Source organism: Ictidomys tridecemlineatus, chromosome 5 (genome assembly GCF_052094955.1).
Source record: "Ictidomys tridecemlineatus isolate mIctTri1 chromosome 5, mIctTri1.hap1, whole genome shotgun sequence".
NCBI lineage: Eukaryota > Metazoa > Chordata > Mammalia > Rodentia > Sciuridae > Ictidomys > Ictidomys tridecemlineatus.
In genome coordinates, this window is record NC_135481.1 from 88,997,582 (window position 1) to 89,069,670 (window position 72,089).

The window sequence follows — 72,089 nt, forward strand, 5'->3', positions numbered from 1 at the left end:
CTCTTTTTAAGTCTTTAGGGAATAGACCGAGAAGGGGAATAGCTGGGTCAAATGGTGGTTCCATTCCCAGCTTTCCAAGAAATCTCCATACTGCTTTCCAAATTGGCTGCACCAATTTGCAGTCCCACCAGCAATGAACAAGAGTGCCCTTTTCCCCGCATCCTCTCCAGCACTGATTGTTGTTTGACTTCCTAATGGCTGCCAATCTTACTGGAGTGAGATGGTATCTTAGGGTAGTTTTGATTTGCATTTCTCTGACTGCTAGCGATGGTGAGCATTTTTTCATGTACTTATTGATTGATTGTATGTCCTCCTCTGAGAAGTGTCTATTCAGGTCCTTGGCCCATTTATTGATTGGGTTATTTGTTATCTTATTGTCTAATTTTTGAGTTCTTTGTATATTCTGGTTCTTTGTATATTAGGGCTCTATCTGAAGTGTGTGGATTAAAGATTTGTTCCCAGGATGTAGGCTCCCTGTTTAACTCTCTTATTGTTTCTTTTGCTGAGAAAAACTTTTTAGTTTGAATAAGTCCCATTTGTTGATTCTAGTTGTTAACTCTTGCGCTATGGGTGTCCTGTTGAGGAATTTGGGGCCCGATCCCACAGTATGTAGATCATAACCAACTTTTTCTTCTATCAGATGCCGTGTCTCTGATTTAATATCAAGCTCCTTGATCCATTTTGAGTTAACTTTTGTGCATGGCGAGAGATAGGGATTCAGATTCATTTTGATGCAAATGGATTTCCAGTTTTCCCAGCACCATTTGTTGAAGATGCTATCCTTCCTCCATTGCATGCTTTTAGCCCCTTTATCAAATACAAGATAGTTGTAGTTTTGTGGATTGGTTACTGTGTCCTCTATTCTGTACCATTGGTCCACCCGCCTGTTTTGGTACCAGTACCATGCTGTTTTTGTTACTATTGCTCTGTAGTATAGTTTGAAGTCTGGTATCGCTATACCGCCTGATTCACACTTCCTGCTTAGCATTGTTTTTGCTATTCTGGGTCTTTTATTATTCCATATGAATTTCATGATTCTTTTATCTATTTCTACAAGAAATGATGTTGGGATTTTGATTGGTATTGCATTGAACTTATAGAGAACTTTTGGTAATATCGCCATTTTGATGATGTTAGTTCTGCCTATCCATGAGCGGGGTATATTTTTCCATCTTCTAAGGTCTTCTTCTATATCTTTCTTTAGGGTTCTGTAATTTTCATTATATAAATCTTTCACCTCTTTTGTTAGGTTGATTCCCAAGTATTTTATTTTTGGGGGGGATATTGTGAATGGAGTAGTTGTCCTCATTTCCGTTTCAGAGGATTTGTCGCTGATATACAGGAATGCCTTTGATTTATGCGTGTTGATCTTATATCCTGCCACTTTGCTGAATTCATTTATTAGCTCTAATAGCTTCTTTGTAGACCCTTTTGGGTCTGCTAGGTATAGGATCATATCATCTGCAAATAGTGATAATTTAAGTTCTTCTTTTCCTATTTTTATGCCTTTAATTTCTTTCGTCTGTCTAATTGCTCTGGCCAGTGTTTCAAGGACTATGTTGAACAGAAGTGGTGAGAGAGGGCATCCCTGTCTTGTACCAGATCTTAGAGGGAATAACTTCAATTTTTCTCCATTCAGAATGATGTTGGCCTGTGGCTTATCATAGATTGCTTTTACAATGTTGAGGTATGTTCTGGTTATCCCTAATTTTTCTAGAGTTCTGAACATAAAGGGATGCTGAACTTTGTCGAATGCTTTTTCTGCATCTATAGAGATGATCATATGGTTCTTATTTTTAAGTCTATTGATGTGGTGAATAACATTTATTGATTTCCATATATTGAACCAGCCTTGCATCCCAGGGATGAATCCTACTTGATCATGATGTATAATTTTTTTGATATGTATTTGAATCCGATTCGCCAGAATTTTATTGAGGATTTTTGCGTCAAGGTCCATTAGAGATATTGGTCTCTACTTTTCTTTGAAGTGTCTTTGTCTGGTTTTGGAATCAGGGTGATGTTGGCCTCGTAAAATGAATTTGGAAGTTCTCCCTCTTTTTCTATTTCCTGAAATAGCTTGAAAAGTATTGGTGTTAGTTCCTCTTTAAAGGTTTTGTAAAACTCTGTTGTATACCCATCCGGTCCTGGGCTTTTCTTAGTTGGTAATCTTTTGATGGTTTCTTCTATTTCCTCTATTGTTATTGGTCTGTTTAGGTTGTCTATATCCTCCTGACTCAATCTGGGCAGATCATAAGACTTAAGGAATTTATCTATGCCTTCACTATCTTCTATTTTATTGGATTATAAGGATTCAAAATAATTTCTGATTATCTTCTGTATTTCTGAAGTGTCTGTTGTGATATTACCTTTTTCATCCCGTATGTTAGTAATTTGAGTTCTCTCTCTTCTTCTCTTCGTTAGCCTGGCTAAGGGCCTGTCGATTTTATTTATTTTTTCAAAGAACCAACTTTTGGTTTTGTCAATTTTTTCAATTGTTTCTTTTGTTTCAATTTCATTAATTTCAGCTCTGATTTTAATTATCTCTTGCCTTCTACTTCTTTTGCTGTTGTTTTGCTCTTCTTTTTCTAGGATTTTGAGATGAAGTAAGAGATCATTTATTTGTTGGTTTTTTCTTTTTTTGAGGAATGAACTCCAAGCGATGAATTTTTCTCTTAGAACTGCTTTCAATGTGTCCCATAGATTCCGATATGTTGTGTCTGTGTTTTCATTTAACTCTAGGAAGTTTTTAATTTCCTCCTTGATGTCTTCTAAAACCCATTGATCATTCAGCAACCTATTGTTCATTCTCCACGTGATGCTTGATTTTTCCTTCCTTCTTTTATCATTGATTTTCAGTTTTATTCCATTATGATCAGATAAGATGCATGGTATTATCTCTACCCCTTTTTATTGTCTAAGAGTTGCCCTGTGACATAATATATGGTCTATTTTTGAGAAGGTTTCATGTGCTGCTGAGAAAAAGGTGTAACTACTTGATGTTGGGTGGTATAGTCTATATATGTCAATTAAGTCTAGCTTGTTAATTGTGTTATTGAGTTCTATAGTTTCCTTATTTAACTTTTGTTTGGAAGATCTGTCCAGTGGTGAGAGGTGTGTTGAAGTCTCCCATGATTATTGTATGGTGATCTATTAGACTTTTGAACTTGAGAAGAGTTTGCTTGATGAACACAGCTGCACCATTATTTGGGGCATATATATTTATGATTGTTATGTCTTGTTGGTGTATGGTTCCCTTGAGCAGTATGAAGTGTCCTTCTTTATCCCTTTTGATTAACTTTGGCTTGAAATCTATTTTATTAGATATGAGTATGGACACTCCTGCTTGTTTCCGCAGTCCATATGAGTGGTATGATTTTTCCCAACCTTTCACCTTCATTCTATGAATATCTTTTCCTATCAGATGCGTTTCCTGTAGGCAGCATATTGTTGGGTCTTGTTTTGTGATCCATTCTACTAGCCTGTGCTCTTAATTGGTGAGTTTAAGCCATTAACATTTAGGGTTATTATTGAGATATGGTTTGTTCTCCTAGCCATATTTGTTTATTGACGTTACTAAACCTTATTTGTTATCCTCTTTGACTACTTTACCCCCTTTACTGTCCTACCTCCCGTTGTTGGTTTTCAATGTTATTGTCCATTTCCTCTTCCTGTAATGTTTTGCCAAGGATTTTTTGAAGAGATGGTTTTCTAGCTGAGAATTCTTTTAACTTTTGTTTATCATGGAAGGTTTTAATTTCATCTTCTACCTGAAGCTTAACTTCACTGGATACACGATTCTTGGTTGGAACCCATTTTCTTTCAGTGTTTGAAATATGTTATAGCTTTCAGAGTCTGTGTTGAGAGATCAGCTGTTATCCTGATTGGTTTGCCCCTAAATGTAATCTGCTTTCTTTCTCTTGCAGCTTTTAAAATTCTCTCCTTATTCTGTATGTTGGACATCTTCATTATAATGTGTCTAGGTGTGGATCTCTTATGATTTTGCACATTCGGCGTCCTGTAGGCTTCTAGGATTTGGGATTCTGTCTCATTCTTCAAGTCTGGGAAGTTTTCTCGTATTATTTCACTGAATAGGCTGTTTATTCCTTTGGTATGGAGCTCTGTGCCTTCCTGTATCACAATGACTCTTAAATTTGGTCTTTTGATATTGTCCCATAATTCTTGGATGTTCTGCTCATGGTTTCTTAGCAGACTTGTTGAGCTGTCTATGTTCTTTTCCAGTTGAAATACTTTGTCTTCATTGTCTGATGTTCTCTCTTCTAAGTGATCCACTCTGCTGGTAGTATTCTCAATTGAGTTTTTAAGTTGGTTTATTGTTTCCTGCATTTCTAGGATTTCAATTTGTTTGTTTTTTATTACCTCTATCTCCCTGTGAAATTGATCTTTTACTTCCTGGATTTGTTTGTCAATGTGATCTTTCATTGTCTGATTTTGCTGTCTCATGTCTTCCTTGAGACTCCAGATCATCTGAAGCATATATATCCTGAACTCTTTATCTGACATTCCATCTGTTGCAGCTATTACCTCCTCTAAAGTTGAGTTGACCTGCATTGCTTGTGGTCCTTTCTTTCCTTGTCTTTTCATGCTGCTCACGTTTCTTTCTGCTTGGTGAAACTGTTGTGTTTATGAGATTTTCCCCCTAATTATTTATATTGCTCTTTTATAGTTGAAATATCTCCCTTGCAGGGCGGGTAGTGGCAGTGCTCCTCCTCTAGTTGGGGTGATCTCACTACTGCGCTGGCGGGCCGCTAGGCCTGCTCTGCCGGTTGTTCGCAGGTCTGCCCACCCTGCGGGTGCGGGTGGCGGCTCTGCTCTGCCCCCCCTCCAATTGTAGCGATATGACTATCACCCCCTCAGGTCATTGGGCCTGATCCGGATGCGGGCGGCTGCTCTGCTCTGCCCCTACTTCAATTGGAGTGGCGTGTCTACCATGCTAGCAGGCCTCTAGGCCTGTTCCGCTGGTGGGTCTCAGGTCTGCCTGACTCTGGCAGTAGGGAGAGTTGGGGGTCGAGAGTCCTTTGGTCCTTGCGGTCATGCCCACGGAGAGATTTTGAAGTTTCCCGGTTGTTCGCCAGGTGGGCGGGGCTATTAGCAGAGCCCGGAGGGCATGGCCATGTGCTGGGCCATGCGGGGACCCTTCTAGCTGAGTCGGGCCACCGGGAGCCACCTGAAGAGCGGGGCAGCTGTGTCTGCGTGGTTAAGATCCGGGCGGGTGGTTTGCCTGCTCGCCGAGGGAGAGCAGGGCCTCCCGGGAGAGCCGGTATGGCGGGGACGTCTGCCGGTTTGGGCTGCCACTCCGCTCCGGGCCGCCGCCTCTTTCAGAAGCTGCTGGTGTCTGCAGGATTGGACCTCTGCACCCGCCGGGGGGGGGGGGGGCCACCTGTAGAGCCGGGTAGCTATGACCGCGTGGTTAGGAACCGGGCAGGTGAGGCGGCTGCTCACAGAGCGAGCACTAAGCCTCCCAGGGGATCCCAGATGGCGGAGGCGGACTGCCGGTTTGGGCGGGGCGGGCCAAGTCGCTCCGGGTGTCCGCCGCAATAGAAATTTGTAAACAAATGTTTATCTCTGAATTAACCATAACAGTCAGAATGTAGAAACAATATGAATGCTCATCAAGAGATGAATGAATAAATTGTGGTGTAACACAATAGTCATAGGACAGAATAAATACCAATACATGCTGTGGGTTAGATGGATCTCAGCACACTATTCTAAGTGAAAGAAGCCCGGCCCAACAGATACATACATGATTCCAATTCAATGAAATATTCAGAATATGCAAATCCATAGAGACTGAAAGAATAGTGGTGGTCAGGGGCAGTATGGAGGATGGTATTATAAAGGGGAAAGTGGAGTGACTGACAGGCTACAAAGTGTCCTAAGATGATGAAAAACTTGGAATTACAGAGAGGTTGTGTTTGCACATTTTGAAACCATGAAATGTCACTGAAATTGTAAACATTTTTTCTTTTTTGTTCTAATTAGTTATACATGACAACAGAATGCACATAATACATAAATGGAGTATAACTTCTCAGTCTTCTGATTTACATGATGTAAATCTCACTGGTAATGTAGAACTATATGCACATAGGGTAACAATGTCTGGTTCATTCTACTATCCTTCCTAGTGCCATACCTGCCCCCTCCCTGCACTCCACTCTTCCTTACACAAAATAACTCTGTTTTTCCCTAGCTCCCCCTGATACACACTTATTGTGAAATACCATCTACATATCAGAGAAAACATTCTGGGTTTGATTTTTTAGGATTGGCTTATTTCACTTAGCTTGATATTCTCCAGCTCCACCCATTTACCAGCAAATGCCATCATTTCATTCTTCTTGAAGGCTGAGTAATATTCTACTGGATATGTATACCACATTTTCTTTATCCATTCATCTGTTGAAGGACATTTAGGCTGCTTACATACTTTAGCTATTGTTAGTTGAGCTGCTATAGACACTGATGTGGCTGCATCACTGTAGTATTCTGATTTTAAGCCCTTTGGGTAAAAGGGCTTAAAAAACCAAGGAGGGGGATAGCCAGGTCAAATGGTGATTCCATTTTAAGTTTTCAGAGGAATCTCCATACCACTTTCTATAATGGTTGCACCTGTTTGCAGTCCTACCAGTAATGTATGAGTGTACCTTTTTCCCCACAACCTCGCCAACATTCATTGTTGCTTGTAATGTGCAGATTGAAATTGTACATGTTGAAGCAATTAATTGTATATTATATGAATTTTACCTCAATATTTATTTATTTTTCTGCAGTGCTGGGAATCAAAGTCAGGGCTTCACACATGCTAGGCAAGCACTTTACCACTCAGCTATACCGCCAGGACCAATCCCAAATAGTTTTTCAATAGGCCATACACAGTGCTTAGCATAATTTCTTTTTAATTTAAAAAATGAAGATATTACATGAGTAAAAATATGATAGATCACAGAAGACATTAAAGGTAATTATCAATGCATGGTAAGAAATCAGCTAATTTTAATTCATTTGCTTAAGTTATTGCATAAATCTTACAACATTAAGAATTAAATGCATATTAATTTTTAACAACTAAGAAAAAGAAACTATGGAAATATTAACTGGTTTGTTTTTTTTTCAGTACTAGGGATTGCACTCAGGGCCTTGCATTTGCACAGACTCTACCATTGAGCTACATCTCTAGCCCTGTTTATTTTGAGACAGAGTCTCACTAAGTTGTCCAGGCTGTCCTCAATACTTGTAATCCTCCTGCCTCAGCCTCCCATGTGCCTGAGAATAATAGATTTTTTTAAAGCATTAAGAGAATGTTTAAGCTGTAGGGTTGAGGATAACAGGAAATTGCATTGCATGTACAGTATTGTCCCAAGTACAATACACTGCTTAACTTTAAACATCTGTGTGGGAGACAGGCAAACGTGTTACTTTTGCTTTCGATTTTCTACATTTTCTTAATGATACATAATAATCACAATTAGACAAGTAATTTATTTTTTAAATGCTTGCTGTTGGGTACATTAAGTTTCTTTAAAAGCAAAACTTTAATAAATGTAGATGATTTGCTGTTAATTAGGAGGATGCCTACACTGGAATTACTCATTTGGAGACTTAATGTTGGCCTAGAAAGACTGTAAAACACAGAGAACACAAAGATGGAAACTTAAATCACCAGAATCTAACAATTTCGAGACATAGTTGAATTTTGAACAACATAGGTTTGAACTGGATAGGTCAGCTTGTATGTGGATTTTGGCGGTCAGGTGGATTTGTGAAAATTTTGAAAAAGAAAAAGAAAAAGGAACCTCATAGGCTAGAATATTGAGAAAAATTTTTAAAAGGGTATGTCATAAATGAATAAAATATATGTATGTAAGACTCTATTTTACCATTTGCTACCATTCAGTATGCATGCATCTATTATAAAAGTTAAAACTTATCAAAACTCACACAAACTCAGATCATACACAATGCCACTCAGTGGAGAGAAATGCAAAAAAACAAAAGTGAAGAGGCTGCATTAAATCTTGACTGCATGAATGAACTGCAGCACATCCTCATCCACTGCAGTAATGTCATAGCCATCTGCAGTTACTGCTGCTGTGAGCTCCCATGTTGTGACTCTTTAAAAGCCCCTGTGATGCTGATCATCATCAGGTGAGCTCCACACTTTCAAAGGTGGACAGTAATTAGTTGTTCTTATAAAAGACCTGAGAATGGGCTCAGCTAGAAGCAATCCTTCACTTCCAGTGGAGTATGAACATTGGCATTACCAGTGTCTACTGTGAGACTTCTGTCAAGAGCTTCCCTCTCTGGCCAAATATATGGAGGACTAAAAGGACAATTATTGTCATTTGGCTGCCCAGCTTGCTTTCTGATGTCCCATTGTATTAGTGACCTGACTATCTTTTAGGATACCAGCCCTCTTTCATCCTTAGTTCAATTGGTTTGGGTGGAACCTACCCTAGTCTACACTGAGAAGTAGGAGTAACCTGGCTGAGGTCAATCAGAGGATTCAACTCTTTGAGCCTCAGCAACTTGTTAATTTAGGCCAGTGAATGTTCAGTGTGAGAATTTTACTTGAAACATTGAGATGAGAGGTGGACTCTATCACACTGAGGTTTGATACTTAAGTGAGAGATGTATAAAATCTTCCTGGGAAGAAGCCATGATGACGAATGGTTTGCCAGGTAGGATTAGAGGGTGGTAGATGTGCCTTGTTACTGCCTGTCCATCACTCTGGTCATGACCTTCCCCTCCCCAAACTGTGCCCTGCTCATTTTCTACCAGAGGGTCAGCTCTCCAAGGGAAGGAGACAAATCTCCAACATGCTGGTCCTAACACAAGAGATGGAGGCACATCTGCTAAACGCATGTCTGCTACAGAAATTACCTTAATGAGCATAGCAGCGGGGCATGGAGGCCATGGATAGTATTATCACTGGGAACCCAGAATTCTTCACTGGCTAACACCACATCCTACAGTCTCCACGTTATTCTCTTGGGTTCTCATTCTGAGCTGGAACAGGTGGTGCACTGTGAATCATCAGCACTGGGTACTGATGTGGTCACTGCCTGTTCTCCCACAACCACTCAGAAGATGTCATCAGACCAGGCAGTGGGGGTAGGGAGCTCTCATATAAAGCCCTCTATGATGAAATGCCTTAAAAACAGACAGAAACACAAGATCTCACAGCCCACTCCACCTTCTTCTGCCCCTGGGGACTAAAAGAAAACAAGGACGAAGCTCCACAAGTCCTTCTAAGAAGATGCATTTGCTCCTGCTCCTGTTGGCCTTCTTTCTGCCTCCCAAGGCACAGGCAGGTGAGTGACCATTCCCTCCCTCAGAGGTCCAACCCTAACCCACAGGGGGGCACAGAACTCCTATATCCCTTCTGCACAACCCCTGATACAGTCTTCTACCCAGAGCCTTCTGAATCCCAGTTCCAACCCCACTGCAGAACCCCAAGAGAGACACTGGGTAAGCTAGCAACAGGAACATAAGGGGCAGAAGTCTTTTTGAAAGAAGAGCCAGTGGATTCAGTCCCCTGCCTAGATACCATTCTGGTCATCTGGAAAGTGGGGCTTGGCTACAAGTGCACCCCAGAGGGTGGAAGGGAGGAAATGTTCAATTCTCCTGGAAAGGGGCAAAGTGGGTCTGGCACCTGTGTCTGGGGTGAGACAGGTGCACCCCTTCCAATTGCTTAGCAGAGAACTCTAGAGCCCAGGAGACCCCAGAAATGCTGGAATCAAAGTCCCCAGAAAATTTCCTTTTCTCAGTCCCAAGCCACTCCATCCCTTTCTCCAACTCTGTTTCTCTTCCCAGACCTCTGGTGACTCCTTGTTTTCTAGTAGGAGCCACTGTGGCAGACACTAACTTCTCTGCTTTCCAGAACCCCAGCAGCACTGCCCTACCAACCCTCACCCAGAGACAAACTGGATCCATTCCTTTGTGTATCCCATCAAATACATGTCAGGCCTAGGAAATAGGACAGAACAACATCTAGAGTGAACTGAAATCCTGGCCATTAGCAAGCAGCCAGTGCCTAGGCAGCACAGCACTCAGGAGGGCCTCAGAAATTTCCAGAAACAGAAGGCTCCTCTGGGATTTCATTGTCCCTAAAAATGTATGCTCAACTCCACCTATGTCAGGAGGAAGAATTTGTAGACCAACACCTGCTTTCTTTACCTTTTCCAGAAAAGTAAGGTGAGGCCCCATCCCTCAGCCCCTGCCCAGACTCAGGTCATCCAAGGTTCCCAAATGCCCCACAGTTCTGGAGGCATGAAACAGATGCCCATCTGCTGGATTCAGGGGGTGCACACAAGTGAGGTGACTTTTTCTTCAGGGGAGATCATCGGGGGACATGAATCCAAGCCCCACTCCCGCCCCTACATGGCCTATCTTGAGTTTGTTGCTCAGGGTGAATCGAAGATGTGTGGTGGCTTCCTGATAAGAGAAGACTTTGTGCTGACGGCCGCTCACTGCTTAGGGAGGTGAGTAGCAGGAAACAACCCAGACCCTCCTGGAGACATTCCAGAGATATCCCTGACTCCTTCTCAATGTTAGCACAAAAGGACTGGGCTAGACACAAACTTCACAGATCAGCAAAAGCCTATATTCAGGAACAGAGTCACACCTCTGATGGACTCACTTTCCTGGTAGAAAATGAGCTACTGGCCAAAGTGAGAGCTTATGCTTACATAGGTTACCCTGAGAGGTGATTTTAATTAATAAGCGAATCAGTTTGGGCACTCAGGAATTTGAGATCTGTTATCACGTGGGCCAAGGGGAGGGTTCTGGGTCAGTGGTCAGTATTTAGGATTTATATTTATTGGGCCAGATGGAGGGACTGGGCTAGGATTTGTTTTGAGAAGGATCAATGTTTTACCCTCTTTCCAGAACCTGCCATTCCATGCTTGATAAATATCTCCTCCCTGAGAAAGAATGTACTGGGAAGGGATCAATATATTGCCTTCATCCTCATTCTCATTTCTCAGGCCATACAATTTTGCAGTTTGTTGTTTTCCATATTCAGTACTCAGTACACACACAGATCCCTGGGAGAATATGTACACGAGATAACTTCAGGGATGGAAAAGAGGATGGGAAAAGTCTTACAAGGGGTAGGCAGGCCGACTCCAGAGGCACTACTGAATAAGAAAGACCTGTGTGGCCAACCCTGCCAAAGAAAGAGCTAGGAGCATGCTTTGCCATGAAGTGGAAACTAAAAAAATTGCATGTGTTTTCCTGGGCATGATTGAATCCTGAGAACTTATGATTCAGATATCAATGGCCTCAGAATTCTAACTACCTCAATGCTAAGAAGCAGAGGGCACTGTCACTCAGCCCAAGGCCTCCTGTCCTCTCTGCTCCTCCTCAGCTACAGCTCTACCCTGGCCCTGCTGTAGCCTGCTCTTCACAGCTCCTAGATGTATTCTTTATGACTCCACATCACCCATGACCCCTGCACTCTCTATGCAGGCCAATGTGCGTCACCCTGGGGGCACACAACATTGAAAACAAGGAGGAGAACCATCAGGTCATCCCAGTGAAACGAACCATCCCCCATCCATATTATGACAATCAATCCTTCCACAATGACATCATGTTATTGCAGGTATGTCCCCCTCCCAGCTGCCTCTGCCCTCCCTAGTACAGATGGTACCTTCCCACCATGACCCTGCCCCTTTACTCACTTCCATCCTGGCCATCATGGTGTCTAGGCCCAGAGGCCCTTGTCTGAACTGGACTCTTTTTCTTCTCCCCCCATAGCTAGAGAAAAAAGCCAAGTTGAATGCAACTGTGCAGCCTATCAAGCTGCCCAGGGACAAGGACAAGGTGAAGCCTGGGAAGGTGTGCCTTGTGGCTGGCTGGGGGAGAATGGCCACAAATGGCAACTACCCCAACACACTGCAGGAGGTGGAACTGACATTGCAGGAGGACCAGGTGTGCAAGAAACTCTTCAGAAATTACAATAGTAACATAGAGATATGTGCGGGGGATCCAAAGAAGAAAAATGCTTTTTTTCAGGTGAGACTGAGTGTCTGTCTCTCTTGGCTCTGAGGAGAGAGATATTTAGGGGAAGATCTGGGGCCTGGAGACCAGGCAGGATGAGCCTCCCTCACCCAGTTGGCTGTCATTTCTCCCTGGAAAGAGAAGAAGGGTGCAGCTGGGAGTACCTAGGGCCTGCATTGAATGAAGCCTGCCTGGAAAGCTGAGCTTTCAATGCTCCACACTGCCTCAGCTCACAGGCATTTGAGACCTGTGCACCTATGTGTGCAGTTGCTCTCACTAAGTGGCTTATCAGTGCTGGCACCCACCCTGGTCCCTGGGCTCATCCTCCATGCTGGTGTCTGTGCCACTCACCTGCTTCCACAACATTGAACACCACTGTTGCAGTGGTCCCTCACACTTTCAAAGTGAGACGATCTCAGAACCTGGGGAGCAGGATAGAGGCTGAACCCAGGAGGGAGGTGAAGTAATAACAATGTCCACAGTTAGAACATATCAGCTGAGGGCCCTTAGAGTCCTGAATAGTCCTCTGAACACAGACTCTACAGGTCGTCCTTGTCTGAGAGGGAGCCTGAGATGGCAAGGAGGATCCAACCAGGAGGATACAGGCTCAGTCCTCCCTCTTCTCTCTTCACAGGGGGACTCCGGAGGCCCTCTTGTGTGTAACCATGTGGCCCAAGGAATTGTCTCTTATACAAATAATAATGGGACACCTCCAGGCGTCTACACCAAAGTCTCCAGATTCCTACAGTGGATAAAGGAAACCATGGAAAGCCACCTACTGCAGGAGACAGACTAACTCTGTAACTAACCTCCTTTCCCAGAACTGAGTCTAGAATCACCCTGGAGGAGGTGCCCACAACTGAATAAATGTCCCTTAGCAATGTGGGAAGGCTGGTCTCTTCTTTATTCACTGGCCTTCATTCACAGGGTCTGTGTGCCAGGCAGCCAATGACACAGTTCTCCTATTTGCTGCTTTTCCCTCCACTCTCTCCCTCAACACCTGCCTAAACCCCACACAAAGTTGTGACCCAGCTCCTTCCCACCCCTCCAGTATCTCCGAGGCTTGCCTTTCTGCCAGTGTTGGAGCTGAGCACCACAAGAAGAAATTTTAAATGGCTCTTGTGCTGGGTCTCATGGTGAGTTTTCTACCTGCTCCCTTGTATGAGGGGACAGAGAGGAAGGGGAGAGCACCATGGGTCCTGGAGGCCAGGTAGGCACAGCTGAGGTCACTGCTCAAGGACATGGTCCTACCTCCTGGGTACAGGAAGGGCCCTCCTAAACAGGATATTTCTCTTCCCCAGGTTTAGCCTTAAGAGGGACAGTCCTTGAATAGCCCCTCATTCTCACATGGAATTACATTCCTTCTCTGCCCTTCTCTGAGTTTAGGGTCCACCTTGACCTCCAACCTCATGGCTGCCCATTCTTCCCCATCCCTGCTCATATTCTATCAACTCCACTCCAGGCCACACTGATCTGGGCTGCTTCCTTACTCCAATCCCTCCACTTAGGACTCCTAGATCCACATGGGGTTCCATCAGGCCTTTCCATTGGGGTGCCCACCCAGCTCATGCCCTGGCAGAGAGAGGACATCATAAGAACCAAGGCAGTGCTGGCATCGTGCAGGGCCCATGGTGGACCTGGCTGGCAGGATCTCTCTCCAGAACACTTGGTCCTTCTTTCACTTGGGCACAGCTAAAGCAAGCCCTCACTTTCAGCTTGATGTCCTCCCTTGTGCTCAGGGTCCACTGGCCACCTGATCACTCAGCAGCCTAAGCCTCTTTCAGCTTGTTCCTCTTGGTCACAGCTGGCCTGCAGCCTGAGACTCCCTGCTAGTCAGCTAGGCTTTATCAGTTGTGAAAGTTCCAGAAAAGAGTGTCTTTCTGAAGAAGGACTGGGAAACACAGCTTTTTCCATCAATCACACTCATTGAGCACTTCATAATGGCCAGAACTTGGGGATATATGTTAACACAGTAACAGACCCAAGTGGAATGGACAGTGTTGGGGACTTTCAAAATTTTCCTGCTCCACCCTCCCTATCAGTCCATAAGGCATAGACCTATGTGAGAAATCCATTAGAAATCAGAATTCATATCTTAGTTTTATTTCCAGTTAAAGGCAGTATGAATATGATATTGCATGATGCTCTAGGACAAAGAGTATGAAATTTGGAAGCGACTTTCATCATTTGGTTTGTGGATGTGAAGCTGCTGAACTATTCACCAGAGCATCCTTTTTATGAGAGAGGGCAACAAATAGGAAAGAAGATTACCAGGGCAGCCTACTTTCATTTGTTTTCAAAGTAGCAGATATAAATGCAAGTGTACAGATTCACAATGAAGGACACACACACACACACATCCAGTTGGACTGCTCAGAAACAAAATCCCCGTCATTACTGCACCCCTGCCATACAGAACAACATGAATCAGGGAGGCTCCTGGGGCATGGGAAAATGGAAATATGGCTCTAATATTCAGGCCATCATGGTTACTGCTCCCATCCATGTCCCCAGTGCCACCTGGGAATGTCTTTGGTGCGAAGTTCCTTCTTGGATATGGTGTGTAACTTTTTGTTAAATAAAGGTATGCCTATGTGTGGCTAACCCCGCAGCCCTGGATCAGGGTCTGCTCATTAATATGGGGCACTGGAAGTTTAGCACAAGTTCTAGCTCTAAATTAATGCCCCCTTGTCCCAGACACACACCACACTACATTCTTTTTAGACATGGAGAAAAATCTCTCTCTTCAGTTATGTAACTCGCAAAAGTATGCCCTTTTCCATCCCATTGTGTACAAATCATGCTGCCACACAATCTCATAATGATGTTCTATAAGCAAAGAGCAATGGATGTCACACAGCTTTGCATTTGGGGCTGAAAGAAATCCTGCATCTAAGACATGCTAGGACCAGGCTCCTGCACTGGAAAAATAAAAAAAGGAAAACACAGAAGAAAAAGCAAACAAAAAATAGTATTTAGAAAAGTGACTTGGTCATATGCCTACATATCCAATTTAGGAGTTGCATCTCCTTTGAGGAAAAGGTTCTGTGGTTTCAATAACTTTCAAAACTATTGTTGTAGGCCTTTAACCTCCTCAGGAAGAGGAAGAAGAAAGGAATGTCCAAGGGTAATGACTGACCAAAGGTATCACACAATGTGGGACAGACCTGGAAGATCCCCGCACTACATGCCAGAAAGGGATCTTATGTTTCTTCTAACACCCAGCCTAGGATGGCTTCCCAGCATCTCCAGACATGAGATGAGTTGCTTTCTGCTCAGAACCTGCCCTAGAGAGAAAGTCTCTGTGCTGAAACCACTCAAAAGCACAAATGAATGGACTACGAGGCAGGTGAGCACCTTAAACAGGCTGACTCCTTCCCCTCTTCCTGGTCTGAGAAAGAACCCCCAGTCTTCCCATTTGAAGGGAACCCCTTTCTTTATCTCACCCATTTTTCCCCATAGTCCCAGAAACTGAACACAATTAAGCAACAAATGTATCACTTATAGTAACTTTGAAATCTTTTTCATGTTTTTAGAAGTCTATCCATTCATGGTAAGCCACAGGTAAATTCTAGGGCATTTGAATACACACATATACATACACATACATACATTGGGAGCATATATATAAGCTCCAGATTATTATTTACAACCTATTTTAATACACCCATGATGCTTTTGTTGAAATAGTCACAGAACTGAACTTGGGACTCAATGGGTTAATCTCTAAGACAGGAAATGCTTGGACTCACCAAGATCCACTTCCCAATCCCTCCTTTCCTCCAGGCCCACTGGAAGTCAAATCCCAGAACAGCCAGGGAGAGAGCTGCAACATGGTCCCAGTAGGACACAGAACCAATGGAATGCAAGGTCTGCTCATGTGTTTGGGGATTGTGTGTTGGTATAATTCTGTTTCCCAGCCCGACACCATACTGCTCCCAGCACCATTCTTGGATCAGCTACAGAACTTACAGGACTTCTTTGGTGTACTGTCTCTCACCCAACACTGCTTTTTACCAACAAACATATTTCACCATAAGAGAAGTGCAGAAGTAGGTTCATGTGCCCTATCACCCAGAAGCAGCTAAACTGATAAAATTGTGAAAGAGTCCATGGAAGATAACAAGGACAGATGACAGACCACCACCTGTGAGATTGAGATGCTGCACTAGCTTTAAGCCAGCAGTAAAGGCATGCTTGTGTTTCTGCACAGGAAGAATACCTGGTTCCAGAAACAAAGAGGTGCTGGTAACAGTTTTTCCTTTGACTATCACATGTAGTGGCTCACACTCAAGCAATGTTTCATCTATCTCCATAATCTTGACTTTGTTGGCCTAAAGGTCTTAATCCTTGAGAAATTAATCAACTGTAAAATAAGTGGATTCCTATGGTACCTGGGTGATTGGGACAGACTTCCAGGAGAAAGGGCATTCAAAATAATTGAACATCAGTGAAAGACAATTGCAGCACAGAAATGGATACCGTTGAGAATCTTCAAGAATAGGGTTGAAGTCGCTATAGGTGAAGAATCCTACCAGGGAGGATATCTGAGGTAAGAGTCTTCTGAACAGCTTCTCAGAAATCACATAAGACCCCTTCTCATAATGGCTTTCTAGCCTTCTTGGCCATGGACCCTAAAAATTCTCCTTATAGAACTCCCAAGAAAGGAAAAAATCATGGGATTACCAGGCTCCCTGCTGACACAATCCAGCTGAGACCAACCTATTGCTGGCTTTCACCCTGTCATTGTGGTTTTGAACCACTGAGCTGTTGGGCAACTGAGGCACACCATCTTTAGCATTGCTCCCACCCCACTCTGCCCATCCCTCTAACCACAGCCCCTCCATCTTCTCTATTTACTAACATTTTTGTATCCTCTGCCATAGCCAAAGAGGCTCATCTCCATTTATCCAACTCTTACACAGGAAAGGGTTTCATCAAATGATCATCCTGAAAGTCAATGAAAGCCAAGGAAATAAATACTTTCCTGGATCTATCACAAGGATATGCAGATTACTGAGTCCCAGTACCCACTACTGGCCAATGTAACACTTCCAGCAACCCTAACTTCTGACCACAGGTTCCAGTTTTCTGTTTCTGTGATCAGCACTGAATCAAGAGTGATGGGTGCTTAGGCTTGGCCAAATTATTACCCAACCATCAGATTTTGATCAGGCAGTGATGGAAGGCTGAGATCATCTCAGAGGAAAAAGCCCCCACACACCAGAAGAGAACACTGGGAGTTTAAAGACCAGGAGGACGCACCAACCTCTTTGACCAGAGAGGCCTTCCTGGGAAGATGAAGCCACTCCTGCTCCTGTTGGTCTTTCCTCTGTGCCCAAGGACAGAGGCAGGTGAGTGACTATCCCCAACAACTGAAGCCCAACCCCAAGCTCAGCCCTGCTCAGATGCTGCACCCCACCATCCTGACTCAGGTGCACCTCCAGCAACTTTCTAAACAGTAAGGTAAACCTCACCCAAAGACTGGCAGGTCTCATGGGGATGGAAGCACAAGGAAGGAGCAGGTTAGAAGGCTGGTCTCCATAAGAGCCAATTGGCAATTATCCCTTCCCTAGCTCTACCCTTTCCATCTGGAAAGCAGGTCCTATCACAAAGACATTTGAAAGTACATTTACAAACAGGAAAGAATGAATAAGGGCAGCTTAGAGAAAAGGGCTGGCCTCTGTGATCAAGGTAAAGCCCAGTATTGTTCTAAAAATGTCCATCTGCTTCTACAAAGTTTGTCATTCTCAGGGTGCACAGGAAAAAACCTGGAAACCATTTGATCTCAGAATCCTTGGCATCTTTGTCTCCTTAACAGTTATATGTGCCTTGGTTTAGCCTCAGTTTCTTTTAGGTCTTTCTTTCGCTTACAAGTGAGTGCAATGGCTTTGCCAGACCCCATCATCCCTGATGCTTACAATCTCACTAGCATTCCCCTGTAGCCCTCAGCCACAGGCTAATCAGGAGCCATTCCTTCACACATCCAAGACCTTTACTGGGCACCTACTTGGTGTCTGCCTCCAGCAGACAAACATCAAACACGACTCAGCATCCTGACTTTATGTGCAAAACCAGTAGGAGCTCAGTGAGAACTAACAGGGAAACAAGAGGGGAAAGAAGACTGGGACACTTCAGACAAAGGACTGACCAGGATCTTTAGGGACTTTGCTGCTTGTTCCAAACTCAAATCCTGTCAGTCAACTCAAATCCTGTCAGTCAAATCCTGAAGCAGGAATTACAGAGCAAGGACTGCCCTGCTCTTCATCAGAAGGAGTATCTGAGGATTGTGGGTCACTCTTCAAGGCAGGAATTCTGCCTGGCAAACACTCAGGGCCCATGTTTGCTGCTGCTGGCTACTGAGACCCTGCCCCTAGGGACATATATAAGGACTTGAGCAACCAGGACTGCACGGCAAGTGAGGAGACCACGGGCAGGGCCAGAACAAAGGAGCATGGAGAGGGTCTTTGGTGAGGTCAACTTCCTGCTTGATGAAAGTGGTTGAGGACACAAGCCAGGCACCCAATCAGATAGAGACTTCTCTGTTTGTGCTCCTAACTGGGGGACCCAATAGAATAAGTAAAACAGAAGTATGCACAGACAGACACCAATCAATAATAGTGAGCAGAGGGTGAACAGGGATAAGATAAAGAAAGGAGGAAATTCCAGAGACCATAAAAAGGAACAAACCAAAACTTCCCCCACTCGATATCAGTTCTGGGGACCCTTCTATTCAGAACCATTTTTCTGTCCCTTTGGCAATAAACCTGCTGCTTGCTTGCTTTCTCTACATCCTATTCGTCAATTCTTTGCTAAACAAGGACAATGAACCCCACAACCCTAAATGATAAAACCACCACACTCAATCCTTCCCTCCCTGGAGTTGATCCCAGTCTCCTCTCTTCAGCCTTTGGCTCCATGAGCACCAAGTGCAGGACAGAACCTTTCTTTCAGGGAAAGTCATCGGGGGCCGGGAAGCTGTGCATCATTCCCATTCCTACATGGCATTTCTTCAGATCAAGACTCTAACTAAAACAAAACGATGTGGGGGTTTCCTTGTACGTGAGGATTTTGTCCTCACAGCAGCCCACTGCTGGAAAAGGTGAGTTCACACATCTAAAGAAAACCCCACAGGGAATCCTCTCCTTTGGGGCTGAAGACAAGAGCTCTGTGGAGGGCAGGTAAGCTATGGGAAGTGAGGAGCAGGTCAGTGCAGGTGACTTCTTATACAAAGGGAGAACGTGGATCAAGGCTGGATGGGAAGGAGGCAGATTTTCCCCAAGAGCCCAGAGTGCACATGTGAGAAATCCAGAGTCTCACCTGGAGACACCTGAGCTCTGTGCATGACTGAGCACACTCCATCTGCTCCAGGAACTTCACCAGCCCTGGCTGCCAGAGACACTCAGCCCAGAATCCTGTTCCCCTACACGTCCTCCCAACTTCACCCTGCCCAGCCCTGAGTAAACATTTTCCTTCAGGGATCCTGAGCTGTATCCCCTGTGACTCTATCTCCCTGTATGCTCTAGGAGCAGATCCATCACTGTCATCCTGGGGGCCCACAACATCAAAGACAATGAGAGGACCCAGCAGATCATCCCGGATTACAACAGCAACTATTTCAATGACATCATGTTACTGCAGGTGAGGAATGCCATTCCAATGGGTCTTGCACACATCGATCCTGGAGGATTAAATCTGCTGTCCTTCTGTTCAACCATCCTTCCTAAAATGAAGCCTTCTCTTGTCCCAGTGCCATGAAGAAGGCAATCCCATGACTGGAGTTTTGTGGGCTGTTGTTTCATCTGAATGCCTTTTATCTGCCTTTAGTCGAAAAAGAAGGCCAAGTTGACTGCTGAAGTGAGCCTCCTCAAGTTACCCTCAGGACATTCCCAGGTTATACCAGGGATGGTGTGCACTGTGGCTGGTTGGGGAAGCATTGGCCAAAACATACCCACAACAAAATTGCATGAGGTACAGCTTGAAATTTAAAAAGACATGGAATGTCTCTCTCGTTACACAAAATCATACAACTCCACCATCCAGATTTGTGTGGGGAACCCAAAAGAGAAGAAGAATTCTTTTCAGGTGAGTTCACCTGCTTTGGCTATTCCCTGCCTTGAGCACAGCAAGGTTTGAGGAGAAACAGGGCAAAGGGAAATACTCATGCCCCTGTTTCTCCTCAAATTGCCTTTCATCACTGAGGGTCTGTGGAGACTAGATGCCCATTGTCACTTCATAGACAGAGACTTACTGGAGAAAGAGAGACATCAGTCAACTGGAGGGAATAGTCAGGGTCAGGCTGGAGCCCCCCGGACTGAATGAGGGAACAAGGACTGCCCTGTTTGTGAATTCACAAACACAACCCTCTAACAGTTCCAACCATATGGGGAGGAGATGGTGTGAGAATTGGAGCAAGCCAGCTCAGGGTTGATCTCTCTACCCACAGGGAGACTCTGGGGGTCCTCTAGTGTGTAAAAATGTGGCCCAGGGCATTGTGTCCTTTGGGAAAGAGAAAGGGACACCTCCAAGTATCTACACCAGGATCTCAAGCTTTCAGCGCTGGATTGAAAAAAAACAATGAAATCCTTCAAACTCCAGGGACAAGACTGAGAAGCCTCCTGAATTGATATTCATCTTCTCTTGAACCAAGGCCCAAAGTGCACTGGGTAGAGGAGTAGAGGGGACACTGCCAGGTGCTTAATAAACTTTCATCTCTAGAACAGAAGTGCTAAATTCCTCCTTTCTTCACCAGCATAACATTTTGTAAGGTTCTGATTGCATGTCCAGCAGGATCTGTTTACATTTATGATTCCTTACATGCTTCCCCTCAGGGACACTCCACCTTCCACCTCTAGAATATGAAACCATGCTTTGTTGATAGTAGCTCCAAATGACCTGTCCCAATGCCAGCTCCCTGCAACAGGTTGAGTTTAAGCTACCCAGGAATAAGGACCCTCTCTAGACAAAACTCATTCCTACAATGCCATCTTACCACATTCTGTACCTACACCCTGACTCCACCTTGATTCTGTGCTACTGTGAAAACATAAAAGACCCCAGATTTGTAAAGGGAATTATATTTCCCACCTAGTGGAAATGGATATGTGGCTTTTGGAAAGGTATGGTTCATGCAGGGCTCCCTCTCCAAATCAGCACAACTGGCAGCTTGGAAGCATGAAGATTTTCAGGAAGAATTTTCAGTGCCCTCAAATGCTTTTTAAGTGGCTGTCATGGCCCTGTCTTAGGGCCACAGCCAGTACAGTCTCTGGTCTCCCATCAGCCCATCCTCCCACAACCCCAAATGATCTTCCATCTTAGTCTGAGCCAGCTTCTCTCCACCTCCCATGTCCAGGTTCCCTGGAAACCTGTGAGGATGGGAGTGAACTTTCTATCCTGTGTTCATCAAGATTCTCATCCTTGATGGATCTTGAGCCCTAGCTTATCTTATGCCCCATTCATGAAGGACCAGGAAGCAGGGAATGACCTCAAAACCCTAGTCCAGAGCTTTCACTCGGGTCAAGCCCACATCAGTCCTCCTCATGCAGAGTTTTGCTCCTGAGCTCAGAGCCCAACAAAGACAGGTCACACTCAACAGCCTGAACTCTTGCAGGCTCTTCCATTTGGGCACCACTGACAGCCTGGGACAGAATTCACTGATTGGTACCCTGAACCAAAATGCCCATCTATGTGAGACTGCCTGCCTCTGTAGCAGGAAGGAAGCAACATTCTGCCATCAACCAATACAGCAATGCTCATTGGGCAAATACTGTGTGCCAGGCAGTAGGGTCCCTGCAAAACAGCAGTCATCATGTAATCCATGTGGTTTTATCTGATTTGGATGTCACTTTGCTTGAGTGGCTTTTCTCATCTGGATCTGGGTTTTAAATACACAAGAATCAGAGTCATCTTCTTGTCAAGATAATAAAACTCTTTTGAATTGTCTTGGTGTTACATGGTACACTTTTGAGAGCATTATCACAGCAGACCTAAGAACTACTGATCATGGGGTTTAGAGGAAATAGAGACTTTCTAGTCCTGTCAGTGTACCGGTCTACCTGTCAGTGTTTAAGAGCCTCCCATGAGGCTCAAGGAAGATGGTGAGGAGGACTAGACTGTGATCAGGCCTGTCCTGATTTAACTTTATGGCATGAGAAAGGCCCTTGTACAGAAACTCAGACTTTAAACATATTTCACATTTCCCTGAAGTCTGGGGTCTGACTTTAAGCCTGGGCCATTGTGAAAAGTTACCCTAGTTTTTAGTAAGGCCTGGCCACACCCACAATTGAACCAAGATAGGCAGGCTTATGTGTGCTTAAAAAAATGTAACCTTCCTCTAATCTGTTTTGAATATATTTTATTGCAGCTTTATGCATAGTATGTGGGTTCATATGAAAAACTCACACATACCTGAAAATCAATTTCAGTTCATAATGCCAACTTTTTCACTCCCGGCTTTTCCCTCCCATCTAACTTCTCCATTCTACTTGACTTCCTTTAGTATATCTACTCATTAATTATAATCAGCATAATTAACCAGATTATTAATTGGTATAATTAATTATATTTGCTTCATTATTTGTAATATTTATTCTTCCCTCCACTTCCCTTAATGTTACTCTAGTTTTTGGCATAAGACAGAAAACATTCAACATATGGATTTCAGAGTTTGGCTTATAAGCATGATATTCTCCATTTCCATCCATTTGCTGGCCATAATGTCATTCTTTTTATGGATGAGTCAAATTTCACTGAATAAATATATACCACAATTTCTTAATCCATTCATCTACTGACAGGCATCTGGGTTGATCCCATAATTTGGCTATTGTGCATTGTGCTGCTATAACCATTGAGGTGGTCGTATTGCTTTGTATGTAAATCTTTCCTTTGGGAAAATAGCAAGAAGTGAGATAGCTGGATCATATGGTAGTTCTATCCCTAGTTCCTTGAGGTCACCATACTGCTTTCCAGAGTGCTTGTAGTGCTCTGCCATGCCACCAACAATATACAAGTGTTCCTTTACTGCCCACAATATTGCCAACATTTATTATTGTTCGTATTCTTGATCGTTGCCAATCTGAGTTAGATGAAATCATAGGACAGTTTTGTTTTAATTTCCCTGAGTCTACAAATGGTGCACCCTTTTTTAACATTCATATTTTAGGTGTATATGGACACAACACAATGCTTTTATTCGTATGTGGTGCTGAGGATTGAACCCAGGTACCCCGGTGCTCAGCGAGCGCTGTACCACTCAGCCACAATCCCAGCCCAAAACATTTTTTCATATATATCTTGTCCATTTGTGTTAATTTCTTTCTTTTCTTTTCTTTCTTTCTTTCTTTCTTTTTTTTGAGAAAGTTCCATTTTGTTCTTTTGTTCATTTATTAATTGGCTATGTTGTGGGGGTGGGGTGTTTTGTGTTAAGGCTTTGAGTTCTTTGTATATTCTAAATATTAATCCCCTATTGGAGGATTAGCAGGCCAAAATTTTCTCCTGTTCTGTGAGCAAACTATTCACACTCTTAATCATTTCCTATGCTGTACAGAAGCTTTTCAGTTTGATGGCATCCCGCTAATTGAAACTTGGTGTTTGTTTTTTGTTTGTTTGTTTGTTTTCTTATTCATTGGGGTCTCATTAAGGAAGCTGGTGCCAGCAACTACCTGCTGGAGTATTGAATCTATGTTTTCTTCCAGCAGTTGTACAGTTTCTGGTCTAATTCCTAGTCTTTGATCTATTTCAATCTGACCTTTGTGCATGGTGGGAGAGAAAATCTAATTTCACTTTTCTACAGATAGCTATCCAGTTTCCCCAGCACCATTTATTTTAACAGGCTATCTTCTCTCCAAGAGGTGCCTTTGTCAAAATCAGACAGCTATGGATATGTGAATATCTCTCTGGGTCTTCTATTCTGTTCCATTTGTCTTCATGTCTATTCTGATGCTTATACCATGCTGGTTTTGTTACTACCATTTTATATGCAATTACAGATCAGGTATTGTGAGGTCTCATGCTTCACTTTTCTTGCTTAGTATTGCTTTGGCTATTCTGGGTCTCTGATTCTTCCAGTTAAATTTAAGATTTGTTTTTCTAATTCTGTGAAGAATGTCATTAATATTTTGATGAAGATTGAAATGCATCTGTTTATTGCTTTTGGTATTTTGGCCATTTTGATAATATCGACTCTGTCTATTGAAGATGGCATGTTTTTTCATCTTTTAAGGTCACCTTCAATTCCTTTCTTTGGTGTTCTATAATTTGTGTGCCAAGCACTTTACCTACTTAGGTAGATTAATTTTTTGAAGTTATTATGAATGGGATTATTTTCATGATTTCTTCCTCAACGGAATCACTGTTGGAGTATAGGAAAGCTAATGATTTATGGGTGTTGAACTTATATCCTGCTACATTGCTAAATTCATTTCTATGCTCTAGAAATCTTCTTGTCAGTATTTTGAGTCTTCTAGATATAGGATCATATTGTAGGCAAACAGAGATACTTCAACTTCTTTCCTAATTCTATTCTTTAATTTATTTTTCATGTCTGATCATCTTGGCTAATGTTTCAAGTGTTATATTGAATAGGAGTGGTAGAGTAGATAAATTTGCCTTGTTCCTAATTTCAGAGAAAATGCTTTTAGTTTTTCTTCATTCAACATGAGGATGATGTTGGCTTTGGGCTTCTTTCCAAATCCAAAATGCACTAAAACTGTAGCAAAGTTTTCATTTGATTTCCCTGATTGTTACAGATGTTGCACAGTTTTCATATATTTTTATATGGCCTTTATGATTTGAGGTAAGTTCCTTACTCCTAGTTTCTCCACTTTTAACATGAATGGGTGTTGGATTTTATCAAAGGCCTTTTTGGCATCTATTCAGATGATCATGTCACTCTTGTCTTAATTCTGTTTAAGTGGTGAATTACATTGATTGAATTTCATATGTTGAACCAACCTTGCACCCTGCAATGAAACCCACTTCATCATAGTGTATTACCTTTTTTATGTACTTTGGAATGTGGATTAAAGTCAAGGGCACTGGACCACTGAGCCACATCCCCAGCCCTATTTTGTATTTTATTTAGAGATAGGGTCTCTTTGAGTTGTTTAGGGCCTTGCTAAGTGGCTGAGGCTGGCTTTGAACTTGCAATCCTCCTGCCTCAGCCTCCTGAGCCGCTGGGATTACAGGCGTGCACCACGGCTCCTGGCTGTATTTGACATTTTTGTAATGTTAAAGACCCTCCTTACAGCTCTCCTGATCTCATGATCACCTCTGCTCATGTCACACACATGGGATGGAACCGACGTCTTGACTGTCCACATCACTGTTCCCCTCCATGGGTCTTCTAATTGACTTGGTTTTTAATGGGGGTAGCAGTGATGCTGCCGAGATGTGGGGTGCTTTGGCTGTGAGCTCTAACCAGTGATTCTTCACTGCTCTTTGGGCCATGAAGATAACACAGGTGACAGACAGGGCACAAGACAAGGCTGGTCTTTACTAGCCTGTACCCTTTGGGTGGGTGGGCATTAGAAGTGAATAATAAAAGTAATAAAATAATTATCTTTTTACATGCTGAAGTAATAACTAATATCTTTGGTATATGACTTACAATGCTTGTCAGGACAACCGGATAAGATTTCACCTTGTTAAATTTACTTGAAAACAGAGGAAGTTACAGATCACATAATTTATAATAGATATTAAATAACTACAGTGAGAATTAGAAAGATTTACAGATATTGAATCAAGTGGATGATTTTAATTCATTAACACCCTTCTAGGTCCCTGAACTATATCCCGCTAACTTCAAGACATGCTACGGTAAACACATGTATTTGGTTTCTTCAGTCTTGGCTATATCTTATACAAAGGTGAAACCGAGAACAATAAATTAGCATCATGATTGTCTACAGCTGAAACTACGGTATACAATATAAACTATTCAAAAGCCAGAAACATTTATGAAAAAAAATTAAAAGACTAGGAGATACTTTTTTTTACAATTTCTACAAGTGATTGTGCTGCCGATAATCTCAAAAAAGTTGAAGTCTAAATGAGATTCCTGTTTTTTATTTTAGTGTCTCACAACATATAATAATTAAGTACTGTTAAAAATATTTAGAAATCAGAAAAATAACATTAAAGAAACTACTATTTCTGTTATCCTGCAATATCATGATCCCCCCAACCTAAAGGACCTAAGGAATGTAAACACTATATTTTATCTGACTTTAAAGTATTAATACTGTATTTTAAAGTTGATCCACATCTGCACATTACTTTCAGAATTGTGCAATAAGGCAAGACTTTGAGGCATCGCATGTTAATATTACTGACGGCATTGTTTGGAGAGTTTGTTTGCAATTCTTTGTCCTCCAATATTTGTTCTACAGCAGACTTTGGTCTATGACTTAGAAAGGTCAGTATCACTCTCTTCCTTTCCCCTTTGGGGAAGGTTTAAATGACTGTAGTATTTTTCCAGGCTGGATTCAAAAATTACCATTCCCATCTCAAGATAGGGAATGCTCAGTGGCAACTAGAATGAACCTTGTGTCAATCAATCTATCAGCTTCTCCTTCCTTTTCATTTTCCATAGCTTGACATACTTCAGTTTTTATTTTCAACTACTTCGCACTGTGACTATTTGACATTCCAGCAAAAGATTAATGCTGTATTTTTTTAACGAACTACAAACCTTTATGATTAAAAGGATGGATATGGCCTAACAAGCCTTTCAGCCAGAAATTCTTATGAAGTCCAACAATGCCAAAGCCACATTTCAGCAAATGTGAAATTTCAGCAAATTTCAGTAGCAGAAATAAGATCTAACTTGCTTTAGCTATGGAGCATTTGCTAAAAAAAATTGTAGTCATTTCCTTAATATTCATGAATGATTATATAAGATAGAAGAGGGATACTGCCTGCTCTTTTTAAAAACATGAACACGTGACAAAACAAACTTGAGAACATATTTAAAATGGCAAGCTGACATATTTATAGACTGTTCTTATTAGCTGTTTGCAGGTCTAAGACATAGACATTTGGAATTCATGATTTAGTAGAGCTACTACTGGGCGTGGCTGAGCCTAGATCCCTTTGTACAGACTTGGTGATCACAGGGCAGAAGGTGCAAGGCCTTCCAAGGAAGAGAGAGGGGCTGTTTCAGGTTCAGCTGATGCATTCTTGAGAATTGTTTCAGTTCAGTTTCAACAGGGAGGAATTCTGTAACCCCAATTCCCCACTGTATAAGCCTAATTAAAAACACACATTAGTTCCTAAATTTCTTCATAGTGGAGATCAGTTTAAATATACAAGAATTGGTCTGCCCATTTTTATTCTGACACAGTTTTGGAATCCATCTTGAGTTCAATCCACTCCGTTACAATGTCTTTCACATGAATCCTTTGGGGACATGAAGCCTTTGATTCACAGTTTGCAATAAAAATACCCTGATATGTCATTTATTTGCTATTAAGTATTTGATTAGTATGCCTTTTGAATTCAGTATCTTTAACCAAGTTTTTTAATTAGTCTTGCTTGGAGCAGTTCAGAGTATTTTTTTTCCTCTTCCTATTCTTTCCCCCACCCCTCAGATCTCTTTGTGTTCAGGAAGCAGAACTCCTAGGTGTGATAACTTAGGTTCTTTCTGCATGCAATATTTCTATGAGAAGGTTATTCCGTTCAGGTGCTTATAGTAGAGGTATTCCTCAGCCTGCATGCTGATCGCCCAGATTTCAGGTGGTCACAGAAGTAGCTGCCCAAACTTCTCTGTTTGATGGAGGTAGTTGCACACGATGTAGTACAGCAGGGCGGAGTTGACTTGTTCATGAACACCTTCTATCAGCTGGAAGTTCTCAAGGTTTTTGACATCCAAACTAAAGAGCACCAAGAATTTCACATGCAGAAACTCTCACTGATCAAACTGTAGGGAGCAAAGTTTTGCCACTAGGTCCTGTGCATGACTCATGAGGTTGTTGAGGGTGGCCCCAGCTTGTGATGCGATTATAGAATAGTCCACTTGTTGCCCAGCAACCAGGAAAATGGATCCTTTCTTTCCATGTTCCATTTGTAGGTAAATGTGGTCGAGGATTAAGAGCTTACTCCAGCAATTCTGAAGCAGCTTCATTTGGTCATCAATCTTAAATTCTCTGACAAAGATACTACTCCTGGCCCACTCAACAATGGAGAAGAGGGTTTGATCTGCCATTTTGCACACCAGCCCAAACTCGCTCAGCTTTTCGTGCTTGCTTTCAGTAGCCTGCTCTTGCTGCAAATAGGTCATGATTTGGGCTTGAACTTGAGGCTCATCAGGCTCACACTTCAAAGTTTCCAGTATCAGATGTGGAGTGCTTGCTGGGGAGCCTGTCTGGTAACTATCCATATAGGAAAGCCCATTATTGACTCAGGTGAGCCTGAGTACAGGTCTGGGTATTCAGACTTGATGGCCAGGCTAGAAAGGTGGCCATATGCTTGGTAACCTTGCAGGCTGCCATGAGGTGGCATTGTCATGCTAATGGGAGATGTTACAAAGGGACTTCTGTCATAGTCTGTAGGAGGCAAGGCAGCATGGTTCAGAGGTAGGCCTTTGGAGTCAGAATGGATGTTCTGAATGGCAGAAGAGATGGTCAGGTCAGAGGGCATCGCTTGGGTCATCAGAGACATGGCTTCCAGGTGAAGTTCATTGGCTTGAATGAGAGCTTTTTTCTGTTACTTCAGGGCCCTGTCTCTCTTGTACATTGGTCCAAACTTATTCCTTCCTCCACACAGTCGATCAGCCCTTACCACTTCTAGCTTCATTCCAACACTTAGATATTTTTGAAATCCACAGTAAGGACGTTTTCTCTGTGTTTTGTCAATTTGGCAGTTCTGGTTTTCTATACATATGTTCCTTTTAGTATTTTGAACTATTCCTTAAAAATCCTTGCAACTCTCACAAGTGAGAAGCCTGCACTGGTACCCAGACACTTTATCTCCACACACAGGACAAAGCTCTTGGAGATCTTCATCAGAGGAGTAATTCACCATTTTAAATTTTGTCACTTGCATGTTTTCCGGCATCTGCCCCTGCTCGCCATGCAATCCAGCCAGTCCCAGGGCTTCCATCTCCGCGTTGTGCAGCATGACAAGGCGGCGAGGGCCAGAATGGAGAGTAAATATCAGTCCGAAAGCCCAGCAACCTCCCTCTTCTGCCTGGTTGACTTCTCTCATGTATCAGAGAGCAGCCCCTTCCAGCCCCAAGGGTGACGGTGCTGGGAAGGAGGGAGAAAAATCTTTACCACACATACCTCAGATGAGCACTAATCTCCAGGATAGACAAAGAACTCCAAACAAATTTAAAAAAAATCAATAAATGGGCTAAGGGACTGAACATTTTACAGAAAAAGAATTATAATTGATCAACAAATATATGAAAACATTTTAATCATCTGTAGAAATTAGAGAAATGCAAATCAAAACTACTCTAAGATTTCATCTCACTCCAGTCCGAATAGCCATTATCAAGAATACAAGCAATAACAAGTGTTGGCAAGCATGTGGGGAAAATGGTACACTCGTGCATTCTTGGTGGGATTCCAAATTGGTGCAACCACTATGGAAAGCAGTATGGAGATATCTCAGAAAACTTGGAATGCATCCACTATGAGACCCAGCTCTCCCACTTCTTGATTTATACACAAAAGACTGAAAAGAAGCATACGACAGTGATGCAGCCACATCAATGTTAATAGCAGCTCAATTTGCAATAGCTAAACTATAGAACCAATCTACGTGCCCTTCAACAGATGAATGGATAAAGAATCTGTAGTACATAAACACAATGGAATATTACTTAGCCATTAAAAGGAACAAAATTGTGGCATTTACCAGTAATGGATGGAACTGGAAGTTATCATGGTAAAAGAAATAAGCTAATCTCAAAAAATCAAAGGCCAAATATTTTTTTTGATATGCAGTTGCCAATTTCACAAACAAAGTGGGTGCGGACAGCTATGGTCAAGGAAGAATATAAGTACTTTGGATTAGAAAAGGGGGAATGATTTGAAAGAAGTGGGAAGCGAATAGGAAAGATGGTAGAAGGAATCAGACTTTACTAGACTGCCGCCCCAGACTAGCAAGGGCCACTAAACTAAAGGTTGCTAGAGTGAAATTCCTAGGATACCAAATAAAACACAGACACACACATTCCCTTTAATTCAAGCTTCACGACAGCTCCTCAATTCTCGGCCTCTAGCCCCCCAAAAGAAAAAGTGAGGAATGTCATAAGAGGCTGGCGAGAGAGAGCTAGCACATTCGGAAGTGAATTTTTATTTGCGGGGGGGGGGGACCCTCATTTTTTTCAAAATTCCATCCATAAAAGGTCTAGATAGGCAGGGTTACAAGGACAGGTAAGGTAATTCGAACCCTGGGGCTGCAAGAGGCCACGCCTATGCATGAAGACACATTCTGCTACTTCCAAGATCTGAGCAGCCACCTGGGGCCACTTTGAATGTGACCAGATCACTACAGTTGTGACCAACAGAGCCTCTACCAATCAGGGAAGGAAAATTCTGGTTACTCAGCGCAATGGTCCCCCACACTAGACAGTGCTCATATATGATTACGTGACTAATGCAATTCTACATCATGTATAACAAGAAGAATGAGAAGTTATACTCCATACATGTATGTCAAAATACATTCTATTGTCATGTGTAACTAATTAGAACAAATTTTAAAAACAAGAGTAACAAGTATAAATGCCAGTGTACAGATTCACACTGAAGGATACACACACACATCCAGTAGGACCGCTCAGAAACATAATCCCCGTCATTACTGCACCCTGCCATACAGAACAACATGAATCAGGGAGGCTCCTGGGGCCTGGGAAAATGGAAACATGGCTCTAATATTCAGGCCATCATGGTTACTGCTCCCATCCATGTCCCCAGTGCCACCTGGGAGTCTCTTTGGTGGGAAGTTCCTGTCCTGGAGGCCACAGATGCAGTGTTTAACTTTTTGATAAATAAAGGTATGCCTATGTGTGGCTAACCCGCAGCCCTGGATCAGAGTCTGTCTGTTAATGGGGCACTGGAAGTTCAGCACAATTTCTAGCTCTAGATTAATGCCCCCTTGTCCCAAACACACACCACAATACACTCTTTTTAGACAGAGTAAAATATCTCTATTCAGTTATGTTAACTCTCAAAAGTATGCCCTTTTCCATCCCATTGTGTATAAATCATGCTGCCACACAATCTCATAATGATCTTCTATAAGGAATGAGCAATGGATGTGACACAAACTCATATTTGGGGGCTGAAAAAAATTTCTGCATCTAAGACATGCTAGGAACAGGCTCCTGCACTGGAAAAAAAAAGGAAAACACAGAAGAAAAAGCAAACAAAAAATAGTATTTAGAAAAGCAACTTGGTCATATGCCTACATATCCAATTTAGGAGTTATATTTACATTGAAGAAATGGTTCTGTGGTTTCAATAACTTAGAAAACCATTGCTGTAAGCCTTCATCCTCCTCAGGAAGAGGAAGAAGAAAGCAATGTCCAAGGGTAATGACTGACCAAAGTTATCACAAAAGGTGGGATAGACCTGGACCAAGCCCAGGTGCCCTCATCACCATGGCAGAAAAGGACCTTAAGTGTCTCTAACACTCAGCCTGGGGTGGCTTCTCAGCACCTCCAGGCATGAGATGAGCTGCTTTCTGCTCAGAAACCTCCCTAGAGAGAAAGTCTCTGCGCCCTCCTGCAGCTGCTCAGTAACAGGATTTCACACACCTTCCTCTAGTAGTAGGAACCACCCAGAGGCATAAGTGAGTAGTATCTGAGGCACATGAGAACCTTAAACTGGCTGATACCTTCCCCTCCCCTTAGTCTGAGAAAGAATCCCAGTCCTCTCCATTTGAGGAGAACACCTTCCATTGTCTCACCCATTATGTCCAAAATATGGAACAGCTATTTAAAAAATTGAGCAACAAATGTAGCAATTATGGTAACTTTGAAATGGATTTTATGTTTTTACAAGTCTATTCTTTCATGAAAAGTCACATGTAAATGCTTAGGGCATTCTAATACACATATATAAATGCACATGCACACATAGAGAGCATATATAAGCTCTAGATTATTATTTACAACCTATTTTAATATACCCATGATGCATTCATTGAAATAGTCACAGAACTGAAAACTTGGGACTCAATGAGTTAAACTCTCTAAGATAGGAAACGCTTCCCCACTTCCCCATTCCTCCTTTCCTCCAGGCCCACTGGAAGTCAAATCCTAGCACAGCCAAGGAAAGATCTGCAACTTGGTCCCAGTAGGACACAGAACCAATGGAATGCAAGGTCTGCTCATGTGTTTGGGGATTGTGTGTTGGTATAATTCTGTTTCCCAGCTTGATGCCATACTGCTGCCAGCACAAGTCTTGACTCAGCTACAGAACTTACAGGACTTCTTTGGTGTACTGTCTTTCACCCAACACTACTTTTTACCAACAAACATATTTCACCATAAGAGAAGTGCAGAAGTAGGTTCATGTGCCATATCACCCAGAAGCAGCTAAACTGATAAATTGTGAAAGAGTCCATGGAAGATAACAAGGACAGATGACAGACCAAGACCTGTGAGATTAGGATGCTGTACTCTGGGAGGTAGTGTGTGCTTTAAGCCAGCAGTAAAGATATACTTGTGTTTCCCCACAGCTAGAATACATGGTTCCAAAAACAAAGGGGTGCTGGTAAGAGTTGCCCCTTTGACTCTCACATGTAATGGCTCACACTCAAGCAATTTTGCATTTATCTCCACAATCTTGGTCTTTGTGGACCTAGAGGTCTTAATCTCTGAGAAATAAGTGGATTCCTATGGTACATAGGTGATTGGGACTGACTTCCAAGAGAAAGGGATTCAAAATACGTGAGGTCAGAAAAGACGAATAAAGCACAAGGATGGGAAAACACTGAGACTCTTCAGCAATTAAGGTCAAAAATCACTGCATCAGGTGAAGAATCCTACCAGGGAGGATATCTGAGGTAAGAGTCTTCTGAACAGCTTCTCAGAAATCACATAAGACCCCTTCTCATAATGGCTTTCCAGCCTTCATGGCCTTGGACCCTAAAACTTCTTCTTAGAGAACTCCCAAGAGAGGAAAAATTCTTAAAATCACCAGGCTCCCTGCTGACACAATCCAGCTGAGACCAACCTATTGCTGGCTTTCACCCTCTCATTGTGGTTTTGAACCACTGAGCTCTTGGGCAACTGAGGTACACCATCTTCAGCATTGCTCCCGCCTTACTCTACCCATCCCTCTAACCACAGCCCCTCCATCTTCTCTATTTACTAAGAGTTTTGTATCCTCTATGATAGCAAAAGAATCTCATCTCCATATATCCAACTTTTACACAGGAAATGGTTTCAACAAATGATCATCCTGAAGGTCAATGAAAGCCCAAGAAATAAATACTTTCCTGGATCTATCACAATGATATTTAGATTCCTCAGTCCCAGGACCCACTACTGGCCAATGTAACACTTCCAGCAATCCTAACTTCTGACCACAGGTTCCAGTTTTCTGTTTCTGTGGTCAGCACTGAATCAAGAGTGATGGGTGCTTAGGCTTGGCCAAATTATTACCCAACCATCAGATTTTGATCAGGCAGTGATGGAAGGCTGAGATCATCTCAGATGAAAAAGCACCCACACACCAGAAGAGAACACTGGGAGTTTAAAGACCAGGAGGACGCACCAACCTCTTTGACCAGAGAGGCCTTCCTGGGAAGATGAAGCCACTCCTGCTCCTGTTGGTCTTTCTTCTGTGCCCAAGGACAGAGGCAGGTGAGTGACTATCCCTAAGAACTGAGGCCCAACCCGAAGCTCAGCCCTGCTCAGATGCTGCACCCCACCATCCCGGCTCAGGTGCACCTCCAGCAAATTTCTGCATAGCAAGGTAAACCTCACCCAAAGACTGGCGGGCCTCATGGGGATAGAAGCACAGGGGAGGAGCAGGGCAGAAGGCTGGTCTCACTGGGAACCTTCCCCTTCCCCAGACCTACCTTTACCATCTGAAAAGCAGGTCCGTTCATGAACACATGAAAGTACAATTACCAACAGGAAAGAACAAATAGTTAATTCCCCAAGAAAGGGAAATTTATAGAAAGGGCCTGGCTTCTGTAATCAAGGTAAAGCCCACTGATTTTTTAACCAAACATTTTAATATCTACCCTCAATGTCCACCTGCTTATCCAAACTATATCATTCTCACACTTCACAGGAATGCAGCCAAGGACCCATTTGATCTCAGAGTCATGGGCATTCTCGTCCCCTTAACAGTTACATGTGCCTTCATTCAGCCCCATGTTCTCTCAGGTCATTTTCAGTTACAGATGGGTGCAATGGCTTTGTCAGACCCCATCTTCCCCTGTGCTCACAATCTCACCAGCACTGCCCTCCAACCCTCAGCCATAAGCTGATCAGGAGCCATTTCCTCACACAGCCAAGACCTTTACTAGGCACCTACTTGGTGTCTGGCTCCAGCAGACAAACATCAAACACAACTCAACATTCTGACTTTATGTGCAGAACCCAGTAGGAGCTCAGTGGGAACTAAGGGGAAACAAGAGAGGAAAGAAGATTCTGGGACACGTCAGAGAAAGGAATGACCAGGATAAGTAGGGACTTTGCTACTTGTTCCAAACTCAAATCCTGTCAGTCAACATTGACATCTGAAGCAGGAATTACAGAGCTAGCACTGCCCTGCTCTTGGTCAGAGGGAGTAACTGAGTCTTATGGGTCATTTTTCAAGCCAGGAATGCTGCCGGGTGCACACTCAGAGCCCCATGTTGCTGCTGGCTACTTAGATCCTGCCTCTAGGGCTTAAGAGCCAGGCAAGCAAGGAGATCAGGGGCAGGGCCAGAACAAGGGAGCATGGAGAGGGTCTTTGGTGAGGTCAACTTTCTGCTTGATGAAGGTGCTTGAGGACACAAGCCAGGCACCCAATCAGACACTTTATATTCATGTTCCTAAAGGAGGATCCAGTAGAAAAACTAAAACAGAAGCAAGGACAGAGAAGACACCAATCAATAATAGTGAGCAGAGGGTGAACAGCGGACATGATAAAGACAGGAGGAAATTCTAGAGACCATAAAAAGAACAAACCAAAACTCCCACATCAGATACAAGCACTGGGGCATTTCTCTTCAGAGGCATCTCTCTGTCCCTTTGTCAATAAACCTGTTGCTTGCTTCATATATCTGTGTCCTTTTCTTCAATTCGTTGCTGAACAAGGACAATGAACCCCGCACACCTAGATGGTAACACCACCACACTCAATCCTTCCCTCCCTGGAGTTGACCCCAGTCTCCTCTCTTCAGCCTTTGGCTCCATGAGCACCAAGGGCAGGACAGAACATTTCTTTCAGGGAAAATCATCGGGGGCCGGGAAGCTGTGCCTCATTCCCATCCCTACATGGCATTTCTTCGGATAAAGACTCCAACTCAAACAAAACGATGTGGGGGTTTCCTTGTGCGTGAGGACTTTGTCCTGACAGCAGCCCACTGCTGGAAAAGGTGAGTTCACACATCTAAAGAAAACGCCACAGGGAATCCTCTCCTTTGGGCCTGAAGACAAGACTCTGTGGAGGGCAGGTAAGCTCTGGGGAGAGAAGAGCAGGTCAGTGCAGGTGGCTTGTTATACAAAAGGAGAACGTGGATCAAGGCTGGATGGGAAGGAGGCGGGTTTCTCCCAGGAGCCCAGAGTGCACATGTGAGAATCTCAGTCTCACCTGGAGACACTTGAGCTCTATGCATGACTGAGCACATTCCATCTGCTCCAGGAACTGCACCAGTCCTGGCTGCCAGGTTAGAAAAGGGCAGAGATGCCCAGCCCAGAGTCCTGTTCCCCTACATGTCCTCCCAACTCCACCCTGCCCTGCCCTGAGTAACCATTTTTCTTCAGGGATCCTGAGCTCTATCCCCTATGACTCTACCTCCCTGTCTTCTCTAGGAGCAGATCCATCACTGTCATCCTGGGGGCCCACAACATCAAACACAATGAGAAGACCCAGCAGATCATCCCTGTAAAAAAAGTCTTCCCCCACCCAGATTTCAAATGCAGCTATTTCAATGACATCATGTTACTGCAGGTGAGGAATGCCATTCCAATGGGTCTTGCACACTTTAATCCTGGAGGATTAAATCTGCTGTCCTTCTGTCCAACCATCCTTCCTAAAATGAAGGCTTCACTTGTCCCAATGCCATGAAGAAGGCAATCCCATTACTGTCTGGAGTTTTGTGGACTATTTGTTGAAAAAATTGCCTTTATCTCCTTTTAGTTGGAAAAGAAGGCCAAGCTCACTGCTGAGGTGAGCCTCCTCAAATTACCCTCAAGAAAATCCCAGGTTACACCAGGGATGGTGTGCACTGTGGCTGGCTGGGGACTCATTGGCCAAAATACATCCACAACAAAACTGCATGAGGTACAGCTTGAAATCCAAAAGGACAAGGAATGTCTCTCTCGTTTCAAAATGTTTTACAACTCCACCATCCATATGTGTGTGGGGAATCCAAAGGAGAACAAGACTTCTTTTAAGGTGAGTCACCAGCCTTAACCATTCCCTGCCTTGGGCACAGCAGAGTTTGAGGAGAACCATGGCAAAGGGAACTACTCATGCCCCTATGTACTCAGCCTTTCACCAATTCAGTCTCTGGTCCTGGGGTCAGTGGAAACTGAATGTCATTGGTCACTTCATGGAAACAGACTTACTGGGGGAGGAGAGGTCTTAATCAACTGGAAGGAGTAGTCAGGATCAGTCTGAGGACCCCTTCCCTTGGACTGAATGAGACTACCCTATTTCTGAATTCACAAACAAAGTGTCCACCCCCAGTGGAGAGGCCAGGTGTGAGAATTGGAGGAGGCCAGCTAATGGTGTTTTCTCTACCCACAGGGAGACTCTGGGGGCCCCTTTGTGTGTAAAAACGTGGCCCAGGGCATTGTGTCCTTTGGGAAAGAGGAGGGGATACCTCCACGTGTCTACACCAGGATCTCAACCTTTCAACGCTGGATTGAAAAAACAATGAAATCCTTTAAACTCCAGGGACAAGACTAAGAAGCCTCCTGAATTCATCTTCATCTTCTCTTGAACAAAGGCCCAAAGTACACTGGGTAGAGGAGTAGAGGGGACACTGCCAGGTGCTTAATAAACTTTCATCTCTAGAACAGAAGTGCTAGATTCCTCCTTTCTTCACCAGCATAACATTCTGTAAGGTTCTGACTGTATATCCAGCAGGATCTCTTCACATTTATGATTCCTTACATGCTTCCCCTCAGGCACACTCCACCTTCCACCTCTAGAATACAAAACCACACTGTGTTCATACTGCCTCCAAATGACCTGTCCCAATGCCAGCTCCCTGCAGCAGGTTGAGTTTAAGCTACACAGGAAAAAAAGAACCTTCTCTAGACAAAACTCATGCCTACAATGCCATCTTACATCATTCTGTCCCTACACCCTAACCCTACCTTGCTTGTGGGCCGCTATTAAAACACAAAAGACCCCAGATTTATAAAGGGAATTGTATTTCCCACCTGGTGGAAAAGGGTAGGAGCCTTTTGGAAAGGTGTGATTCATGCAGGGCTCCCTCTCAAATCAGCACACCTGGCAGCTTGGAAGCATGAAGACTTTCAAGAAAAATATTCAGTGTCCCCAGATGCACCTTAAGTGTCTGTCATAGCCCTGTCATGGTGCCAGAGCCCAGTGCAGTGTCTGGTCTCCTGTCAGCCCATCCTCCCACAATCCCAAATGATCTTCCATCTTAGTCTGAGCCAGCTTCTCTCCACCTCCCATGTCCAGGTTCTATGGAACCCTTTCTATCTGTGTTCACCAAGATTCTCATCCTTAATGGATCTTGAGCACTAGCTCACCTTCTGCCCTATTCATGAAGGACCAGAAAGCTGGGAATATCCTCAGAACTCTAGTCCAGAGCTTTCACCTGGTCAAGGCCATGTCAGTCCTCCCATGCAGAGGATTCTTACTCCTGAGCTCAGAGCCAAAGACAAGTCACACTCAGTAGCCTGATCCCTTGCAGGCTCTTCCTTTGAGTACCACTGAAAGCCTAACCTCTGGACCAAACTCACTGATTGGTATCCTGGACTATAATATCCATCAATGTGAGAAAGCCTGCCTCTGTAGCAGGACAGAAGCAGCATTCTGCCATCAACCAATACATCAATGCTCATTGGGCAAATACTTTGTGCCAGGCAACAGGATCCCTGCAATTCAGCAGTCATCATGGAATCCATGTGGTTTATCTGATTTGCATGTCACTTCCTTCTGTGGCTTTCCAGGCCTGGATCTAAGTTTAATTTACAAAAATCAAAGGCATGTGCATCTAGGTTGGTTCCACAGTCTAGCTATTGTGAATTGTGCTGCTATAATCATTGATGTGGCCGTATCCCTATAGTGCGCTCTTTTAAGGTCCTCAGGGAATAGTCCAAGAAGGGCGATAGCTGGGTCAAATGGTGGATCCATTCCCAGCTTTCCCAGGAATCTCCATACTGCTTTCCAAATTGGCCTCACCATTTTGCAGTCCCACCAGCAGTGTACAAGTATACCCTTTTCCCCACATCCTTGCCAACACTTATTGTTGTTTGACTTCATAATGGCTGCCAATCTTACTGGAGTGAGATGGTATCTTAGGGTGGTTTTGATTTGCATTTCTCTGATTGCTAAAGATGGTGAGTATTTTTTCATGTACTTATTGATTGTTTGTATGTCCTCCTCTGAGAAATGTCTGTTCAGGTCCTTGGCCCATTTGTTGATTGGATTATTTGTTATCTTATTGTTTAATTTTTTGAGTTCTTTGTACATTCTGGATATTAGGGCTCTATCTGAAGTGTGAGGGGTAAAAATTTGTTCCCAGGATGTAGGCTCTCTATTTACCTCTTTTATTGTTTCTCTTGCTGAGAAATAACTTTTTAGTTTAAGTAAGTCCCATTTGTTTATTCTTGTTGTTAACTCTTGGGCTATGGGAGTCCTATTAAGGAATTTGGATCCCAACCCCACAATATGTAGATCGTAGCCAACTTTTTCTTCTATCAGATGCAGTGTCTCTGATTTGATATCTAGGTCCTTGACCCATTTTGAGTTAACTTTTGTGGCTGGCGAGAGAAAGGAATTCAATTTCATTTTGTTGCATATGGATTTCCAATTTTCCCAGTACCATTTGTTGAAGATGCTATCCTTTCTCCATTGCATGTTTTTAGCCCCTTTATCAAATATAAGATAGTTGTAACTTTGTGGATTAGTCTCTGTGTCCTCTATTCTGTACCATTGGTCAACCCGCCTGTTTTTGTACCAGTAACATGCTGTTTTGTTACTATTGCTTTGTAGTACAGTTTGAACTCTGATATCACTATACCTCCAGATTCACACTTCCTGCTTAGAATTGCTTTTGCTATTCTGGGTCTTTTGTTTTTCCATATGAATTTCATGATTGCTTTATCTATTTCTAGAAGAAATGCCGTTGGGATTTTGATTGGCATCGCATTAAACCTGTAGAGAACTTTGGGTAATATCGCCATTTTGATGATGTTAGTTCTGCCTATCCATGAACAGGGTACATTTTTCCATCTTCTGAGATCTTCTTCTATCTCTCTCTTTAGGGTTCTGTAGTGTTCACTGTATAAATCTTTCACCTCTTTTGTTAGGTTGATTCCCAAGTATCTTATTTTCTTTGAGGGTATTGTGAATGGAGTGGTTTTCCTTATTTCCATTTCAGAGGTTTTGTTGCTGATATACAGGAATGCCTTTGATTTATACGTGTTGATTTTATAACCTGCCACTTTGCTGAATTCATTTATTAACTCTAGCAGCTTCTTTGTAGACCCTTTTGGGTCTGTTAAGTATATTATCATGTCATTCACAAATAGCGATAGTTTAATTTCTTCTTTTCCTATTTTTATGCCTTTAATTTCTTTTGTCTGTCTAATTGCTCTGGCCAGTATTTCGAGAACTAAATTGAATAGAAGATAGAAGTGGTGATAGAGGGCACCCCTGTCTTGTTCCAGATTTTAGAGGGAATGCCTTCAGTTTTTCTCCATTTAGGATGATGCTAGCCTGAGGTTTAGCATATATAGCTTTTACAATGTTGAGGTAAGTTCCTGTTATCCCTAGTTTTTCTAGTGTTTTGAACATAAAGGGATGCTGTACTTTGTCAAATGCTTTTTCTGCATCTATCGAGATGATCATATAGTCCTTGTCTTTAAGTCTATTGATGTAGTGAATAGTATTTATTGATTTCCATATATTGAACCAGCCTTGCATCCCAGGGATGAATCCTACTTGATCATGGTGCACAAGTTTTCTGATATGTTTTTGTATTCGATTCGCTATAATTTTATTGAGAATTTTTGCATCCAAGTTCATTAGAGATATTGGTCTGTAGTTTTCTTTCTTTGAAGTATCTTTGTCTGGTTTTGGGATCAGAGTGATGTTGGCCTCATAGAATGAATTTGGAAGAGCTCCTTCTTTTTCTATTTCTTGAAATAGCTTGAAAAGTATTGGTATTAATTCTTCTTTGAAGGTTTTGTAGAACTCCGCTGTGTACCCATCCGGTCCAGGGCTTTTCTTGGTTGGTAGTCTTTTGATAGCTTCTTCAATTTCTTCCTTTGTTATTGGTCTGTTTAAATTGTGTGTGTCTTCCTGTCTCAATCTGGGCAAATCATATGCCTTAAGAAATTTATCGATATCTTCACTATCTTCTATTTTATTGGAATATAGGGTTTCAAAATACTTTCTAATTATCTTCTGTATTTCTGTAGTGTCTGTAGTGATATTGCTTTTTTCACCTCGTATGTTAGTAATTTGAGTTCTCTCTCTTCTTCTTTTCGTTAGTATGGCTAAGGGCTTGTCTATATTATTTATTTTTTCAAAGAACCAACTTTTAGTTTTATCTATTTTTTCAATGGGTTTTTTTGTTTCAATTTCGTTGATTTCTGCTCTAATTTTAATTATTTCTTGTCTTCTACTACATTTGCTGTTGTTTTGCTCTTCCTTTTTTAGATTTTTGAGGCATAGTGTGAGTTCATTTATTTGTTGTTTTTTTCTTTTTTTGAGGAAAGAAATCCAAGAAATTAATTTCCCTCTTAAAACTGCTTTCATTGTGTCCCATAGATTCCAGTATGTTGTGTCTGTATTATCATTTGACTCTAAGAATTTTTTCATCTCCTCCTTTATGTCTTCTGTAACCCATTGATCATTCAATAACATATTGTTCATTTTCCATGTTGTGTAGGGTTTTTCCTTCCTTCTTTTATCATTGATTTCCAATTTCATTCCATTATGGTCAGATATGGCACATGGTATTATCTCCACGCCTTTATATTTACTAAGAGTTGCCTTATGGCATAATATATGGTCTATCTTTGAGTAGGATCCATGTGCTGCTGAGAAGAACATGTATCCACTTGATGATGGTTGATATATTCTATATATGTCGGTTAAGTCTAGGTTGTTGATTGTGCTGTTGAGTTCTATAGTTTCTTTATTCAGTTTTTGTCTAGAGGATCTGTCTAATGGCGAGAGCAGTGTGTTGAAGTCACCCATAATAATTTGTTGTGGTCTATTTGACTCTTGAACTTGAGGAGGGTTTGTTTTATGAACGTTGCAGCTCCATTGTTTGGAGCATACACATTGATAATTGTTATGTCTTGTTGGTGGATGGTTCCTTTAAACAGTATATAGTGCTCTTCTTTATCCTTCTTGATTAACTTAGGTTTGAAGTTGATTTTATTCGATATGAGTATGGCCACTCCTGCTTGCTTCCGAGGGCCATGTGAGTGGTATGACTTTTCCAAACCTTTTACCTTCAGCCTGTGTATATGTCTTTTCCTATCATATGAGTCTCCTGAAGGCAGCATATTGTTGGATTTGTTTTTTTTTGATCCAGGTTACTAGCCTATGTCTCTTGATTGGTGAGTTTAGGCCATTAACATTTAAGGTTACAATTGAGATATGATTTGTACTTCCAGTCATGCTTCTTTCTTTATTTATTTTAGTTTGGCTAGTTTTACTTTTTGGTTATTTTCCTCCTCCTTTACTGAGATACCTCCTGCTATTTGTTTTGGGCACTATTTTTCCATTCCTCTTCTTGTAGTATTTTGCTCAGAATACTTTGCAGTGCTGGTTTTCTTGCTGCGAATTCTTTTAGCTTTTGTTTATCATGAAAGATTTTAATTTCGTTGTCAAATCTGAAGCTCAGTTTTGCTGGATACAGTATTCTTGGTTGGAATCCATTATTTCTCAGCGTTTGAAATACATTGTTCCAGGATCTTCTCGCTTTCAAAGTCTGTGATGAGAAATCAGTCATTAACCTAATTGGTTTACCCCTGAATGTAATATGCCTCTTTTCTCTCGTAGCTTTTAATATGCTCTCCTTGTTCTGTATGTTGGCTATCTTCATTATTATGTGTCTTGGAGTTGGTCTATTATGGTTTTTGTAGGCTTCCAGGATTTGGCAATCCATTCTATCTTTCATCTCTGGGAAGTTTTCTACAATTATTTCATTTAATATGCTGTCCATTCCTTTGATTTGAATCTCTGTGCCTTCTTCTATCCCGATGACTCTGAAATTTGGTTTTTTTATGATATCCCATATCTCTTGAATAGATTGCTCGTGGGATTTAAGCATCTTTTCTGTGTTGACTATACTCTTTTCAAGTTGATAAACCTTGTCTTCATTATCTGATGTTCTGACTTCTACTTGATCAAGTCTATTTGTAATATTTTTGTTTGAATTTTTAATTTGGTTTATAGTTTCCTGCAATTCTAGGATTATTGTTTGATTTTTTTTAAGATCTCTATCTCCTGGTAGAGCTCATTCTTTGCCATTTGAATTTGTTTGTTTAATTCATTTTCAAAATATACTTTTATTTCTTGGACTTGCTGTCTCACGTCTTCTCTAATATTCCTTTCCATTTGAGTTAGGTATGCCTTGAGTTCTTTCCCTATCCCTATTTCTGATGCCTCTATGTCCTCCTGTAGAATTAAGTTGTCTTGCATTGTTTGTACTCCTTTTTTCCATTGTTTTCTATGTTGTCCACGTTACTTTCCAGCTCTTTTTGATTGTCATGTTTCTGCTCTCTTCCATAGCTTTGTTTTGGTTCTGTATTACTCTGATGTCTCTCCTTTGTGTTGTTAAACTATGCCTGCTAACTTGGATTCCGCTGGGAAGGAATTCCGACGTCCGAGCTCCAGTGACGACACTACTCTGCTATGGCGGGCCCCAGGCTCCATGCCGGGGTGTCCTAATGGGGGGGTGTGATTGGACTATCTCTGTTTGGTTTCAGTTCCCGGTCGCGGTAGGTGGGCAGTCTCCAGCTGCCCAGTATCACAGGCCGCTGGCGGGTGATCGTTGCCTGTGGGCAGCATTCTCCTACTGCCCAGTTACGCAGGCAGTGGGTGAACTGTTGCCGGTGGGCCTGCGGTTTCCAGCCACCCATCGTGAGGGTCTTGCCTCTAGTCTCCTGGTTTCTCCTGCTAGTCTTGGTTTCTCCTGTTTTGTTGTTGCAATCTGTCGGAGAGTGGCGGTGGATACTTCAGCTTTCCAAGATGGTGGCCGCTGACTGCCTCAGTGCAGTGTCGGCTGTGGGGGATGAGACTGTACCACTTCCTTCCCCGTCTGAAATCCCGTACTCGGCCCAGGGGTCAGTATGGGCTTGGCTGGCGGGATTCCACCTAATGGCAGTCACTAATCTCCCTGCTTGCTAATTAATCACTTCTCTGCGGCGCCACGCCTTCTGTAGCCGCGGGGCAGGCCGCAGGAATCAGTTGGCCTGGATCTCCAGGGTCCTGCTGTTAGCTATTGGGATCCCCGCACTCTATTGCTTTGAATTTTTCCGCTTGCCCCTCCCCCAGCGCTGGCTAGCCAGGTTTCGTTTTGGCTGCTACTGGGAGGAGGAGTTGAAGGTCAGGTATCTCTAGTTTTCCCCTAGTCTTTATGCAGGCTCACTCTGATACTCCCTCCCCCGGAAAGCCTAGGAGAGATTTTATGCGAATTCCCCGATGTCTGGGGGGTGAGTTGAGTGACACACACCTGTTTTGATGTTGCAATCTGTCGGAGAGTGACGGTGTATACTTCGGCTTTCCCAGATGGTGGCCGCTGACTGCCTCGGTGGAGTGTCCGCCGTGGGGGATGGGACTGTACCGCTTCCTTCCCCGTCTGAAATTCTGTACTCAGCCCAAGGGTCAGTGTGGGCTTGGCTGGCGGGATTCCACCTAATGGCCAATTTTATTCTTTTTTATGGATGAGTCAAACTATACTGAATATATATACCACAATTTCACAATCCATTCATCTACTGGCAGGTATTTGTGTTGATCCCAATATTTGGCTATTTTGCATTGTGCTGCTATAACCTTTGAGGTGATTGTATCACTATAGTGTATCCATTTTTTTATTTTTCTTTTTTTTAGTTGTAGTTGAACACAATACCTTTGCTTTATTTATTTACCTTTTTATATGGTGCTGAAGATCAAACCCAGCGCCTCATACATACTAGGTTAGTGCTCGATCACTAGCCACAATCCCAGGCCCAGTATATCTATTCTGTCCTTTGGGAAAATACCAAGAAACAGAATAGCTGGATCTATCCCTAGGATAGGGTTCTATCCTTAGTTTCTTGAGGAGTCACCATACTTCTTTCCAGAGTAGTTGTACTGGTCTGCCATGCCACCAACAACATACAAGTGTTCCTTTTTGCCCATAACCTTGCCAACATTTATTGTTGTTCATATTCTTGATCATTGCCAACCTCACTAGAGTCAGATGAAATCATAGAATAGTTTGGATTTGATTTCCCTAGGTCTAAAAATGGTGAACATTTTTTCATATATTTGTTGTCCATTTGTTTTTCTTTTTTTGAGAAACTTCCATTTTGTTCTTTTGCCCATTTATTGATTAGATATGTTGTGGGGGTGGGGGTAGGGGCATTGTGTGTTAAGGCTCTGAGTTCTTTTTATATTCTGGATATTAATCCCCTATTGGAGGATTAGTGGGCCAGGATTTTCTCCTATTCTGTCAGCTCACTCTTCACACTCTTAATCATTTCCTATTCTGTGCAGAAGCTTTCAGATTGATGGTATCCCACTTTTGAAACTTGATTTTTTTTCTTATTCACTGGGGGTCTTATTAAGGAAGTTGGTGCCAGAAACTACATGCTGAAGTATTGATCCTATGTTTTTTCCAGCAGTTGTACAATTTCTGGTCTAATTCCTAGTCTTTGATCAATTTCAATGTGAGCTTTGTGCATGGTGTGAGAGAAAATCTAATCTCCGTTTTTTTCAGATAGTTATGGCTGAGTAAAACTCCACTGAATATATATATGCCAGAATTTCTGAATACATTCATCTACTGACAGGTTTTGTGTTGATCCCAGTATTTGGCTATTTTGCATTGTGCTGCTGTAACCTTTGAGGTGATTGTATCGCTATACTGTATCCATTTTTTTTTCTTTTTAGCTATAGTTGAACACAATATCTGATGGGATGCCAGCAAACTGAAAAGTTTCTGCACAACATTGGGTTTTGATTTTTAACAGGCTGTCTTATCTCCAAGAGGCATTTTTTTTGTAAAATATCAGACAGCAATGGGTATGTGAATATCTCTCTGGATCTTCTATTCTGCTCCATTGGTCTTCATGTCTATTTTATGCCAATACCATGCTGTTTTTCTTACTACAGTTTTGGATTTAATTACAGATCAGGTATTGTGATACCTCATGCTTTATTTTTCTTGAGTACTATTGCTTTGGCTATTCTGGGTCTCTGATTGTTCCAATTGAATTTAAGAATTGTTTTTCTAATACTGTGAAGAATTATTCACTGGGGGACTTATTAAGGAAGTTGGTGCCAGCAACTACATGCTGAAGTATTAATATTTTGATGATGATTGAAATGAATCTATATATTGCTCTTGGTATTTTGGCCATTTTGATAATATTGATTCTGCATATTGAAGATGGCATGTTTTTTCATCTTTTAAGGTCATCTTCAATTCCTTGCTTTGGTGTTCTATAATTTTTATTGCCAGGCTCTTTCCCCTCCTTATATGTGCTTTTAGTAAGATTCATTTTTTGAAGTTACTATGAATGGGATTACTTTCATGATTTCTTCCTCAACTGAATCACTGTTGAGTGATGTTGGAGTGATGGGGGGGGGGTTCAGCAGTTGTCAAGTATAAAAATAATCATAAACTTTATTTTGTTTTAAAGAAAACAGCAGGTGTCAACTATATCATCCACAGCAGTAATGATTAAATCAGCACTAATGGAGGTGGCCAGAGTTATATAAGACAATTAGTTCTGAAAGATGGTAAAAATACACTTTGAGGGAAAGAAAATACATTGGGAAATTAGAATGAGTGCCTTGTTTCAAAAAGTGAACAGAGAGAATGCAGAAAAGATGTAGCATGTGATGTTTATGTAAGAAATAGAGGAAAATTTGAAGCAGCAAAGTATTGGGAGAGAGGGAGAGAGAAAAATAGAATTTGGCCATTAGCAGGAGAAGGTAAGAGAGAAAGAGAAACAAAGATATGAAAATAATACAACCCAAGCCAAAATGTATAATAAAAATCCTAAACCCTCAAAAGATAATATTACAGAAAATTATATTTGAAAATACACAAAATAAAGAAAAATAATAAGTTTATGTACTTATGTTCCTCACCATCAGCCAGAATTCACATGTATGCATGCAAACACATAAACACATACACACACACACACACACACACACACACATAAACACATGAGACATATTATAAATAAATAAGTAATAATCCCATAAGGAATGAAGGAAATATCTCCACTGAGATGGTCAAAATAGTTGACCATATTGGGTGGTCACTGCCCCTTTCCAACAATCTTTGTTTCTGTTTCTTTTTGAGCTATGTGCTGATATGGTAAGGGTTGGAGATTTTTGTGTTGCTCTATAGTTGCTGACTGGAGCAGATTAAGATTGAAGCTGTTTGATATAATATTCAGCCTCCCTTCTCACCAGTGTGAGTTGAGATGGGTTAGGATGTACTGTCAGTTGCCATTGTGTCCATTTGAACCAGTTCAGTCCACTCCACTAGAAACCCATGCCTAATAGAAGAAAAAAATAGATCTAAATCTTCATTATGTTGGCCTTGGATCTGACTTCCTTAACAAAACTCCTAAAGCATAAGAAGTAAAATCAATAAACAATAAATGGAATGGATTCCAATTAAAAAGCTTCTTCTCAGCAAAGTAAACAATCAATAATGTGAAGAGAGAGCCTATGTAATGGGAGAAAACCCCTACTACATGAGCCTCTGATAAACCATTAATCTCTAGAATATATAAAGAACTCAAAAAATAAAACACCAAAAAAAACCCAAATAACCCAATTAATGGGCTAAGAAAAAGAACAGACATTTCACAAAAGAAGAAGTAAAATTGATCAATAAATATAGGAAAAAGTGTTCAACACATCTAGAAATTAGAGAAATATAACTCAAAACTACTCTAAGATTTCATCTCACGCCAATCAGAATGGTATTCATCAAGAATCCAGGCAACAATAAATGTTGTCGAGGATGTGGGAGAAAAGGTACACTTATACATTGCTGGTGGGACTGCAAATTGGTGCAACCATAATGGAAAGCACTATGGAGATTCCTCAGAAAACTTGGAATGGAACCACCATTTGATCAGTTATTCTACTCCTCGGTTTACACACAGAGGACGTAAAATCAGCTGTAGTAACAGTGATACAGCCACATCAATGTTTATAGCAGCTCAATTCACAATAGCTAAACTATGGAACCAACCTAGGTGTCCCTCAATAGATGAATGGTTAAAGAAAATGTGGTCTATAAACTCAATAGAATATTACTCAGCTTTAAAGAAGAGTGAAGTTATGGCATTTGTCATTAAATTAATGGAGTTGGAGAATATCATGCTAAGTGAAAGAAGCCAATCCCCCCCCAAAAAAAGGCCGAATGTTTTCTATAATATGCAGATACTAATATACAATAAGGCGGGGGGCCACTAGAGAAGACTAGTGTTACCTTAGACTAGGTAGAGGGAAGTGAAGACAGGGAAGGGGAGGATATGTGGAAATAGGAAAGATAGTAGAATTAAATTTTATATATATATACACACACACACACACACGCACACACACACACACACACACACACACACACACACACACACACATACACACACAAACACATACTTTTTTTGAGAGAATTGAGATCAAGATGTTCCAAACTGGGAGTTTTGCACAATAGCAGAATAGAGGCCAGCACATTCCTGGCTGCTCCATGGCATGAAATCAAGAAAGCAGACAGGCAGCTAGCTTCTCAGCAAGTAAGTAAATGGTAAGTATCAGGGACATTGTAAGTCCACAGGGTAGAAACTCTAGCCTAACATCCATTCTACTAGAAGGATAGACACATAAAAACATGAAAAATCAATGGAAAATTGTTCCAAACAAACCAAAATACTCCCATAACAGAATCTAGCAACACCACAGTGGAAGGAAAGGAATGTTAGAGAAGGAGTTTAGAATGTGAAGTAAATGACAGTATAAGGAATGAAAGCAGGAAAATACAGGAATTGAAAGATAACTTGAATAAAGAGATGAACATTCTGAAAAACAACAAAGCAGTAATTCTAAAAATAAAGTAATCAATTAAAAAATTAAAAATTTTAACTGAAAAAATCATTAATTTAAAGAGAATTTAATTAAGGAAATCTTTAATTAAAAAAGACTAGATCACTTGGAAGACAGAGTTTGAGGCAAAGAAAAAATATATACTCTTAAAAACAAAGTAAACTGGGGAGAAAAGATGGTAAGAGACCATGAACAGAACTTTCAAAAATATGGGATAACCTGAAAAGACCAAATTTAAGATTTATAGGGAAAGATGAACACACAGAGACACAAATGAAAGACACAAACACAATCTTTTCAATGGAATAATATCAGAAAATTTTCCAAACCTAAAAAGTGAAATGGAAATCAAGTACTGAAGGCAAATAGGACTCCAAATATACAAAATTCCAACATATCAATAATGTTACCATTACTATGAAAACACTAACATACAGATTAAAGATAGAATCTAAAGGATGCAAGAGAAATATTATAGGTAATATTTAGAGGAAAACCAACATGGACCCCAGCTTATCTCTCAACCCAGCACCTCAAAGCCAGGTCTTAGAATAATGCATAGAAAAGTCTGAAAGAACATGAATGTCAACAAAGAACCCCATATCCAACAAAATTAAGCTTCAGATTTGAAGACAAAAAAAAAACTTTCCATGAAAAACCAAAGTTAAAGGAACTCACAACTAGAAAGCCTGCACAATAAAACACTCTCAACAAAATACTCCATGAAAGAGAAATGAAAAAAAACTGTGGGGGGAGACTAGCAAACAGAGGAATTACATTACAGGAATAGTCAATCAAAGAGAAACTAATTCAGATTTAAAACAAGAAATGAATGGGAATACAAATCACATCTCAAAGATAACCTTGAATGCAAATGGCCTAAGCTCATCAATCAAAAGACATAGACAGATTGGATTGAAAAAAAAAAGACCCAACAGTATTCTGTCTCCAAGAGACTCACCTCATAAGCAAAAAAAAAAAAAATCCATAGACTGAGGTGAAAGTATGGGAATAAAACATATCACTCACATGGATCACCTACACAAGCAGAGATTTCTATCCCCATATTAGGTAAATTGGATTTCAAGCCAAACTTAATCAGAAGCATAAGGAAGCACTTTTCATACTGCTTAAGGGATAATACATCAACAAGATATAACATTTGTAAATATCTATACCCTAAACAATGAAACATTTATGTACATCCAACAAATCCTTCTCAATCTCAAGAAGCAAAGAGACCACAACATTATAATACTGGGTGACTTTAATTCATCTCTCTCAACACAGGATAGATCCTCCAAACAAATACTAAAAACAAGAAAAACATAGAACTAAAAAATAAATTAATATTTAGGCTTAACAGACATATAGAGAATATTTTGTCCATCAAAGACTAAATACACTTTATTTTCAGCAATAGATGGATCCTAGTCTAAAATAGAAGGTATCTTATGCCAGAAAGCAACTCTTAATAAATACAAAAAAATACAGATAATAACTTGCATCCTATCAGATCATAATGAAATGAAATTAGAAATCAAATATATAATAAAAATACCAGCCACTCTAATACTTGTAGACTAAAAAGTATGCTACTGAATGATAGCAATTACAGAAATGCAAATGGATAGCTTCTGTAATCAAGGTAAAGTAAACTAATTTTCTAAATTACTTAAAATCTACCCTCAATCTCCACTTGCTCTTCCAAACTCTGTCATTATCACACTGCACAAGAATGCAGCCAAGGACCCACTTGATCTCAGAATTGTGGGCATTCTCATCCCTTAAAGGATACGTGTGCCTTGGTTTAGCCTCAGTTTCTCTCAGGTCATTTTCAGTTTCAGATGGGTGCAATGGCTTTGTCAGACCCCATCATCCCTGGTGCTCACAATCTCACGAGCACTGCCCTCCAAAGCTAAGCCACAGGATTCTCAGTAGCTATTCCCTCACACAGCCAAGACCTTCACTGGGCACCTACTTGGTGTCTGGCTCCAGCAGACAAATATAAAACACATCTCATCATCCTGATTTTATGTGCAGAACCCAGTAGGAGCTCAGTAGGAACTAAGGGGGTAACAAGAGAGGAAAGAAGACTGGGACACTTCAGAGTAAGGACTGACCAGGATCTGTAGGGACTTTGCTGCTTGTTCCAAACTCAAATCCTGTCAGTCAACATTGACGTCTGAAGCAGGAATTACAGAGCAAGGACTGCCCTGCTCTTGGTCAGAGGGAGTATCTGAATCTTGTGGGTCACACTTCAAGCCAGGAATGCTGCCAGGTGCACACTCAGGGCCCCATGTGTGCTGCTGCTGGCTCCTTAGACCCTGCCCTTAGGGACATGTATAAGAGCTTAAGCAGCCAGGGCTACATAGCAAGTGAGGAGACAAGGAGCAGAGCAGAACAAAGGAGCATGGAGAGGGTCTTCTGATGAGGTCAACTTCCTGCTTGATGAAAGTTCTTTTGGGCAAATGGAGGGGACCTATCAGACAGGCACTTCTGTGCTTATGCTCCGAAGTGGGGGATCCAATAGAAAAACTAAAAGAGATATGTGTACCAATGGGACACCAATCAATAATAGTGAGCAGAACTTAAACTTCAGAGACCATAAAAGAACAAGAGAAACTCTACCACCAGATTCCCAGCTCTGGGGACATTCTCTTCAGAGAAATCTGCCTGTTGCTCTTGCAATAAACCTGCTGCTTTCTTGCTCTCTCTGCATCCTGTTTGTCAATTCTTTGCTGATAAAGGCCAATGAACCCTGCACCCCTAGATGGTAACAACATCACACTCAATCCTTCCCTCCCTGGAGTTGATCCAGTCTCCTTTCTTCAGCCTTTGGCACCATGAGCACCAAGGACAGGTCAGAACTTTTCTTTCAGGCAAAATCATCAGGGGCCGGGAAGCCGTGCCTCATTCTCATCCCTACACGGTACATCTTTGGATCAATACCACAGAGAAAAAAAAATGTGGGGGTTTCCTTGTGTGTCCTGACAGCAGCCAACTGCTGGAGAAGGTAAGTTCACACATCTAGAGAAAACCCCACAGGAAATCCTCTTCTTTGAGGATGAATATATGAAGACCATGGTGGCAGGAAAGCTCTGGGGAGAGAGGAGCAGGTCAGTGCAGGTGGCTTGTTATACAAAAGGAGAACATGGATCAAGTCTAGATGGGAAGGAGGCAGGTTTTGCCACAGATCCCAGAGTGCAATTGTGTGAAATTCAGAGTCTCACCTGGAGAGAATCTCTGTACATGATTGTGCATGTTCTGTACATGACTGAGCATACTACAACGCTCCAGGACCTGCACCAACCCTGGCTTCCAGGAATCAAAATGAAGATATACTCAGCCCAGAGTCATCTTCCCATGTAGCTTCTCCCAACTCCAACCATCTCTGCCCTGGGCAAACCATTTTCCTTCAGAGATACTGACCTGTATCCCTTATGACTCTACTTCACTGTCTGCTCTAGGAACAGATCCATCACTGTCATCCTGGGAGCCCACAATATTGATGAGCAAGAGAGGACCCAGCAGGACATCGTTATAAGAAAAGCCATCCCCCATCCATATTTTAAAAGAAAGTCATTCAATGTCATCATGTTACTGCAGATATGGCACGCCATTCCACTGAGTCTTATACAGGTTAATCCTAGAAGGTCAAATCCTCATGGCCTTGTTTTCATTTTTCATTTCCAAATTCACCCCTTCACTTGTCCCATGACTGTGGGGATTTTCAGGAGCTGTTGGTTGATCAGAATTCCCTTAATCTGCCTTTAGTTGGAATAGAAGGCCAAACTGAATACTGAGGTGAGCCTCCTCAAGTTACCCTCAGGACATTCCCAGGTTTCCCAAGGGATAGTGTGCTCTTTATCCGGCTGGGGACGTATTGACCAAAACATATCCACATCAAAACTGTATGAGGTACAGCTGGAAATCCAAAAAGACAAGGAATGTCTCTCTCGTTTCAAAAGACAATATGACTCCACCACCCAGATTTGTGTGGGGAACCCAAAAGAGAAGAAGAATGGTCTTCAGGTAAATTCACCTGTATTGGTTATTCCCTGCCTTGAGCACAGCAGAGTTTGAGGAGAACCAGAGCAAAAGGAACTACTTATGTCCCTATGTACTCAGCCTTTCACCAATTTAGTCTCTGGTCCTTGGGAATCAGTGGAGACTGACTGCCATTGGTCACTTCATGGAAAGAGACTTACTGAAGGAGGAGAGGCATCAGTAAAAGTGGAGGGAATAGTCAGGGTCAGGCTGGAGCCCCCCAAACTGAATGAGGACTGCCTTGGTCCTGATTTCATACACACAGCCCTCTAACAGTGCACACACATACCTGGGGAGTGGGTGGTGTGGAATTTGGAGAAAACTAGCTAAGGACAGCCTTTCTCTGTCCACAGGGAGATTCAGGAAGTCCTCTTGTGTGTAAAAACGTGGCACAAGGCATTGTGTCCTATGGGAAAATGGAGGGGACACCTCCAAATATCTACACCAGGACCTCAAGCTTTCTGTGCTGGATTGAAAAAACAATGAAATCATTCAAACTCCAAGGACAAGACTGAGAGGCCTTCAGAAGTGATATTCATTTTCTCTTGAACAAAGGCTCAAAATGCACTGGGTGGAGGAGTCGAGGGGAGACTGCCAGGTACTTAATAAACTTCCATTTCTGCAACAGAAGTGATGGATTCCTCCTTTATTCGCCAGCATAACATTCTGTAAGGTTCTCATTGCATGTCCAGCAGGTTCTGTTTACATTTATGATTCCTTACACGCTTCCCCTCAGGCAAACTCCACCTTCCACCTCTAGAATATAAAACCTTGCTGTGTTGATACTGGCTCCAAATGACCTGTCCCAATGCCATCTCCCTGCCACAGGTTGAGTTTAAGCTACCCAGGAATAAGGACCCTCTCTAGACAAAACTCATTCCTTCAGTGCCATCTTACCTCATTCTGTACCTACATTCCTACCCCACCCTACATCAGGGCCAGTAACACAATACAAAAGAACCCATATTTGGAATGGAAATTACATAATTCCCACCTTAGTGGTAATCCGTAGGACCCTATTGGAAAGCTGTGGTTCATGCAGGGCTCCCTCTTCAAGTCAGCACAACTGGCAGCTTGGAAGCATGAAGACTTTCAGGAAGAATTTTCAGTGTCCCCAGATGTAACTTGAGTTTCTGTCATAGCCCTGTTGTGGGTCCAGAGTCCAGTGCAGTGTCCGGTCTCCTAAGAACCCATCCTCCCATAATCCCAAAAATTTTTCATCTTAGTCTGTGCCAGCTTCTCTCCACTTCCCATGTCCAGGTTCCCTGGAATCCTGTGAGGATCCAAGTACCCTTTCTATCTTTGTTTACCAAGATTCTCATCCTTGATGGATCTTGAGCACTAGCTCACCTTCTGCCCCATTCATGAAGGACCAGGAAGCAGAGAAAGTCCTCAGAACTCTAGTCCAGAGCTTTCACCTGGGTCAAGGCCATATCAGTCCTCCTCATGCAGAGGAGTCCTGATGCTGACCTCAGAGCCCTACTAAGATAGGTCACACTCAGCAGCCTGGTCCCTTCCAGGCACTTCCTTTTGGCCACAACTGACAGTATGGCCTCTGGGACAGTACTCACTGATTGGGATCCTGGACTATAATGTCCATCTATGTGAGACAGCCTGCCTCTGTAACAGGACAGAAGCAACATTCTAAAAAGCAGCAGTCATCATGGAATCCATGTGGTGTTTCTGTGGCTTTCCAGGCCTGCAACTCAGTTTAAAATTTACAAGAATCGCAGGCATCTTCTTTTCAAGATAATAAAACTTATTTGAATTGTACTGATGCTACATGGTACAGTTTTTGAGCATATTATCACAGCAGATCCAAGAAGTGCTGATTATGGGGTCTAGAGGAAATAGAGACTTTCTAGTCCTATCAGTGCTTAAGACTTTCCCTCTCAGGAGGCAGAAAGAAGATGGGAAGAAGGACCACAGTGTGAGCAAGTCTGTTCTGATTTAAAATTGTGGCATATACAAACACTCAGACATGAAACATAGTTCATATTTTTCTGAAATCTGGGGTCTGACTTTAAGCATGGGCCAATGTGAAAAGTAACCCTAGTTATTACTGAGGCCTAGCCACACCCACAATTGAACCAAGAGAGGCAGGCTTAGTTATGCTTGGAAAATGGAAGCTTTTTTAAACATTTTTAATTTTTTTATTGAAGGTTTACAGTGAAACATTGTAACTGAGTTCATCCTGACAAACTCACACATACATGAAAATCAATTTAGCTCATAATGCCAGTCTTCTCAATCCCCTCTCTTACCACCCAGCTAAACTTTTCTCTCGAATTCTCCTTCATCTACTCTACTTGACTCCCTTTTGCTCATCTAATAATTAATTATATATAATTAGTAAAATTAACCAAATTGTTGATTGGTATAATTAATTATATTTGCTTGATTCTTTGTAATATCTATTCCTCCCTCCACTTTCCTTAATGTTATTCTAGTTTCAGTGTAAAACAGTAAACATACAAGGTTTGGATTTCAGAGTTGGCTTATTTCACTTAGCATGATATTCTCCATTTCCATTTATTACTGGCTATAACTTTATTCTTTTTATGGCTGAGTCAAACTCCACTGAATATATGTACCACAGTTTCTTGTTCCATTCATCTACTGACAGGTATCTAGATTGATCCCATGATTTGGCTCTGTTCATTGTCCTGCAATAACCATTGAGGTGATTGTAGTATGTCGATTCTTATATTTGGGGGAATACCAATGGGTAGGATAGCTGGATGACATGGTGGTTCTATCCCTAGTTCCTTGAGGAGTCACCGTACTGCTTTCCAGAGTGCTCGTACTGGTCTGTAGTACAACCAACAATGTAAAGTGTTCCTTTCTGCCCACAACCTTGCCAGCATTTATTGTTGTTCATATTCTTGATCATTGCCAACCTGACTAGAGGCACTTGAAATCATAGGACAGTTTTGATTTGATTCCCTAATTCTACAAATGGTAAACATTTTTCATATATGTGTTGCCCACTGTGTTTCTTCTTTTGAAAACTTCCGTTTTATTCTTTTGTCCATTTATTGACTGGATGCTTTGTGGGAGTGGGAGTTTTTTGTGTTAAGGCTTTAAGTTCTTTGTATATTCTGGATATAAATACCCTATTGTAAGATTAGCAGGCTAGGACTTTCTCCTGTTCTGTAGCCTCTCTCTTCACACTCATAATCCTTTCCTTGGCTGTGCAGAAGCTTTTCAGTTGGATGGCATCCCACTTCTTGAAACTTGTTTTTTTTTTCCTTATTCACTGGGGGTCTCATTAAGGAAGTTGGTGTCAGCAACTACCTACTGGAGTATTTAACCTACGTTTTCTTCCAGCAGTTGTACAGTTTCTAGTCTAATTCCTAGTCTTTGATCCATTTCAAACTGGGTTTTGTGCATGGTGTAAGACAAAAGTCTTATTTCATTTTTCTACAGATACCTATCCAGTTGCCCCAGCACCATTTGTTTTAACAGACTGTCTTTTCTTCAAGAGGCATTTTTGGTGCCTTTGTCAAATATCAGATGCTATGGATATGTGAATATCTCTCTGGGTCTTCTATTAAGTTCCATTGGTCTTCATGTCTATTTTGATGCCAATACCATGCTGTTTTTGTTACTACAGTTTTGGATGTAATTACAGTTCAGGTATTGTGATGTCTCATGCTTCACATTTCTTGCCTAGTATTGCTTTGGCTATTCTGGGTCTCTGACTTTTCCAATGGAATTGAAGAATTATTTTTCTAATTCTGTGAAGAATGTCATTGATATTTTGAGGAGGATTGAAATGCATCTGTATATTGCTCTTGGTATTTTGACCATTTTGATAATATTGATTCTGCATATTGAAGATGACATGTTTTTTCATCTTTTAAGGTCATCTTCAATTCTTTGCTATGGTGTTCTATAATTTGTATTGCTGTGCACTTTTCCCTCCTTAGTTAGATTAATTTTTTGAAGTTACTATGAAGGGGATTGTTTTCATGATTTCTTCCTCAACGGAATCCCTGTTGGATTATAGGAAAGCTAATGATTTATGGGTATTGATCTTGTATCCTGCTACATTGTTAAACTGATTTCTAAGCTCTAGAAGTCTTCTTATGGTATTTTTTGAGTCTTATTGATATAGGATCATGTTACAGGCAAACAGAGGTACTTCTACTTCTTCTTTCCTAATTCTATTCCTTTGATTTCCTCTTCATGTCTGATTACCATGGTTAATATTTCAAGTGTTATACTGAATAGGGGTGGTGAGAGTGGATAAATTTGCCTATTTCCTAATTTCAGAGGAAATACTTTTAGTTTTTCTCCATTGAATATCAGGATGGTGTTGGCTTTGGGCTTGTTTCCAAATCTAAAATGCAGATAAAATTTTAGCATAGTTTTCATTTGATTTCCCTGATTATTACAGATGTTGAACAGTTTTCATATACTTTTATTTGGCCTATATGATGTTGAAGTAATGTCCTACTATTCCTAGTTTTTTCATCTTTTTTAACATGAATGGGTGTTGGATTTTATCAAAGGCCTTTTGGCATCTATTCAGATGATCACATCACCCTTATCTTTAATTCTGATTAAGTAGTGTATTTCATTTATTGATTTTCATATGTTGAACCAAACTTTCACCCTGAAAAGAAACCCATTTCATCATGGTGTATTTTATGTGCTTTTGAATGTGGTTTGCTAATATTTTATTAGGGATTTTTGCATCTACATTCATCACAGATATTGCTTTAGAGTTTTCTTTCTTTTATGCATATTTATCAGTCAGTATCTGGATGATATTGGCTGCATAAAATATATTGGGAGTGTCCTCCTCTTTCAATTTCATGGAATAATTTTTTTCAAAAAAATGGTATAAATTCTCCTGTACAGATTTGGAAAAACTCAGGTGAGAATCTATCAGGTTCTGGAATCATCTTTTTCTTAAAGCTTTTATTTGCTGTTTTCATTGGGTCCTGGGATTTTTATTTTTCAGAAAGCTTTCAGGAGATCCAACATGGCGGCCGGCGAGGAAGCAGCGATTCTAACGTATCCACTTTAACCGGATAAGAAAGACCCATCGGAACAGCCGCAGACTACCTACGGAGGAACTTCTAGCATAATTCCCTGAAGAAGAGAGCTGCCGTGAACTGGTAGGTTTATTGGAAGTGACAGTTTGTCCCAGAGAAGTGGATCTTGGACGGCCACGCAGGCACAGAAATCTAGTCCCACAGACACCAGCTGCTCCCGCAAGCGGCCCCACCGGGAGGTTTAGCTCTCGCTCTGGGAGGAGCCGCATCACCCGCCCGGTTCCTAACCACGCGGCCACAGCTACCCAACTAGACAGGTGGACCCGCGGTGGGTGCAGAAATCATCTTCTGTAAACAGCACCCGTTTTTGCAATTGGCGGACACCCAGAGCGGCTTGGCCGCCCCGCCCGAACCGGAATTCGGCCTCCGCCATCCAGGCTCCCCTGGGAGGCCTAGGGCTCGCTCTGGGAGCAGCCGCATCACGCACCCGGTCCCTAACTACGCGGCCACAGCTACCCGGCTAGACAGGTGGCCCCCGCGGCGGGTGCAGAAATCATCTTCTGTAAACAGCAGCCGTTTTTGCAAGCGGCGATGACCCGGAGTGGCTTGGCCCGCCACGCCCGAACCGGAATTCGGCCTCCGCCATCTGGGCTCCCCCTGGGAGGCCTAGGGCTCACTCTGGGAGCAGCTGCATCACCCACCCGGTCCCTAACTACACGGTCACAGCCACACGGCTAGACAGGTGGCCCCGCGGCGGGTGCAGAAATCATCTTCTGTAAACAGCAGCCGTTTTTGCAAGCGGCGGACACCTGGAGCGACTTGGCCCGCCCCGCCCGAAACAGAATTCGGCCTCCGCCATCCGGGCTCCCCTGGGAGGCCTAGTGCTCGCTCTGGGAGCAGCCGCATCACCCACCTGGTCCCTACCACGCGGTCGCAGCTTCCGGGCTCTACAGGTGGCCCCTCCGGCGGGCGCAGAGGTCCAATCCCGCAACCACCAGCAGCTTCTGAAAGCGGAGGCAGCCCGGAACAGAGTGGCAGCCCAAACCGGCAGACGCCTCCGCCATATCGGCTCTCCCAGGAGGCCCTGCTATCGCTTGGCGAACAGCCAAACCACCCGCTGGGATCTTAACCACACAGACATAGCTACCCCGCTCTTCACGTGGTTCCCGGTGGCCCGACTCAGCTAGAAGGGTCCCTGCATGGCCTCGTACATGGCCATGCCCTCCGGGCTCTGCTAATAGCCCCCCACACCTGGCGAACAACCGGGAAACTTCAAAATCTCTCTGTGGGCGTGACCGCAAGGACCAAAGGACTCTCGACACCCAACTCCCCTTAATGCCAGAGTCAGGCAGACCTGAGACCCACCAACGGAACAGGCCTAGAGGCCTGCCAGCATGGTAGATACGCCACTCCATTTGGAGTAGGGGGGCAAAGCAGAGCTGCCGCCCGCTCCCGCAGGGTGGGCAGACCTGCGAACAACCGGCAGAGCAGGCCTAGCGGAATGCCAGCGCGGTATTGAGATCACCCCAACTAGAGAAGGAGCACAGCCACTACCCACCCTGCAAGGGAGATTTTTCAACTATACAAGAGCAAGATAAATAATTAGGGGGAAAAACTCATAATCACAACAGTTTCACCAAGCAGAAAGAAACGTGAGCAGCATGAAAAGACAAGGAAAGAAAGGACCACAAGCAATGCAGGTCAACTCAACTTTAGAAGAGGTAATAGCTGCAACAGATGGAATGTCAGATAAAGAGTTCAGGATATATATGCTTCAGATGATCTGGAGTCTCAAGGAAGACATGAGACAGCAAAATCAGACAATGAAAGATCACATTGACAAACAAATCCAGGAAGTAAAAGATCAATTTCACAGGGAGATAGAGGTAATAAAAAACAAACAAATAGAAATCCTAGAAATGCAGGAAACAATAAACCAACATAAAAACTCAATTGAGAATACTACCAGCAGAGTGGATCACTTAGAAGAGAGAACATCAGACAATGAAGACAAAGTATTTCAACTGGAAAGGAACATAGACAGCTCAACAAGTCTGCTAAGAAACCATGAGCAGAACATCCAAGAATTATGGGACAATATCAAAAGACCAAATTTAAGAGTCATTGGGATACAAGAAGGCACAGAGCTCCATACCAAAGGAATAAACAGTCTATTCAGTGAAATAATATGAGAAAACTTCCCAGACTTGAAGAATGAGACAGAATCCCAAATCCTAGAAGCCTACAGGACGCCGAATGTGCAAAATCATAAGAGATCCACACCTAGACACATTATAATGAAGATGTCCAACATACAAAATAAGGAGAGAATTTTAAAAGCTGCAAGAGAAAGAAAGCAGATTACATTTAGGGGCAAAACAATCAGGATAACAGCTGATCTCTCAACACAGACTCTGAAAGCTAGAAGATCCTGGAAAAACATATTTCAAACACTGAAAGAAAATGGGTTCCAACCAAGAATCGTGTATCCGGCGAAATTAAGCTTCAGGATAGAAGATGAAATTAAAACCTTCCACGATAAACAAAAGTTAAAAGAATTCGCAGCTAGAAAACCATCTCTTCAAAAAATCCTTTGCAAAACATTACAGGAAGAGGAAATGGACAATAACATTGAAAACCAACAATGGGAGGTAGGACAGTAAAGGGGGGAAAGTAGTCAAAGAGGATAACAAATCAGGTTTAGTAACATCAATAAACAAATATGGCTAGAAGAACAAACCAGATCTCAATAATAACCCTAAATGTTAATGGCTTAAACTCACCAATTAAGAGACACAGGCTAGTAGAATGGATCACAAAACAAGACCCAACAATATGCTGCCTACAGGAGACGCATCTGATAGAAAAAGATATTCATAGACTGAAGGTGAAAGGTTGGGAAAAATCATACCACTCATATGGACTGCGGAAACAAGCAGGAGTGTCCATACTCATATCTAATAAAATAGATTTCAAGCCAAAGTTAATTAAAAGGGATAAAGAAGGACACTTCATACTGCTCAAGGGAACCATACACCAACAAGACATAGCAATCATAAATATATATGCCCCAAATAATGGTGCACCTGTGTTCATCAAGCAAACTCTTCTCAAGTTCAAGAGTCTAATAGATCACCATACAATAATCATGGGAGACTTCAACACACCTCTCTCACCACTGGACAGATTTTACAAACAAAAGTTAAATAAGGAAACTATAGAACTCAATAACACAATTAACAACCTAGACTTAATTGACATATATAGACTATACCACCCAACATCAAGTAGTTATACCTTTTTCTCAGCAGCACATGGAACCTTCTCAAAAATAGACCACATATTATGTCACAGGGCAACTCTTATACAATATAAAGGGGTAGAGATAATACCATGCATCTTATCTGATCATAATGGAATAAAACTGAAAATCAATGATAAAAGAAGGAAGGAATCATCAAGCATCACTTGGAGAATGAACAATAGGATGCTGAATGATCAATGGGTTTTAGAAGACATCAAGGAGGAAATTAAAAACTTCCTAGAGTTAAATGAAAACACAGACACAACATATCGGAATCTATGGGACACATTGAAAGCAGTTCTAAGAGGAAAATTCATTGCTTGGAATTCATTCCTCAAAAAAAGAAAAAAACAACAAATAAATGATCTCTTACTTCATCTCAAAATCCTAGAAAAAGAAGAGCAAAACAACAGCAAAAGAAGTAGAAGGCAAGAGATAATTAAAATCAGAGCTGAAATTAATGAAATTGAAACAAAAGAAACAATTGAAAAAATTGACAAAACCAAAAGTTGGTTCTTTGAAAAAATAAATAAAATCGACAGGCCCTTAGCCAGGCTAATGAAGAGAAGAAGAGAGAGAACTCAAATTACTAACATACGGGATGAAAAAGGCAATATCACAACAGACACTTCAGAAATACAGAAGATAATCAGAAATTATTTTGAATCCTTATACTCCAATAAAATAGAAGATAGTGAAGGCATAGATAAATTCCTTAAGTCTTATGATCTGCCCAGATTAAGTCAGGAGGATATAGACAACCTAAACAGACCAATAACAATAGAGGAAATAGAAGAAACCATCAAAAGATTACCAACTAAGAAAAGCCCAGGACCGGATGGGTATACAGCAGAGTTTTACAAAACCTTTAAAGAGGAACTAACACCAATACTTTTCAAGCTATTTCAGGAAATAGAAAAAGAGGGAGAACTTCCAAATTCATTCTACGAGGCCAACATCACCCTGATTCCGAAATCAGACAAAGACACTTCAAAGAAAGAAAACTACAGACCAATATCTCTAATGAACCTTGACGCAAAAATCCTCAATAAAATTCTGGCGAATTGGATTCAAATACATATCAAAAAAATTATACACCATGATCAAGTAGGATTCATCCCTGGGATGCAAGGCTGGTTCAATATACGGAAATCAATAAATGTTATTCACCACATCAATAGACTTAAAAATAAGAACCATATGATCATCTCGATAGATGCAGAAAAAGCATTCGACAAAGTTCAGCATCCCTTTATGTTCAAAACTGTAGAAAAATTAGGGATAACCGGAACATACCTCAACATTGTAAAAGCAATCTATGATAAGCCACAGGCCAGCATCATTCTGAATGGAGAAAAATTGAAGTTATTCCCTCTAAGATCTGGTACAAGACAGGGATGCCCTCTCTCACCACTTCTGTTCAACATAGTCCTTGAAACACTGGCCAGAGCAATTAGACAGACGAAAGAAATTAAAGGCATTAAAAATAGGAAAAGAAGAACTTAAATTATCACTATTTGCAGATGATATGATCCTATACCTAGCAGACCCAAAAGGGTCTACAAAGAAGCTACTAGAGCTAATAAATGAATTCAGCAAAGTGGCAGGATATAAGATCAACAAGCATAAATCAAAGGCGTTCCTGTATATCAGCAACAAATCCTCTGAAACGGAAATGAGGACAACTACTCCATTCACAATATCCCCCCAAAAAATAAAATACTTGGGAATCAACCTAACAAGAGAGGTGAAAGATTTATATAATGAAAATTACAGAACCCTAAAGAAAGACATAGAAGAAGACCTTAAAAGATGGAGAAATATACCCTGCTCATGGATAGGCAGAACTAACATCATCAAAATGGTGATATTACCAAAAGTTCTCTATAAGTTCAATGCAATACCAATCAAAATCCCAATGGCATTTCTTGTAGAAATAGATAAAAGAATCATGAAATTCATATGGAATAATAAAAGACCCAGAATAGCAAAAACAATGCTAAGCAGGAAGTGTGAATCAGGTGGTATAGTGATACCAGACTTCAAATTATACTACAGAACAATAGTAACAAAAACAGCATGGTACTGGTATCAAAACAGGCGGGTGGACCAATGGTACAGAATAGAAGATACAGTAACCAATTCACAAAACTACAACTACCTTATATTTGATAAAGGGGCTAAAAGCATGCAATGGAGGAAGGATAGCATGTTCAACAAATGGTGCTGGGAAAACTGGAAATCCATTTGCATCAAAATGAATCTGAATCCCTATCTCTTGCCATGCACAAAAGTTAACTCAAAATAGATCAAGGAGCTTGATATCAAAACAGAGACACGGCGTCTGATAGAAGAAAAAGTTGGCTACGATCTACATACGGTGGGATCGGGCCCCAAATTCCTCAATAGGACACCCATAGCGCAAGAGTTACCAACTAGAATCAATAAATGGGACTTACTCAAACTAAAAAGTTTTTTCTCAGCAAAAGAAACAATAAGAGAGATAAATAGGGAGCCTACATCCTGGGAACAAATCTTTAATCCACACACTTCAGATAGAGCCCTAATAACCAGAATATACAAAGAACTCAAAAAATTAGACAATAAGATAACAAATAACCCAATCAATAAATGGGCCAAGGACCTGAATAGACACTTCTCAGAGGAGGACATACAATCAATCAATAAGTACATGAAGAAATGCTCACCATCGCTAGCAGTCAGAGAAATGCAAATCAAAACTACCCTAAGATACCATCTCACTCAAGTAAGATTGGCAGCCATTAGGAAGTCAAACAACAATAAGTGCTGGAAAGGATGCGGAGAAAAGGGCACTCTTGTTCATTGCTGGTGGGAATGCAAATTGGTGCAGCCAATTTGGAAAGCAGTATGGAGATTTCTTGGAAAGCTGGGAATGGAACCACCATTTGACCCAGCTATTCCCCTTCTCGGTCTATTCCCTAAAGACTTAAAAAGAGCATGCTACAGGGACACTGCTGCATCAATGTTCATAGCAGCACAATTCACGATAGCAAGATTGTGGAACCAACCTAGATGCCCTTCAATAGATGAATGGATAAAAAAAAATGTGGCATTTATACACAATGGAGTATTACTCTGCATTAAGGAACGACAAAATCATAGAATTTGGAGGGAAATGGATGGCATTAGAGCAGATTATGCTAAGTGAAGGTAGTCAATCCTTAAAAAACAAATACCAAATGACCCCTTTGATATAAGGGGAGTAAACAAGGACAGGGTAAGGACAAAGAGCTTGAGAAGAAGATTTACATTAAACAGGGATGAGAGGTGGGAGGGAAAGGGAGTGAGAATGATATATAAGAGGAAAGGAGGGGTAAGACAAGATAATACAAATGGAAGAAATGATTTACGGTAGAAGGGGTAGATAGAGAAAAGGGGAGGGGAGGGGAGGGGAGGGGGGATAGTAGAGAATAGGACTGATAGCAGAATACATCAGACACTAGAAAAGCAATATGTCAATCAATGGAAGGGTAACTGATGTGATATAGCAAGTTGTATACGGGGTAAAGTTGGGAGTTCATAACCCACTTGAATCAAACTGTGAAAGATGATGTATTAAGAACTGTGTAATGTTTTGAACGACCAACAATAAAAAAAAAAGATTAAATCAGAAAAAAAAAGAAAAAGAAAGCTTTCAATTACAAGTTCATTACTGAATATTGGTATATTTAGGTTTTCTATACATTCTTGTTTCAATTTGGGCAGATCATAGGTGTCTAGAAATTTGTCAATGTCTTCCAGATTATGGAGGTATTGAAGGATACATTTTTGAACTACATTTTGTTAATGCTCAGGATTTCAGAAGGATCTAGAGTAATATTTCCTTTCTTTCATCTCTGATCTTGTTGATTTGCTTCTTCTCCATCTTTCCTTTGGTTAGTTTGGCTAAGGATTTGTGAATCTTATTTATCGTTTCAAGAGCAAACTTGTCATTGCATTCATCCTGTGTATTATTTTCTTATTCTCAATTTCATTGATTTAAGTTGTAATCTTAATTATTTCTTCTCTTCTACTGGTTTTGACGTTGTTTCCTCCTTTATTTTTAAGGCCCTGAGGTGGAACATAAACGTATTTACTAGGGATTTCTCTAATATTTTAACATAGGCCTCTATACTCTCAATTATCCTCTTAGAACTGCTTTCATACTGTCTCAGAGATTTTGATATGTTGTGTCTTTATTCTCATTCATCTCTTAAGAATTTTTTTAGATTTATTCTCATTTCTGCTTTGCTTCATTCACCAAATAAGAGAGTATTGTTCAGTCTCCATGTGTTTATGGGGTTTCCATGATTTTTCTTGCTGTTGATTTCTAGGCTCATTCCATTATGATTTTATGATCTGATAGGATACATGCAATTTTATCAGCTTTTGCATACTTACCTAGATTTTTAGTTTTGTGTATCAGAAAATGGTCTATTTTGGAATAGGTTTCATGCACAACTGAGAAAAAGGTAAACTCATTTGTTTTTGATGGAATATTCTGTAGATGTACATTAGGTCCATTTGATTTATAGTGTTGTTCAGCTCACAGATATCTTTCTTGATTTTGTGCTTTGATGACCTGTCTATTGGTGATAAGAGTGCATTAAAATCATCCAGTATTATTGTGTTGGGGTCTATGTGGGACTTACTCTCGTAGAATGGTTTTTCCATGTAATTGTGTGTATTGACGTTTGGGGCTTAAATGTTAATTATTGTTATATTTTCCTGTTGGATTGTTATCTTTACTAGAATGTAGTGACCCTTTTTGTCTCTTCTGATTACTTTTTGCTGAAATCAGCTTGGTCAGATATGAGAATAGCTACACAAGCCTGCTTTTTTGGATCACGGGAATGAAGTCTATTTTGCCATGCTTTTACTTTCTGCATCTGGATGTCTTACCTCAAGATGAGTCTCTTTTAAACAAACTATTGTTTGATCATGTTGTTTATCCATTCTGCTAATATGTGTCTTTTAAAGGGGAGTTGAGACACTTAACATTCAGCATTCATATGGATTTGTGTTTATGATTTCCTGCATTTTGCTTTTTTCTTTGCTATATTTTTCTTGTATTGATTCTCATTTAGTGGATTATTCTTCAACTGAACTTCCTCTAATTTGGAGCTCTAGGGATTGTTTTGTAGTTCCTCTATGCACAATTTGTCTTTGAATATTCTTTTAGTGCTAGCTTCATGCTCATGAATTGTTTTAGCTTATTCCTGACATGGACAGTTTTTATTTCCCTCTCAAATTTGGAATGAAGCTTTCCTGGTATACTAACCACGGCTGGCTCTTGTTTTCTTTTAGGGCTTGGAATATCTAACTCCTCCTGATTTTAGAGTCTGAATTGAGAAATCAGAAGTGAGTATTATTGTTTTGCTTCTAAATGTGATGTGGTGTTTCTCTCTTGTGGGTTGCAATACTCTTCCCTTACTTCTATCATAGACATTTTGATTATGATATGTCTTGGCAAGCTCCTCATATGCCTAGGTCTCTTTGGGGTCCTTCAAGAGTACTATATGTGGATGTCCTTCTTGTTTCTGGTATGGGAAAATTTTTCTGGAACTCTCTCCTGGAAATGCTCTTTATGCTTTTAGCTTGCAACTACATATTTCATCTATCCCAGTGATTCTCAAGTTTGGTCTTTTAAAGTTTTCTCAGAATTCTTGTATATCTGGACATTTTCTATACTTTTTCCTTTATTGACTTCTGTGTGCTCAATATCATATAGGTTTGCCTCCAATTCCTAAAGTTCTGTCTTCAAAGATTGAGGTTCAGTACTCCATGCAATCCCATCTGTTAGTGATGCTTTTAACTGTGCTTTTAATTTGATGAATTGTGTCCTTCATGTCTAAGCATTCTTCTTGGCTTATTTTTACTATTTCTATTTCTTTTTTAAGCTCTCTTTTATCTCCTAAATTGCTCCCTGATTCCTTCCTTGGATATTCTTTTAGTTCAATGGACATTTTAATAATCTATTTCTTATCATCTTTAGGGGGGTTTTCATCAACCATGCTATCAGTGTCTTCTTTTGTTGAGGTATTATGAGGGTGTGATGCCAAGGGGTGAGACCTCAGTACCCTCTCAGATAGCGCCTCCTAGGTTCCTTGTTTTTTGTTTGGGGCTTTTGTGTCTTCACTTCTTTGAATTGAAGTAATGTTAGGGCTCAGGTGGAGAAGACTGTGTCTGAAGGGAGATTCACTGTTGCTGGTTGAGATCTGAGTATTTCCTAGCTGCCAGATATCTCCTCTGTGCTCTTGAAGTGCCCCAATCTCTTTTCAGCTCCTTTAGAGGGACAAGAATCTAGGAATGACACAAATGTCAAGAGAAAATGTACAACTTTATGATAAATATCTGGTGTCTTGTTCAATGTCTGTAATACTATTTGCCACCTAAGTAGTAATGGTGGTTTCTGCATTTAACAATAATACCAACAATAAATATATAAATATTCATTATCTAAGTTATATATATATACCTATGTTTAATAAACTCTTGATCTAGTTCATTTATATTTACTAAATATATATATTTATTTAATAAATATATATTTTATGTATTTATTGAATAAATATATATATAATATATTTTAAAATATAAGTATTAAGTATATATTTAAATACATATGTTTATGTGTTTAGTAAATATGTATATTATAATTTTAAAATACATACAATAAGTATACTATATATATATATATATATATATATATATATATATGAACTAAATCAGGAATTTAACTGAAGATATCTACTATTTTATCTGGTATATTGATGATCACCCCAATTCAAGTGGTGGAAATCACATAGTCTAATTATTAGTGTTGGTTTTTGTCTTCTCTATTCTTTGTATTAAAGGATAGCTGAAGATTGAGTGGCATTATTCCACTTGTGCAGTAAAGTTTATTGTCTTTGGTAGAGTTTACTTCAGCAACAAAGCCTCTAACTTGTGAACTTTATGTATACCTATAGGTTCTCAGAACCTCACAGAATGGGCAAAGTAAGCAATAGTAATGATAATTGTAAAGGATACACAGCATTAAAATAAATGCCCAATTCCTACTGTGATGTCTCCAATGTTAATCTAAGAAATGGAGGGTTCAGCAGTTGTTAAAACAATAATCATAAAGTATAGTTTGCTTCAAAGAAAACAGCAGGTGTCATCTATATCATCCACAGCAGTAATGAGTATATCAGCACTAACGGAGGAGGCCAGAGTTATATAAGACAATTAGTTTTGAAAGATGGTAAAAATACACTTTGGGGGAAAGAAAACGCATGGGTAAATTAGAAAAGACTACCCAGTTTCAAAAAGTAAACAGAGAGAATACAGAAGAGATGTAGCATGTGATGTTTAAGTGAGACAAGGGGAAAATTGAAGAAGCAAAGTATTGGGAGAGAGGGAGAGAGAAAAATAGAATTTGGCCATTAGTAGGACAAGGTAAGAGAGAAAAAGAAACAAACATGAAAATAATACAAACTAAACCAAAATATATAATAAAAAGCCTAAACCCTCAAAAGATAATATTACAGAAAATTATAATTGAAAATACTCAAATACTCAAAATGAAAGAAAAAATACTTATGTTCCTAACCATCAGCACACCCAGATTTCACACGTACACATGCACACACACACACACACACACACACACACACACACATAAACACATGAGAAGTATTAGAAATAAACAAATAATGATCTCAAAGGAATGAAGAAAATATCTCCACTGAGATGGTGAAAATAGTTGACCATATTGGGTGGTCACTGTCCATTTCCAACAATCTTTCTTTCTGTTTCTTCTTGAGCTATGTGCTGATATGGCAAGTGTTGGAGATTTTTGTATTGCTCTATGGTTTCCAATTGGAGCAGATTAAGATTGAAGCTGTTTAATATAAGTTTCAGCATTCCTTCTCACCAGTGTGAGTTGAGTTGGGTTTGAATATTCTGTCAGTTAACATTTCATACATTTAGACTTGTTCAGTCCCCTCCCAGGATACAGTTGTTCTGCCACATTTTATGAGGGGAGTTCCAGCAGGTGGCATTGGGGTCTAATCAGGCCTCAGGGCCTTTGTTGGGTGAGGCTTGCTTTCAAAAGATTATTCCACTTCTCCCTAGGGCTTGACAGTAGCCCATCTCTGTATGAGTTTGTTTCTCAGGAACCTCCAAAGGAAAACAACTGTGGGGTTAAGGGGCTGGTCCTCCACTCACTGCAGACCAGGGACACAGCCTTCCCAGGTTTATTTTATAAGTGCACTTATTCCGCCCAACTCAGATTCCCATCCTACACCAACTGGGCACATGAGCTGCCAGACACAAAGGAGAAATGAACTGGGCTCCTCTTCACCCTGCCAATTTGAGTCCCATGGGTATATTCTACTCCAAGACTGTTTCACTTATATATTTCATCCATTAAAAACTAAATATACTTTCTTCTCAGTAGCACATGGATCTGCCTCTAAAACAGACCATTTATTATGCCACAGAGTAATTCTCAGCAAATACAAAAAATACCAATGCTAACCAGAATTCTATCTAATCAAAATGGAATGAAACTAGAAATCAATGATAAATTAAAAAATAAAAGCTCCTCCAACACCTGGTGACTATATAATAACTTACTGAATGAACAATGGATAGCAGAAGACATCAGAGAGGAGATTAAAAAATTCTTAGTCCACCGGTACAGAATAGAGGACACAGAGACAAACCCACATAAACATAGCTATGTCATACTAGAAAAAGGTGACAAAAATATTCACTGGAGAAATAATAGCCTCTTCAACACATGGTGCTGGCAAAACCAGAAATCCATATGTAGCAAAGTGAAATGAAACCTCTCTCTCAGCCTGCACAAAAATCAACTGAAAGTGGATCAAAGACTTAGGCACTAGAACAGAAACTCTGCACCTAATAGAAGAAAAATTAGACCCAAATCTTTATTATGTCAACCTAGAATCTGACTTCCTTAACAATCCTTCTAAAGGGAATGAAGTAAAATCAAGAATCAATAAATGAAATGGATTCAAATTAAAAGCTTCTTCTCAGAAAAGAACAATCAGTAAATTGAGAAGAGAGGCTACAGACTGGGAGAAAATCTTTACTACATGCACCTCAGATAAAGTATTAATTCTCGAATATATAAAGAACTCAAAAAACTTAACACCAAAACCACAAATAATCCAATTACAAAATGGGCTAAGGAATTAAACAGCCTCTTCACAGGAGAACAAATACAATCCACCAACAAATATATGAAAACGTATCCACATAGGTGGTCTGTGAAAACCCCTCCACCAGCAGGCACCGACCAGAGCCCAGACTCTGGCACAGGACCCACTCTTCCAACCAGCAGACTACCACAGGAATCCAGGCCCAGCCCTGATCCATCCACACTGACTTGTGAAGAATCCAAGTCCAGGGTAGGTCCAAGTTTGCCCTCCCCACACATACCTAGGAGCCTAAGCCTAACCCACTTCCACCTTGGGACACTGAGGTCATCACCATAGTCTTCCCTACAGAGTAGCCCCTAACTTTTGGACAACACACACAGCCTAGAAGAAGCTGCATCTCAGAGCAGGCATCCCAAAATAAGTGTGAGGTCCACGTTTTCAGCCCCACCTCTGTAAGACATTGCTTCCATCTTGGGGCACCTTAACTATTATCTCAAGTTACCTCTGCTATTGCCACCACCAACTTTACATGCAGTAGCATACACTGAGGAACACCAGCAGGGTATGGAAGCCCAACATCAAGGTGAGATACAGAAAATCTGCATGGGTACTACAAGAATATAGGGTAGAAACTGTAACATCTCAGATCCACACTGCAAGAAAGGAAGACACATAGACAACAGGAAAAACAGGGTCGGAAAGTGCCCCAAACAAATCAGGATACTATAATAACATATCCCAAGGACAGTGAAGTTGACAAAATGTCAGAGAAGAAGTTCAGAAGTTCATACTTAAAATGACCTGTGAATTAGAGATTGACCTTAAGGAACAATTACAGGCAAAAATTGATTACTCCAACAAAGACATAAGAGAGCAAATACAGGTAGCAAAAGATTACTTCAAGAGAGAGATAGAGACTCTGAAAAAAAATCAGAAATCAATGAAATGAAGGATACAATTAATCAAATAAAAAACTCAATAGAAAGCATAACCAACAGATTACATCACTTGGAAAAAAGAACATCAGATAATGAAGACAAAGTATACAATCTGGAAAATAAATTTGATCAAACAGTGAAGATAGTAAGAAACCATGAACAGAACATCCAAGAATTATGGGACAGCATCAGAAGATCAAATCTAAGAGTTATTGGGATAGAGGAAGGCACAGAGTTTCAAACCAAAGGAATGCATAATCTCTTCAAAGAGATAATATCAGAAAATTTCCTAAGCATGAAGAATGAATGGAAAACAAAATACAAGAGGCTTACAGGATACTAAATGTACAAAATTTCAACAGATCTATACCAAGGCACATTATAAGGAAAATACCTAGCATGCAGAATAAGGATAGAATCTTAAAAGCCACAAGAGAGAGGAATCAGATCACATATAGGGGTATACCAATTCATATATCAGCAGATTTTTCAACCCACACCCTCAAAGCCAGGAGATCATGGAAAAACATATATAAAGCTCTGAAAGAAAATGGATGCCAAACAACAATCTGATATCCAGCAAAACTAAGCTTTAGATTTGATAATGAAATAAAAACCTTCCTTGATAATAAAAAAGTTAAAAGAAACTAGAAAGCCTGCACTACAGAACATCCTCAGCAGCATATTCCAAAAAGAGGAAATGAGAAACAATGATGAAAATCAGCAGAGGGAGGGATTACACAAAAGGAAAATCTAATCAGAGGAGAAAGCAAGTCATGTTAAATAACAAAAATAAACAAAAATGGCTGAGAATACAAATCATGTCTCAATAATAATCCTCAATGTTAATGGCCTAAACCCAGGAATCACAAGAAATA

The 72,089-nt window shown here is 41.2% G+C and overlaps 3 protein-coding genes and 1 pseudogene across 3 annotated transcripts; 3 read left to right on the forward strand and 1 right to left on the reverse strand.

The window, feature by feature from the left end:
* The first annotated feature begins 9,144 nt into the window (after nt 1-9,144).
* LOC101973046 (granzyme B) lies at nt 9,145-12,913 on the forward strand. The gene is made up of 5 exons (XM_005342802.5): nt 9,145-9,338; nt 10,361-10,508; nt 11,497-11,632; nt 11,788-12,045; nt 12,665-12,913. Exons 1-5 carry the CDS (start codon nt 9,284-9,286, stop codon nt 12,824-12,826), a joined length of 759 nt encoding a protein of 252 aa, XP_005342859.1. The 5' UTR covers nt 9,145-9,283; the 3' UTR covers nt 12,827-12,913.
* Nucleotides 12,914-19,031: 6,118 nt separating this feature from the next.
* On the forward strand, nt 19,032-20,611 carry LOC144377648 (granzyme B-like). The gene is made up of 5 exons (XM_078049048.1): nt 19,032-19,132; nt 19,563-19,671; nt 19,858-19,954; nt 20,024-20,115; nt 20,477-20,611. The coding sequence occupies exons 1-5, from the start codon at nt 19,032-19,034 to the stop codon at nt 20,609-20,611; spliced, it is 534 nt and encodes a 177-aa protein (XP_077905174.1).
* A 6,404-nt stretch (nt 20,612-27,015) lies between these two features.
* On the reverse strand, nt 27,016-29,268 carry LOC144377555 (nuclear receptor subfamily 5 group A member 2 pseudogene; annotated as a pseudogene).
* A 4,493-nt stretch (nt 29,269-33,761) lies between these two features.
* On the forward strand, nt 33,762-37,236 carry LOC101974470 (granzyme B-like). The gene is made up of 5 exons (XM_078049049.1): nt 33,762-33,859; nt 35,442-35,589; nt 36,026-36,164; nt 36,354-36,611; nt 36,966-37,236. The coding sequence occupies exons 1-5, from the start codon at nt 33,805-33,807 to the stop codon at nt 37,125-37,127; spliced, it is 762 nt and encodes a 253-aa protein (XP_077905175.1). The 5' UTR covers nt 33,762-33,804; the 3' UTR covers nt 37,128-37,236.
* Nucleotides 37,237-72,089: the final 34,853 nt, after the last annotated feature.

Coding starts and splice junctions, on each gene's coding strand:
- LOC101974470 (XM_078049049.1), top strand. CDS start 33,805: ATGAAGCCACTCCTGCTCCTGTTGGTCTTTCTTCTGTGCCCAAGGACA. Junction 36,165..36,353: donor ATGACATCATGTTACTGCAG/GTGAGGAATGCC, acceptor ATCTCCTTTTAG/TTGGAAAAGAAGGCCAAGCT. Junction 36,612..36,965: donor AGAACAAGACTTCTTTTAAG/GTGAGTCACCAG, acceptor CTCTACCCACAG/GGAGACTCTGGGGGCCCCTT.
- LOC101973046 (XM_005342802.5), top strand. CDS start 9,284: ATGCATTTGCTCCTGCTCCTGTTGGCCTTCTTTCTGCCTCCCAAGGCA. Junction 9,339..10,360: donor GCCTCCCAAGGCACAGGCAG/GTGAGTGACCAT, acceptor CTTTTTCTTCAG/GGGAGATCATCGGGGGACAT. Junction 12,046..12,664: donor AGAAAAATGCTTTTTTTCAG/GTGAGACTGAGT, acceptor CTCTCTTCACAG/GGGGACTCCGGAGGCCCTCT.
- LOC144377648 (XM_078049048.1), top strand. CDS start 19,032: ATGGCATTTCTTCAGATCAAGACTCTAACTAAAACAAAACGATGTGGG. Junction 19,955..20,023: donor GATGGTGTGCACTGTGGCTG/GTTGGGGAAGCA, acceptor AAATTTAAAAAG/ACATGGAATGTCTCTCTCGT. Junction 20,116..20,476: donor AGAAGAAGAATTCTTTTCAG/GTGAGTTCACCT, acceptor CTCTACCCACAG/GGAGACTCTGGGGGTCCTCT.